This window comes from Lagopus leucura, unplaced genomic scaffold (assembly GCF_019238085.1).
Source record: "Lagopus leucura isolate 7727_CA_CO unplaced genomic scaffold, USGS_WTPT01 Super-Scaffold_100027, whole genome shotgun sequence".
NCBI classification, from domain to species: Eukaryota; Metazoa; Chordata; class Aves; order Galliformes; family Phasianidae; genus Lagopus; species Lagopus leucura.
The window spans coordinates 1,813,524-1,885,612 of NW_024962278.1; the positions used below are offsets into that span (position 1 = coordinate 1,813,524).

Below are 72,089 nucleotides of genomic sequence, written 5' to 3' on the forward strand. Positions count from 1 at the left end.
TGTCGCAGTTCAAGTGAAATTTGTTATTACCTCCTATTATAAACCAAAAGCCCAAGAATTATTAGTCATCTCCCTATAGTCTCTCATCATTTTTTAGCTCACTTTCAATTGCATTGCATTTTGGATGACATGATAAACATCAGTTGCTCAATTCCACCAGTGGAATAACAGCAGAATTAAACTGAGCTAGGAACAGACCTAGTAAAACTCTTTGAAAGACATGCCAAGTATTAACAGTACACAGCTTCTGAGCTTCACAACTAGAAATACCTGGTTCCAAATGAAGGAAAAATTTAGCTCACCACAACAGGTTTGTGAGTAGCTAAAGATGGAGTGAATATAAATTTGCATAAATTTGTGTGACAAAATGCAGGGTTCACATTTCAGAAATCTTTTGGTATTGTTCATAATTTCTTTCCACTGTTCTGACTGTCTCCACTGAAGTTATTGTTACAAGGTGTTCCACAGCTTCTAATGGCTTCAATTGATATCTATCAATAAGAAAGATACCTTAACTGAGAAATACACCAAACAGTTACATAGCATTTTCAGTGTTGTAAGCTGGAGGTTTTACACCTCAGAACAAAAGACTTCGCTGTTCTAGACATGAAGCACTCTGAACTTGCATGCCAAATATAGATCATATACATCAAGACACACTTCCGACTTTAAGTCAACACAACTTCATGAAGTCTGCTCATAAGATTTTAGTCCATCAAAAATGCAAAAAACTCATTTAACTTGCTATAAGTAAATTCTAAGCCTGCACTCAAGTTCTGTGATGCAGGATCTTTCCATATCTACTGCAAAGGTTAGAAATTAGTTTTTTATAATAACTTTAACCTTCCAAATACAAGAGATGTAAAGGAAGAAAAAAAAAAAAAAAAAAAAAGAAGCATTGCAAGGTTCATATAAAGTCATATAAAGAATCATACGGTCAAAATGTTGCAGCTTTATCTTTTCAGGATACAACCCTGTATACTGGGAGAGTTTGACCTTGATATACAGTATTGAGGGAGGATGAGAAGTGGATCTCCTCCATAGACTTTATGAAGACTTTTAAGTTAGAAGCACAGATTCTATTGATGTTTGTTTGAAACAAGCAAGATCCTGTACAATCAATGAATACACAGATGTTATAATTAAGAAAAACACAAGAAAGTTTGGCTAAGCAGATTATTACACCAAAAAAGGAATAGATAGAGGACTTACCCTTGTCCTCAGCTCCCAAAAACTCCAAAAGGAACAATCTCCAGAAACAGACCCTTCCCCATTGGTAGCCAGCTCTTAAATGGGATCTAGGAGAGGTGGAGCCAGGCTCCAGCCCTTCTAGCAGGCACAGGTGAATTGCCTTCACCTGTGCTCTTCTGGCTGACTCAGTGCTCGCCTCAATCAGAGGTTCAGGCTGTGATTCAGCAGTTCCCATACAGATCCTTTCTAAACGTAACAAGTGAACTCCTAACACAATATGACCAGTCATAACTCAGTGAATCCATAAATGAACTAGTTACAGCCTACATTTGCAACAGATTCATATCTATGTTAGGTTTGTAGAATACTTGCAGGAATGTTGTATTCTGTACATGGTTTTCTGCTGACTGTCAATTACAACCAGAGGTCCCAGACTTCCTTTTTAGTGACCAAATGTTTTATGGTGAGGTAACTTAGCAAAAGCTGAACAACTTGAGTTCTAGCAGCATCAGTCCCAGAAATCCAGTTTTCCCATGATTAGGACTATGGCTAGGAACCATTTCGTAGATGACTAATTAAGGCTCAACACAAGTACCTGATTTCACCCATGATCTTCAACAGACCCCAGAAACAGTATGTAGACTGCTCTTACCACTAGTGCCTAGTTTCCTGCTGTAATAAGTGTCTAAAGCTTTTTGGAAGAAGTTTATGGGAGACTTAAATAACAAACACTGCCACGAGAAATCAGGAATCTCACTGCAAACCTGCATTAAGAAAGCAAACACGAAATCAAGCTTATGCTCACATACAGTTTGTGTGTCTGCACTATCTATAAATGCATGTTTGTAAAACTGAGTTTAATTTCATTAGTTATAAAGTAGCATTACCTAGAGTAGCAGGAAGTGAGGAAAGAGTAGAGGTAGGCAGAAGTTCTGTATAAAAACAGGAATGTGCTGATCACAACAAAAAGTGTGAGAACAGAAAAAAAAGCAAATGCTGGACCAAGTACAAAGCATGGATAGCAGCAACACATTGCCTCTGGCCATCATAAGCAGGTCTTCTAAAAATCCTGAATAGACAAGGATCACAATGCAGGCAAAAACTATTTTTAGAACAAACTTCACTGCAACAAATACTTAGCTTGTATGAGAGTAGTTTCATCTAGGGCATATATTATAGACCTTCTGCAAATTTCAGCCCTTGGTATTAACAGCTTCAGTACTCACTGATTTCTTATTGAAATTGCTACCTAAATGTGGCGTGTCAATTTTGTGGTGGGAACTAACTGCAATCCATACTAAGCCTGGAAAGGCACTGTTCTTCCAACAGGCTTGAAAGTGGGCCTGGGTGAACCCGATGAGTTTCAACACAGCAAAGTGCAAGGTTCTGCACTCGGGCCAGAGGAATCCCAGGCATCCATACAGACTGCAAGGAGCAGTCCTTGAGAGCAGCCCTGCAGAGAAGGACCTGGAGGTCCTGATGGATGAAAAGCTTCACATGAGCCAGCAGTGTGCTCTTGCAGCTTGAAAAGCAAATGGTATCCTGGGCTCCATCAGAAGAGGGGTGGCCAGCAGGGAAAGGGAGGTGATTGTCCCTCTGCTCTTGTGAGGCCCCATCTGCAGTGCTGTATCCAGGTCTGGAGCCCCCAGTACAAGACAGAGAGCTGTTGGAGAGGGTCCAGAGGAGAGACACGGAGATGATCAGGGGGCTGGAGCACCTCCCCTGTGAAGACAGGCTGAGGGAGCTGTGCTTGTTCAGCCTGAAGAAAAGAAGGCTGCAGGGTGACCTCATTGCAGCATTTCAGTACCTAAAGGGAGCCTACAAACAAGCGGGGAATCAACTATTTGAAAGGGTAGATAACAGCAGGACAAGGGGAAATGGTCTTAAGTTGAGGGAGGGAAGATTTAGGTTGGATGTCAGGGGGAAGTTCTTTACTATGAGAGTGGTGAGGTGCTGGATGCTGGAACAGCTGCCCAGAGAGGCTGCGGATGCCCCGTCCATCCCTGGAGGTGTTCAAGACCAGGTTGGATGGGGCCCTGGGCAGCCTGGGCTGGTATTAAATGGGGAGGTTGGTGGCCCTGCATGTGGCAGGGGGTTGGAGATTCATCATCCTTGAGGTTCCTTCCAACCCAGGCCATTCTGTGATTTTGTGATTCCGTGATTCTTTCTCAGGAATGAACAGGGCAGCACAGCTGAAACAGCACAGAAGGGGAGCAGACTCCCAAAGATTACTGACCTTGTGCTTACTAGTTAATTCTCCCATAAGCTCAGCTCCCAGCTGTCTGACTCCTCATGCAACCCATAGCCTGTTCCCAAGAGCTCTGCACCTCGACATTACCAGCCTTATACAACCTCTGCAACCATTGAGGCTCAAAAATATTCAAGAGTCCAAACTTCTAGATTTCTTAAAGAATTCGGTGCCTACAACTACTGCTCTCTCCAGAACATAAGAATTTCTAGAAATTAATGAATCTGGCATCTTACTTTGACATTTTAGGATCAAATCTCTCTACGCTCTCCACATAGAAAAAGAATCCTACTCATTTCACTAGGAACACATTAAGATGACTACATACAGCTAATTCATAAGGAAGTCTCCAAAGGTGACTAATGCAAAGCATTAACATTGCCTTTTTCTTTTGAATATTCTAAAAAGCATAGTTTCTAGTAGCATGAAACTAGTATCTAGAACTCAAATATGCTCTCTTTACAAAGGGAATTGCATCCCAAAATGGATAGTAAGCTAGCTTATTTGACTTCACTTTCAAGGAGACTTAACCTTTACACAGAACAACTGGATGATGAACAACACTATTATGCTCATTACAAAACTGACCATGTGTTATGCTAATAAGAAAAATGTTCAGCTGCATGAAAATAACCTCCTCCCTGAGATTATTCCATTAAACTTTAATGGTTGCTCTATTGCCTTCTTTTGAATACAGATCATTTGTTTGCAACACCAGCAGTCTCAGAATCATCTGTTTTTCCCCTTTAATGTCAAGGCCTTGCTAACACTGCACTCCATCCTCATTACCAAGCTTACTGCATTAGTCTGCTGTTCATAAGCTTTCAACAGCAGGAAATCTAATTCAATTGCTTACTATCTTTTCCTTTTCAGGATAGTTATTTTGTGAAGGATGAAGAGGAATTTAGATGAACTATGTGTTATCTACAGCTCCTTTCAGACATAGCTCATCAGATGCTACTTATAAACAGGTACAAAGTACTTCTGAAGGGGGCTTATTTTACTGCATTCAGCCTAACAAAGGCTGTTGGCTCAGAACCATGTCAGTTGACATTGAATTCACACCCACTCATAGCAAACTCTCATTCACTGATCCCAAAAAAGAGTAAAACAGTAGAATAGGACTTGACTGGAGGAACAGAATCATGGAATCATTAAGGTTGGAAAGACCAGTAAGATCACATAACCCAACCACCAACCCATGCCTGTGACCACTCCAGACCAGGTCGCTCATCATCTTTTAGAAACTTCCAGGAATGGTAACTCCACCACCTCCCCGGGCAGCCTGTTCAAAAAACCTCACCATTCCGTCTGAGAAGAGTGGTTACAACGACAGCTTTTAACAACATTTTACACACTACTGCTATACTTACTAGATATTCACTCATTTTTTCAGAATTATCTTCAACCTATTTAAGATTTTTCTTACCAAGACAGATGCGGTGCTTCTCTGAGTACAACGAGCACCTTCTCAGTTGGTTCCAAGAAGTACCCAAACATTACTCAGTGCGATAAGACGCCTGCCTCATTCCCAACTATTTGATTTGGAAATTGGTGGTATGCCTGATTGGGAGAGTGAAAACAGAATCATTTTGTCAAAAGAACCCAAACCTGGGCTCAGACCTGATTTAAAATTTATGAATAATTCTGGTACGATAAACACAGGCAAATAAATGAAAGTACTATGGCTAAGGACGCAAACATAACTAACTGACTCAGAAAGCACTCTGCTTAAAGCACCATTTGAATTCTTTCCCAGCCCTGCTCACAGCTTTAGCTGGTTCACTGTTTTTTCGTAAATAAAAATATACCTTAAAACACATGGTAACCATGGTAAAGTTGCTCCCATTGGCTAAATTACAGGATTAACAGCTGCCTGCTGGGCTTTCTTTCCCGAAAAATTGCAGATATCATCTCGTCGTAAACAATGCACTCACCTAAAGCCTGCACACATTTCAAATATAAAGTTACTCTGTACCTCTTTCAGCAAGTACTGCAGTACAATGAATCACAGAATCATAGATTAGCTTGGGTTGGAAAGGACCTGAAGAACCACCAAGTTCCAACGCCCCTGCTTCAGGCAGGGTTGCCACCCACTAGATCCAGTACTAGATCAGACTGCCCAGGGCTCTCTCCAACCTGGCCTTAAACATCTCCAAGGAACCAAATTCATAAGCTTCTTACCTATGTCCCCTTCCTATCTGCAAAATGACTCATTCAGCTCTCCAGCATCATTAAATGGAGCAAAGTCAGGGAGAAGGAAAATATCCAATAATCCTACATGAATTTAATGGCATCATGTAACTAACCTTCTAAGTCAACATCTGGAGGCTATCATTATTGGGGAGAATCATTTATTTTCATTCTAAAGTAATATAGCAACCTAAATAAGAACAATCCACACATTCATCATGCCATTTAAGCACTGCATCAAGCCTCTGACTTGGTGCAATGATGAACAAACAACTGAAACTTCAGCATGAAAACTGAGAAGCTTGATACATGTTTAAATACAGCCCCAAGGCATAGGCAGGGAATGAGTAGAGGTGCCAGGTGAAGCTGGTCGGCCCCATGAGGGGTTATTGGTTCTCTTAGAACCCTGACACACAGGAGGGTAGGATATGGGCAAACATTCTTGAGTGGTACAAGGACACAATATCTTCAACTGAGAATCTGTTGAAAAACAGAGCTAAGCCTTTTGTACTGGCTACAGAGCTACTTCTGCAGCCATAGCAGGTGTTGCAGTTCCTTTATTTATAGGCTGTTTCCTTATCCAGATATACTACATACCAACAAGGTGAATTTGTGAGTAACAGCTGGCAAAATCTGCTTGCTTTTGTATAGTGTATGACTTTAGCAGCTCCTGGTATGAAAGATACAAGCTGCTTTTGAAACATGGGACTTGTTTGCCTTCTCTTTAACTTCTGTGCTAATGGACACTGAGTTTGGCAGAAAGACAGTCAAACCTAAGTGATATAACCAGTCAGAAGGGCCTTGGACAGAGAGCTACTACAACTGAAGGCAAATCAGCTTATTGTGTAAGAACTCCTGCAAGCCAAAAGCAAATAGGCCAAAAATGAATGTGAGACTTCTGAAACCAGTAGAAGTTAATCACAGTCCATTTTGGTGAGCAGAAGTCCAGCAGGTTCGTGTATGGGCATTAAGAAAGAAAATCTGTTCATAAAATCAATATTAATTAAATTACAATAAAGATCAATTCTAATATTTCACAGAGTTGGTTTCATATAACTAGCTTAAACAGCCATCCAAGAGCAAAATGTAGAATCTTCTCTACTGAACCTGAATAACTTAAGAGCATAAGTGATATGGAATGAAAAACATGTAGAAGTCTATGGAATAAATAAGCTGTTGTATGAAACTTTCAACGCTTACTGTACTGAATTAAGCTGTAGACAGTTTAAACATTTCAGTGTCTGCCTTCAGATTTCTTTCACTGTTACAGATTATGTTATTTATAAGTCATTTATGATAAAATTACATGCAACAAATGTCTAAATTCTGCAATGTGTTAAACCATACAGAAGGTAACAGTGAAACAGTAAAAAAAAAAACAAAAAAACACCTACCTGAGTGCTTAACTTTGTCTGGAAAACAAAACTTGGATTTTATAAATTTAAGTCTAATACAAGAAATTGTGCATATCCCACCGGCTAGATGAAGATGGTGAAAGGAGACTTACTGCACTGTTAAAATGAAGAGGATTTCCACTTTTTTTTTCTCTTTGCTTATGATGTAAGTTAATGTACAGTTTGAAGTGACTGCAGCCAGAAGTATCAGCCCAGACACTCCAAAGATGCAGCACCAAACATTTTTCTGGCCGTGCTACACCTCCTACTCTGTGATACAGAGCTTGCATAACCAGACAGCAAAGCTGTATCAGGCAAGAGCTGCAGTCTGAAACTATCAGTTTCATCACATTTTGTTAGATGAGCTAACACAACTGAATCCTTGGTCTTATTTCCTTACGAGATCACAGCAATGCTTATGCTGGCAAAGGCAGGAGCAGCACAAACATGGAAGAGGCTGGGATTGGACCATATCTTGCAGCTGTAGCACTAGCTAATGCTGTTTAAAAGTGCATGAAAGTTCAGCAGACACAGATTTTTCTTCTGAGGTTTATATCTTGCTTCATCATAAAAAAGAAAATCACAAGAATATCTCTGTAACAGTCTGAAATGAACACATATCAGCACATCAGCCCTTGAATCTTTTTTCTTCTTCTCAGCATTGCCAAATCACTACTGGTTTTCTTGTTGCTCAACAAGAGGTTAAGATATTTAAATAATCGTCCATATACTGCATTGGAATGCAGTTTTGAGTCTGAATATGGACAATATGTTTTGCAACTACAACATTCACTTCAGATTTTGACCTTGAACTTAGCAGCTATTTTTCTTAATCAAGTTGTTAAGCCTTCCTTGTGATGAGCACAATGAGCAAAATTCAGTGCTGTTAACAAGTACTGAGCTGAGCTGAAACCACTGAAAACTATGCATGTTCTACAAAGTTAGTTTTGTTTAGGTTAATAGAACAATTAATTCTCTGAATGAAAAAGATCACTTATAATGTGAAAGCCTGAGCCAATATTCTTCTCATTTGTGTCAGTGCTCCATCTTATATGAGTAACAAATAGGCTGAATTAAAATAATCGTCATACATCTAACTGTCACAATTCCTGGATAAAATTGAGACACTGTTTTTAAAAAAACAAAAACAAAAAACACAACAACAACAAAAAGCCTTTGACAAATAAAATGTTTCTTACTGTTGGGTCATCTTTGATAGAAAAGTTCTGAATTTTTTAAAAATAAACACGCAGGAAGTAAGCAAGCAAGAAGGAAAAAAGGAGAGGAGAAGGGAGGAGATGGAAGGAGAGGGGGGGGGGGGGGGACGGGGAGGAAGATGGAAAGCTTCGTACAGAAGCACTGGATGGGAATAACTTGGGCTTTGTCGCCATCAAGAGATAACAGCTCCTACAGACACTGATTTTCAGTGCCTAGTAAAGGAGAGCAACTGCAGACAAACCCTTGTTAGGGTGTATACAGGAGTTTTCCATTGCATTTGCATCTTCGAAGCTCTTTTCAAAGCCACATTCTCAAAAAGCATTCAACTTTGTCTCACAAGTTTTCCTGAGCTGCTGTGAAAGCTCTCTCTCCTTGCAGTTTATGATCATTTTGAACATGAAAGTTCCATCTGTGATACTGTGTGTGCTGAACTGGTTTCTAAGGGCCTGCATGGCAGTTCTGGGGTTAGATCCCTCCACACCATGAGAGCATGAATGCAGGCCACTGCTCAGGCAGCATCCAATCAACAAGATGCATGTAATCACAGATCCACTACATAATGACATGTATATACATTACCAGCTGCTGCTTCATTGTAAAGGAATTGACCTAAAATAATCCCCAGTAGAACTGTGAAATAGTGAGTATGAGCCCACTCATAAACACTGACTCAGAAAGGCTTTAAAACAACAGATTTCTTTTGGTGAAAGGAGAAACCACACCAAAACAGCAATCGTGTAAGCCTTGCAGCAGGCAAAACATACACTTTTCAAAGCATACCTTAAGAACAGTCACAAACTCAACTTTTTTTCTCCATCAACTCACCTCAGTAGCTGCTGAGGTGAACACTTTTCATTTGATTTTCCACCGGTGGCCACTGCACCATCCTCTCATTGCTGGTCATGTCACAGCACCTTCTAATCTGCTTCAGCTCTTCAGAGGGCAGCCAGGCACATAAGGCCAAGGACCTCAAAAAGAAACTTTCCTAGTTGGATCTACTTGCATCTTTCTTTCTCTCTTTCCCAGCTTCTATCATTTTGTTTTGGAACTCTTTTGTGCACTGTTTTTAACTAAAGCACTGATTAAAATCCATTGAGATTGACTACCTCACCTCATATTCAGATCTAAATTGTAAGCTCTTTTCAACCTAACAGGAACATTTAGCCTTGTTTTAATTTTCCTTTATAAGAAAATCCAAAATGGTCAGGGCAATATGTTACTGGTTGAGGCCTGGCTGCAGAGCTCACAGGTGCCCACAGCACAGTACAGGCCAATTCTGCAGTGGTGCTGAGGAGATTGGAGTATTAGGGATAAAGTAGGAGTTAGAGCAGAAGCTGTTACAGCAAAAGGAAGATGCACCAGTGGAAGGGGACCTTCCCCACAAGCGCCTCCGCTTGGCTCCCTGCAGAGCCAAAGCCTTGGCAGCAGACTTGTCCGGAGCTGATGGAAGCAATGCTTTTCAACAGCAGTAGTGGAAAAGGTCAGACTAAGTGGTGTCTGTCCAACTTTCATCGCCTTCAACTTCCATAACTCCAGTGTTAATGTCAAACCTTCATATTCAGCTTGAATATCTCTTTGCTTGTTGGTGCAGATCCATACTCAAAAAACACTGCACTGAAATGGAACGCAATATCTAAAACTGGACATCATTTCCAGTTATTCTTTTGACCCACTAGTTTCCTTCTGAGTCCCAGTACAGTTGACATTGTTGAGCAGTTTATGAATTGAACTGTTGAATTGCACTGAATGGTCCAAATACAGGTCAGAAGAGCCCTTCAAGCTAGAATACCTACTTTTCAAGTTTGCAGTTGCTGTTCTTGTTAGCAAAGCCTGTTACATCCAAAGATCATGAGGAAAGCTGACTGCTATCACCCAAAGTCTCTATGCTTGGTTCCTTTTCCCTCCTCTTTTTTCCAACTTTCCTCTCCCAGACTAAGCAAACCATTTTTTTCTGTCTTTCTTCAATAGACATTTTTTACGGCCTTAGTTTTTCTCCTCCACATTTGTACCCATTTTCTTTGGCTAGAACCAATACATTAGCCACTTACAACATTTATGATTCTAACACAGTAGAACAAAATATTTACCTGAAAAAAACACTTGTACAACAGCATTATTACTGCAATAACTCAAGTTACTTTTTTGTTCGTTTGTTTTTACAGCACTTCAGTATGTATTTGACTATTTTTGTTCCCTGAATAGAGTTCAGCTGCACTCTAGTGGCTGCATTCTAGGATTTCAGGCATTTCTGAATTGCCTGAACTCTGTATTTCCACCTCCTCAAAGTAACACAGCTCATGAGTAACACTTCTTTTAGCACATCACTGCTGAAGGTTGAGTTCAGAAAAAGTATGCGTATAATCCTTGTGAAATTGGATTTGAAAGCAGTACCTCAAACCATACAACCGAGATGCAAGCAGATAGATTAACGCTCACCTTAAGGCTGTCTCCATTGAAGCGTCACATAAATAACCCAAGTATCAGATCTGTACAGTGTCAGCCATTCACTGTGCCGCCTCCGTGCTGCAGAATCCGTGGCTATTCTCGCATTTTGTGTCGGTCTCTGATTTCGCCACTAGGTGGGGAGGAAGGCTCGTAGTTCCATCCCTACAAAAGAACTTGTTCAAGTTGGAAAGGCTCGTGGTGGATCTCATTAATGCACAAACACAGCAAGTTCCAGGTTAACGCATGACTCTAAGATTTAAGGAAATTATATATGAAGAGGTTTGAGGAGAAGCTGTGGCTCAGTGGTTGTTATAGGAAGCAAGCAGTATATAACATTACGCTGGTGATTTTTGAGGGGTATAAAAATGAAAGTACTGTGCCATGTGTTGATAGACAAGTATGCAGCTTATGAATAGTGTTATGCAATATAAAAAGAGCAAATTTAGGCTTTAGAGGAAGAAAGTACCCATGTCTTTTAAAAATCAAACTGGGGAGGACAAAAGATAAATGCCAAAAAAGTCCACTTTGTTCTGTGGTGAACATGAAGACTAAACTCATCAGAAATTGGAACTGTTTTTTTGCTTGGCACTAGAAAATTTGACAAGTGAACTGTTCTAGAAAAGGAAACCATTCTGAAAGCTGCTCAAAATAAGTCCCTGACTCCACTTAAAGGCTTTTGAGGGACAGAACACCGCCAGAAAGAGGTGAGAGAAAATGGAAAACATTGAGACTCTTTGAAGGCAGCAGATTGTGGGCAGTGTGAATTTCCCCCCTGTACTTTCTGCAATGATCCGACTCACACTCCCACCCAAATGTGACTTGAGATTCTGGCATGTATGCTTTTACAAGTGTGAACATTCAGGTTTTTCTCTCTATTTCCTTGGTGGCACCAGAGTTGCAACTGCCTCTCTCTGTGCAGAGAACAATGGAAGCAGTAGAGGCACTGGAAGAAGGTCCCAATTCTGGAGGTAACAAGAGTGATTGAAGAAAAAACGAGCAATAATAAACAAATGAATAAATACTAAAAGAGCAAATACAGAAAGAAATGAGAAAATAAAGGGTTTTTTTTTTGCATAATCAGGACTTCACTTTGCAAAAGATGAGATTTGCCACATTGCATTTTTGGGCCACAGAGAAAGACTTCTAAAGGCATCTTTTAAAATAACAACTCTCAGGTAGTTTGGTTGTGATTAAGAACCATGACTCACCCATGTTTTTATATGAGTTGAGCAACGTTTTCCATTGAAATGCACTGAAATGCATTGAAAAGCACATACATAGGCTCAAAATGAAATCTGGCAATATATCTGAAAAATCAAAATAAAGAAAATTTGAAGTTATGTTTTTTCAGCAAGCCTGACATGGTCACCAAATCCTGTCTTTTTATCACATTACAAAAGAAGTTAAAGACAAAGAAAGCTCAATTATGTGTGCAGCTGGGTTTTGCAAAATGCATGAAATATGCATGCACCAATAATGTACTTACAGTGGGATACAAGTGAACCAAGCAAATAATAACGTTGAGATGAACATGACTCTCTAAAGTAGGAGTTTGACCTTAAAGGTGATTGATTTTCTCTTCCTTAGCATCAGAATAAATGATGCTGTGATTCTCCTATAACAGAATCAAAACAAATTTTGATCAGGCTAATTATCTTTATATTAGTACAAGTAAGAAATAATGCAATCAAAATTAGAGCTGTTCTGCTGGATTTGGGATGGAAATTAGATTCCAGAACCATGTGGAGGGTAACAAAAATCTGTAATAGAACAGTTAGAAATTACAGTATAGTCTTCTTCCTGTCTCTGAGCTGGTAGAAGCTTGTTTCTCTGTTAAAAGACATGCTGTGTGATGGGGATTCAAATGTACATTATTTATCTTACCTTTCCACTGCTGAGGATGTACCATCAGAACTACTTCTCCTTTGGAGATCTGTTGTCACACATTGAGTCCTATTTCTTCCTCAATTCTAGATTTAAGATGAAGATGTGATGCTATTTCTGTAAGAACATGCCTTGGATGATTTACACAAATCAATTTGATCAAGAACCAATAAAACACAACTATATCATGTATTTGACAAATGCAATGCTGTTTAGAACAGCTGTTGCAGCAGCTTGCTTTCAGAGAGTTTTGAATAACTTGTTGCCTTCATTTCCTAAAATATTTATCTAGAAAGACAGCAAGTTACTCTACATCAGACTGTGAATTTCAAAAGGAAAATTCTTAGCATAATACTACAGAAACTTGTAGATGTATTCTCAGAACCAGCTGTATGTAATGAACTGGGAAATTTTTGATGCAGTATTAGAAGGAATTCATTTACTAGGAATAGGAAAAGTAATCATTTCATTAGAAATAAGATAACTTTTCCCTTCCAGTGCCTCCAAACTATGAACTTATTCTTTCTAACTCAGAAAGTTCAGTCCCGTCTACTGGAGCAGGCAGTAAAAGTGACCACAGCATTCAATCTGCAAGGAAGCTCTGCATCCAGAAAAGAGTGAATGGACAGGCTGGGCAACAAAAAACAGACACACTGGAAAATGCTAAATGTAGTCTTACCAAAGGAACTTACTGAAGAGACGGTACATTAATTGGGTAAACATGATTGATGCAGTACATCACATTTCTCTGTTGATGTTACAGTTGTGTGGATTCTTTTTCAGATATAAATTCCTCATTAGAGGTACCTGAAATACAGAGCTGGAGAGAGAAATAATGACTATATAACAAGTTTTCATCTTAGTTTGTTCATGCTTTACTTTCAGTGAGAAATAATCATCCTAAATTTGAGAGACTGAAAAAATGTTGACTTTAATTCCATTCCTAATTAATGCATATTTTATGTACAATTCCAAAAGTAACTGTTTATGATTGTGCAAATCAGAGAAAGGCAATGTCATATTCAGGTAGTGAGGTATGCTGAAGAAGTGAACATTTCCTTGTTTTGAGGGTCTTGTGTGGACAAAATGCACACAGAAGTGCTGACTGATGTCTATGCAGGTAATATGCCAATATTTTTATACTGTTCAGTGTGTAAATATGCAAGCATTTATATATGTGGTCACCAACAAATAGGGTGAATGGGAGTTTATTGCATGTAGCAGGCAAAACATTTTCAACACTTTGCTGCGCTTCCTTATTTACTTATTTATATTCACACAGAGGAAGTGGTAAGGCCGTCTAGCTGACAACTTTTCTGAGAAGAGACCGTTTTGTATTAGAGGAAGCAGTGTCTCTCTTGGATGTGCTAACAACGTAGTTCTGACATTAAAAGAAGTTAGAAAGATCTGGGTAAATTAGGCAAGGAGCTACTAGACTTGCTGAAGGAGGTCACAAAAAGGCAATAGATGGCTGCTTCATCGATAGCATTGGAATGAACGTTCTTTAACTACCCAGGGGGAGAAAAAATGGATTTGAGAAACATTCCCTATCGTTCGGAGGTGATTACGTGGAACCCAGATGACTTAGCAGAATATTTTAAGACGGTAAGTTTAACTGTTTCATCTTCATATAATGAAGGAATACATTATTGTGACTTTGTGCTAAATTGACATAGCTTATAGTAGGCAAAACTTGCTTCAAAAATAAAAGCAAAATCACTGGCAGTTAAGAAGCTGAGCCAGTGAAACCTATAAATGAAACTTGAAAGTACATTTTAAGTTGAGTGTAAGAGAGAAAAGAGGCTTTGCAGTGAAAATGTACACTTTGCTACAACTACAGGGAAGGTTCAGGCTAGATATCAGGGAAAGGTACCTCACCGAGAGGGTGGCTGAGCACTGGAACAGGATCGCTGAGGAACTGGTCGTGGCACTGTGATTGCCAGAGTTCAAGAGTTTGGGCAAAGCTCTAAGACATGTGGGTTTTTTGGGTGGTCGTGCGTGAAGCCAGGAGACGGACTCAATGATCCTTGAGGGTCCCCTCCAATTCAGGATATTCTACGATTCTACGATTCTGTGAATTGCTGATATAACATCCACAAGGAGCAGTAAAAGATATTAATATGTGAAAATTAGAAGCTTTCTAGCTAGGTCTTCAGTGATTTTCAGGAGTTTTTGTTTAAATTGCTCAGTGTTGGCAAACAAAGCACGGAATGTCTTTGCTTGTTAAAGCTTCCATGAGAACCCATCCAGGAATATAACAGTTGTAGATACAGGTACTCCTTATTTTTTTATGCTCAACTGGAAAACCTTTGGCATTCCCTATAAGTAGACATCTCTTTTTTCCTATCACTATGACTTTTCCTGAGCCTTTTGGGGCTCAGTTTTGAAATCATGCAAAATTAAATGTTTCAACAGCTTTCACTGAGTTTTCTTGGGGAAGCTGAGGCACAGTTGAAACTAGAGTGCTAATCAAATGAAGATAAGCAGACCAAATGCAATATCTACAAAATCTCCAGAGAACAGCAAACTACACGCAGACCTCTAACGCGGGGGTCAGTGGCACAGTAAAATGAAACACAGGATTGGAGATGGAGCAGATGACATCAAAATCAATAGTCAGCTTCAGAAAATAAGAAAAAAATTATGACACCACCTCATGGTGGTTTGCAGCACCATTTTCCAAGAGACTCACAAAAGAAAAGGCTTCCTGAAAGAGCTGATAATCATATTCCTGACAGTGCTGAAAGGATTAATTACAAGTCTTGCAGAGGGGTTGGAATTAGATTATCTTTAAAGTCCCTTCCACCCAAGCCACTCTATGATTCTAATTGTAACTGAATGGCCTCGGTAGATTAATTTTTGTGTATCTTCTCTCTACTGATCCAGATATTCCTTGCTTTTGGAGAGGTGAGTCAGGCAAAGAAAAGCTGCTTAAAATTGACTGTCAAGTCTGTGTCAGATGATGATGTTTTCCTAAGTCCAACAGCTCTGGGCTACTGCTTTAAGTGACCAGACCCTTCTCCCCAAATTAACTCACACAAATTCTCTATAATTCAAGGCTTTAGGAATGCTTTTATTTCAACTGACTAATATATACTGCATGTTCAAAGGCCATGTTCAAGTCCAAGAGGAATGAGCAATTTCTCTGACTAATCTGAGATATCTGCCAATTAGGAATTTTTCAACAACAATGACAATAACATCTAGTTTATAATTCTAGGTGTGTTAACTTACAGCCAATAATTCATAGAATCATAGAATCACAAGGTTGGAAGCGACCTATAAGATCATCCAGTCCAACCGTCTCCTCATCACCATTGCCACCACAAGCACTAAACCACATCATGCAGCTCCTCATCCAGACACCTCTTGAACACTGCCAGGGATGGCGACTCCACCACCTCCCTGGGCAGCCATTCCAGTGCCTGACCGCCCCCTGAGAGAAGAAGTTCTTCCTTATGTCCAACCTAACCCTCCTCTGATACAACTTGTGGCCATTGCCCTGTGTCCTGCTCGTTGCCTGGGAGAAGAGGCCAAATGCCTCTTCACCACAACCTTCCTTCAGGAGGTTGTACAGTGCAATGAGGAACTAATTCCAACTATGCACTTAAAGGAACAATAAAGAACCAAAACTTCAAATAATTTCTAAAGATCTTTTTTTGGGCAAAAGCAGAAATATTCATGTTCTTAATATCCTGAGAGTTATATTTAACAGCTACACAGTGTATTTCATCAATTATTTTAAGAATAAGAGATGAGCTCTCAAATACACTGAAGTGTTCTTTCAAGTGTAGCAATTGCATCCAGACTTTCTGTTCAAATAAAAATCTTCATGTTCCCACTGGAAATATTTAAGAGTCACGTCTCATCAAATGTCTACGGTTTATTTTGTGTGTTGTTGTTTTTTTTTCCTATGAATTCCCCAGTTTACTCTTAAATTGAATCCTGAAATGCCTACCCATGTCCCAGATGCTACTGCAAAACATAACTTAGAAAAGCTTTATTATGGATGATTTGCAGAATTCAATGCTTCAATCCATCAGAGGAAGCTTTTCAATTGTAACAATGAATTCAGGAACTCTGATCAAAGCTTCATTATTCCAAGATATTAGAGCTTTTGCTGTTTTTCACAACTGTTCATTGTAGTCAGTACCACAGCCTCCTTATCCATTTTCCAGATATTTTTTTGAACAGGAAACTGCAAGTTGGTTTTTGAATGTGGGGAATTTAGTATTCCTGTTCCCAAGGGATGAAAATATCCAAGTCCATTGAAGGATTGCTGTTAAAAAAAAAAAAAAATACACATTACATTTACAGGGAAAAAAAATGATCAATTTAGACAGTCCAGGGTGTGTAAAAATAAAAAATAAAAAATAAATCTAAGTGAGGTAATGAGCTGCAGCTTTGTGTTGTGACTTTATCACGTGAGGATTAAAAAGCATTTTGTAAACTACTGGGACTCCTAGGATAGATGAGGTAAAAGGTGGTAGCACGCAACAGAGTAATTTGAAGCACCTATTCAAAGCTAGCTGTAAGTATTTTAATTGTTTCTTATAATTACAGTGTAATAATAATCGTAATAATCTTCTTTTCATTGACAGTTAAAGTACAAGGACTGTGAGAAAGTTGTTAGAAAGCACAGTATAAATGGACAAAGGTTTTTGGTAAGTAGAGTTGTGAAATTCCCTGAATCCAATGATTGTTTTGACTCTTCCTTTCTTTGCACTGACAGTCAACTCCCAGATTATTACTTAAGTATAAATATGAGAAGATCAGCCAGACATTTTGCTGTAAGTACAGAATTCTGGGAACTCAAGCATGTTGTTTTAACATGCATGGATTTTAGTGCATTTTAAACTGATAGCGTAGTTACAAATCTTGTCTTCAATTCATCTCTTCAAATACTAACTACAGAAAACTCGTATTTATTAATTGTCCTAAAATTGCTCAGGTTAGAAATGTCCTTCAAGATCATCACGTCTAACCTCAGCCTAACCATACTACCCTGACTCTAACAACCTGCTGCTAAATCATGTCCCTGAGCACCATCATCTGCCAGTAGTCATCTCCTACTTGATGAAGGGTTGGCGTGAACATGATCAGAATGACCAGCTTTCTACTTAAGTCACTATTTCATTCCTCTATAGTTAAAATCAGGTTTCTTCTGTGTCAAAACATATATTCAATGAACTGTAAGAGCATAGAAGCTAATCTAGAACATGTCATTGTCTAAATCAGCATTAGTTCAAGCTGTATCAATAAATTGGCCTAATCTGACAAAAGCTGACAAATCCCATTTATGTAGCTATTGTTTTCAGGTCTGAAATGCACATGCATGAAGATAAGTAACAGCTTTTATCATTATTTCATTTCAGCTCTAGTTCATTTCCAAATATTGTGGTTTTTTCCCAAAAGTATGCACTTTGATCACCTGTATTATTAGCCATAGTGAAAAAACTGAGGCTCGTCTTTTTTAATACCTTCTTGTTTATTTCCTTATGTATGTAATGTATGAAACTTTCAAGTATTTCATTAAAATACAACATACAAGTTTTCAAACCCCTCTTATAGGAATGGGATATACACCTCCCTCCTAACTGCATAGAGTGAGTTATTCAGATGCACGGCACGGAGTTTATCTTGCTACCCACTAAGCGATTTGGCTGAGCTCAGGCACTGAGGATTTATGCCTGCAGGGAAACATTCTGGAAATGTTCTGAAATACTGTAATTTTGAGGGATAAATAACAAGAGCAATAACTGCAGTTTCTAAAGTGCTGGGGTTTATTATTATTATTATGTATTATTTCCAGGGCACTTCTGTAAGTAAATGGCCCAGAGTGCAGCATGTTTTCAGAAACTCCTAGTAGATCCCAGGGATGTTTTTCTGTTAAGGAAGCAAGTAGCTCCTCAGCTCTTCTAAGACAAATGTTTTTAAGCTTTTGACCTACTTGTTATATTTATAGCATAGAAAAGATTCACTTCTTAAAAACAACATGTGAATTTAAGTGGAATTTTCTAGACTGCAATCAAGTTCTGTTCCTTTTTCCTCTCTATAAATGCTGTTTCTAAGAAACACCTCTTCATGTCTAAATTACTGAAAACTGCCAAATTACATTTCAACATAAGAAACTGTTAGAACTGAGTTGTATGCAGGTTTTGGATCTGACAGTAGAACTGACTGCAGAAATAAGGCTGCCTTATCCACTAGAATAACCTGCTAGTATCAAAGTCACATTTCTATATCTACTGGCTACTACAAAAATGTTCCAGTTGAGATGTAGTAGGAATAAAACCAGAGGGATTCCACATAACTTACTTCAATAAAATTTCCCAAGATCTAAAAGAGCAGAATGGCTCTTTATGAGAGTTTTGTCCCATATCATTTGTCAGGTTTATTGCCACAAAAGAGTTCCAGTGAGAAGCTTAAGAGGTCTTTAGAAAAAATCAAGATGCTTCAGTAAATCCTGCAGGATGTTTCCATAAGAGGAATATATTTTTGCTGTAGTTTACTCCTGTGGATGTACCAAGAAGTACAGTAGTGCTGGAAAACACAGCTAAGATTTGTTGTGTCTTTAAAAACACTGATGTCATTTTAACCCAATATATAATTAGAAATTAATTACTGCTGGCAGTAAAAATGACAGAAAGAACACATGAACCTCCAAGTTCCAAAGCAAAGCTTTTGATTGACAAAACAAAACAATTCCTCAAAAGTTTTCCCAGTTTTCCATTTATCCATCCTAAATTTGCAGTGGCACAACCACGTGGAAGAAGAGAGAGGCCAACTCTCTTTTCAGGAGTGTCAGTAAAGCACATCTCAGCTCAGGTCACTAGTAACCTGCAATCAAATTGCTTCACTATGGTAGCACAGGGAACATTCTACTCTACCCTCAAGTTTTTAGAAATATATATTTTTTTTAAATAAAAAGCATGTGAGCTTTCTTAGGCTATCAGTGCTGCTCTTTAGTCCAAGGAGTCCTCCAGCTACATCTGCACAACTTCTCATACACTGTGATATTACAGATTGGATTTACAGCATACAGAGCTCATCTGTTCTGGCAAATCACACTCCATTTTATCATGTAGAGTTTAATCTGAAATTTTGCAGTCGTGCACAATTGAGCCTGATTTCACCATGCAGACATGAAGGAATTCAATTATCTAGTTCATGAAGTCACTTAACCATATTTTTAGCTATACTAAAAAGGTGTGAAGCAAAAAAAGCCTAAAATCATCATCTATGGTAGAAGTCTGCCTTCTCTACTAAGAACTGCTTTTTACAAAGGACAATTGTACACTGCTTTGAAACCACAAGTGTTTGAAAAAGCTTTTGCAATACTCTGTGCTTTAATATTTACTGTGATAACTCTCAAACTGCCAAGGAGAGTACTCTCATCAGTGATGATAATTTCAAGTAGACCACGAACATTCTGTTGAGCTCACTTCTGTCATAAGAAGCACAGGATGTAGCCAGAATGTAGCTATTAATTCTGAGACACGGCCCACTGAGATGATTTATTACATCTCAAGACAGAAAGGATATGTTATATTGTATGTTAGGTGACAGCAATCTGAAAAAAACAATATCCAGAAAGGAGGGGAAAATAAATAAACAAATAAGTAAATAAATTAATTAATAGCAGGCTATAAATAGTTCTCAAACCTTTTCATTTACTATCTGCCTGCTTTAGCTTACCTATCTCCTACAGTCTCCTACAGGGGGAAAGTTGTTGTTGAGGAGAGTTAAATTTCCATTTCTTTTGAGAAGAAAAGCCGCGATAAATTTTAATCAGGCTTGTAAGTCAGTATGACAATAGAGCACCAATAAAGAACTGTATTAGATCCCAAATCAGAGAAGGAAATGACTTCAACTTAACTTTATGCAGTACCATAAATTTGAAATTAATCTCCAGAAGAATGGCTCCCTATTGGTAAACAAATGGCCCTGCATGGGGCAGGGGGGTTGGAGATTCATGATCCTTGAGGTCCCTTCCAACCCTGGCCATTCTGTGATTCTGTGAAATCAATTCATGCAGCTCTCATCTGACAAGCACTGTTTTCGGATACTACTCCTTACACACCTCTTTTCATCAGCTATCTTTAAAACGACCTTTCTACAGAAACACTTCTCATTAAAGCTAGGCATGTAATTGGTCGTTTTTTTGGGGAAGTTATTTGTGTGTAAACAAATACACTGATTTTTATTAAACTTCTAGCATATTTGATACAATGATGATGACATAAAATAAAGTCTAACATCCAGCAAAACTGAGAAAAAAATGTTGAGGAGATTTTTGATTAAAATCTTCTCTTATCTAAACTTTATTTAACACTGGGCCATTGGAGTGGCAGCCTGTTGTCTTGTATTACTTTTCTATGTACTTTATTTACAAATTCAATTGATGTTTATATATCAGTAGAAACTTCATGCCACATTTTTGAACACGCTAACTTCTGTAGCCACAGGGTGTTTCATGGACAAGTCTGTGATCTATACCATACGTTTCCTTTGCAGAACATGTCTGAAAATGATATCCAGAAATTTCCCAAACTCCGAGTGCCGTAAGTAAAGCTAAACCACTTAACATTAAAAGTTATTTTAACTCACCATCAGTGAAAACTCATAGCAAACATAAGGCAAATGATTTCAAGTAATCAGTTAGAAACTTGTTAATGTACCCTATGGGAGAAAAAGAAGAGCTTTCCAATATAAAAACAAATGAAGTGTGTCATGGTAGCTCAACAATGTCACAATTAAAAAAAAAAAATCTCTGGTGGGTTTTAAAGAATTCATCCACAAATTTTCTTTTGATAGCAGTTAGACAATGGCTGAAGGTTTTAAATATTACCTGCAAAGTAAGATTTAACTGTTCATTGCTTCATGACCCATATTCAAAGGAAAAAGAATCAGGTATGTACAAATGAGTTGAGGAGATAAAGCATTTTTCATCGTGTGCTTTTACATCAAGGTGGGTGATAAAGAAAAATCAGTTTGGAAGGTTTGGATCAGAGTTAAATTGATTTTCTTCCCTCCTGTGAGGTAGGCCTTGAAAATGTTTTGAACTCACCCAAACAGCTATCATAATTTCATGGAGGTTACTAATGAAGAATATATTCCCACTGGGTCAGTACAGAGTAACAGTAACTTCTAGTACTTTGTGGCAAAAAATGAGGTGTTTTATTTTCCTGTGAGCTCTTTCTTATGTGTGATGTAAGTTAGAAGGCTCCTAATGATGAGAGACATGGAGCTCTTCATGGTCTTCTAAACAGAGTAGGGGAACAGGAGATCAAGTCATTCAAAAATGGCTATTTCTGTTTCGTTCACTTCCCAGTTCCAGACTCTCTCCTTCTATGCATATCTTGATCTTGCTAAGAGACACAGTCTCCTTCAGTTTTATCAGAACGTGTGTAAGATGTTTTGGTGATGCTAAAAATACTGCAAAAATTTGAAAAGCTGTCTGGTCTGTCATATCCATGTGCTCACAGTTAAACTGGTTGCCAGATCTGAAGGCAGGAAGATACCTCTATTCAGATCAGATATACAAATTCTTGAACTTGAAAGTCTCCAACACGATGTGTTTCATAAGATCATATCTGTATTTTCACAGAGTAAGTTTCCTCACAGTAGGGTGTAGTGGTGTATGAAGTGCTATAAGTGAGCCCAGATGTTATGGAAAAGATGCCCAGGTGTCTTGGCATTTCTGAAGTTAGAGTCAACTAGTAGCACCATTTAACCATGGTTATAGAGACTGAGGGAAACAGAGACTGTGGAAAAACTCACATCACTGTACTGTAAAACACACTGCTTGTAATTTTCCCATAATTATTCCCTCTTCTACAGTCCTTTCATAAATTTATCTCGTTTCAACTTTCAATTTTGAAAACCTTTGGTGATTTCCTTTCATATTCATAAGTAAAATGTGGTCAATGCAACAACTTACAGACACATACATATAAATGATATTAATATCATGGAGAAACAGTTAAAATTTAACGAGTTTCTCACAGCTCCCCTTCTAATCAATAATATATCAAAAACGCTTTGCAAATTCCATTTTCACAGTCCTCATGCCTTGTAATAGCTGAGCAGAAAGCCAGCAGCCTTTTCCCTCAGATCTGTTGGGATTCTCAAGAAGGTGAGAATTTGAAATCAAGAGCTTTAAAAGAACAGTGAAGTGCACAACTTGAAGAACAGAAAAAAATAAGTAAATTAGTAAATGTGAATGACTTTTCTTCACTTACCAACGGGGAAGCAATTCACTGGAATATTGTGATTGCACATGGAAAATGGCATGATGGGAAATCCTCCTAGAATGCCACTGTAAAAATAAGAATTTAGAGCTTTAGTAGGAAAAAGAACTGAATGTCATTTAAGAAAAAAAAAAAAAAAAATCAACACAATCGTAGAATCATAGAATCATAGAATTCAACATAGAATCAAGAATACAACAAACAAAATAGATAAAATTGATGGGTGGAATATCTAGTCATTCCTTTCATTAATTTCATTACTTTGGAACTTCCTTACTCTTATCAAAATGGGAAGTGCTTTGTATTGGCTTTTGTGAAACATTCACTCCTTGCTTTTGTATTGTAATAGAAAAATCACCTTGTAGGAAAAGCTCTTTTATTAGCTGAAATACACATTAGCATGTTTTAATCCCAGCATCTGATCCACTTAATGGCAGAGCAAAGGTCTATAAAAACGCCTCAACATAAATAGCAACACTTGTACTTAGTGCACTTCAAACTGTGAAAGGCTTGCAAACCACAGCACACATCCAGACAGAGTGTGTGGTTTTACTAAATACATGCATTTCATCAATTGTAGTGAACAAGTTTTGCATGAAACTGTGCCGTTTCTTTTTTAAGGATGGTTCTTTAACATTTACAGGAACCTTTCAGTATCTCAGCAGATAACAGTTGTCATTACAAAGTATGATGGGCCACCCTCCACAATTTAAATGTTAATCCCGACCAGCCACATCTGGAGTACTCCATCCAGTTCTGGGCTCCTCAGTTCAAGAAAGACAGGGAACTTGTAGAGAGAGTCCAGCGGAGAACTACAAAGAAGGTTAGGGGCTTGGAGCTTCTCTTATGAGAAAAGGCTGAGAAATCTGGGATTGTTCAGCTTGGAGAAGACCAAGAAGGGATCATATCAATGCATATAAATATTTAAAGGCAAAAGTCAAGAGGATGGGGCCAGGTTTTTTTTGTTGTTTTTTTTTTTTTTTTTCAGTGGTAGGGAAAGAAGAAACAAGCACAAACTGGAACCCAGGAAGTTCAATGTAAGCATGAGAAAAATCTTTACATTGAGGGTGACAGAGCTCTGGAACAGGTTGACCAGAAAGGCTGTGGAGTCTCCTTCTCTGGAAACATTCAGAACTCATCTAGACACTTTCCTCTGCATCTTGCTGAGGGAACCTCCTTTAGCAGGGAGTTGGGCTAGGTGGTCTCCAGAGGTCCCTTACAACCCCTACAATTCTGTGATGCCATTTGTGCACACATGCTCTCTTGGGTAGGCTGCTAAAGATTGAAATGTTTAAAACTTAATTGATAGTTTGTTTTGAAGGCAACATAACAATGTTGCATCTGCCCAACAGATATTATTCAAAGGCCACAACATTACTCAAAGCCTCCATCACAAACTCTGTTTTGGCAGCGCCCAATCTATGCAACTTCCTGGTCTTAGAGCACTTCACCCTCTTTCTCTTTCACCTGTCCTAAGTTCTTTTTCCTAATACACGCAGAAAGGATTCTGTTCATGACAGCAATATCTGTAGGAGCCAAACAAAAGTCATTTTTGGAGTACTGGTGTTTTTGTATTTGTGTGGGTTTTTTTTTTGAACTTCCTGCCAGTGTTAAGCTAAGCGCCTGGTGAAGGAGGCAGAAAGAGAAAGAGAAGTCTGAGTAACATTTTCTGCAAGTGCTGTTGCCTTATCCTGTCCTATCACACACTCCCACAACTCAGAAAGCAGTGTGGTTTTGGTACTTCCTTCCTTGCATGGCTACAGCCTCAGCTGCTCTTTGCACGTACCTTCTGTAATAAAGTTGCCTGTAAAAAATTACCATTCTAAACTTTGCTTTCTTCTCTAAGCCACTGGGTTTGAACCATTTAAAACAAACTCAAAGACTACACACTGTATTTTAAGCAGAAAATGATTAATTTGCTGAGTGAATTCAATGAGCAACTTTTCCAGTTTTTCCTCAGTACTGGCTGATGTAAACCCTCACAACAGCCAGCCCAGGTTTCAGTCCAGAAAGCCTGCAGACACTCAGATCACATTCACACCTATGGGACTCTAAACTAAAACAACTATTGACTCTAAAGCCTGTGGCCTTTTCTTTACTTCTTTAGCAGAAATTAAGCTCAATATTTTGAAAGATACTTCCTCTGCTATGATAGTGAACTAGCCAAGCACAAGTGTTGTAATCCACTTCTCCACAAAAGCACGTGTCTAAGCAGGGCACAGTTCTCACCAGAACATGTCCTGATGTTCCCTTGGAGTCTTACTATTCACATAGCAACTTACTGATCTCCTGCAGCACAAGATTTCTTGTGCAGACAAGTGCAAATTCCATAGGAAAAAAGAGAACCTTGTAATTTGGAAGTTTTCTTCCCTCATACAGTTTACTTGGGTGACAAGATCAGACTGAGACAGCTGTAATTCTGTGATCACTCTTAGGTTGTTAACATTTGTATGCACATACTTATTTCAAAAGGGGCAAGTATGACAACATTTGCTTAAACTTGGTAAATTGCAAAGTAGTCTTAAAAAAGAAAACCCCCACAATATCCTTCCTCTGCTTTCATACTCATCCTTGAGTCCATGCCCCTAACATAAGATCACCCATTTTTATCATTTTTAGATACACTGTTTTGAAATTACTTGTTATCTGATACTGGCTGACAGCTCAATCTGCCTCTGTTGCACTTCCATAATCTGAATTACAGCAAGGTACATACTGGGGAAGCAGCAATGCCAAGACAGCAGGCATTTACGTGGCTCAGGATTATAAAAATAGTGAGTTTTTATTGGCTTTTTGTTAAATGCTAGAGTGCTTGAAAGCCTGCCTTACTCAGGTTCTGCCCAAAAAAACAGTTAGGCATGAAGGAGATGCACAAATCAGATAATTAGGGGACCAGTGTTGGTAAGTAGCAGAAAAAGATATGAAACAGGAAGATAAACAAGAGACTGGTAACTGCCTGGCAATTCCTGGACACATGCAAAGATTTTAAATACTGATATAAAGTTTATTGCCAGATCTAAGATCTATGGAAAAGGAATCTGCATTTACAAAGCATAAAATTAAGCTTTTACAGAATTTAGAATCTGACATAAGCAGACACGTTTGGTTCCTGATTTTTCTTCATCATACTTTTACTTCCACATTCTGCTAGACTTGAATAATATAAGCCAGAAGTCAAATGGGGCATTTTCAACCATATGTGTGTAACCCACTTGCTTTGGCTGCCACAGGACTTTCTGAGTGGACTTCCTATAAAAAGAAATGAGAGTTAAGAATTGGAGTATGACTCAGCATATGTTTTCTTGGAACCAAAACTTTCTTTGAAATAAGATCATTGTTGAGGCAAATTTCATTAGCAGCAGAGCACAGTGATGTTGCTCTCACTGGGCTGAATTCAGTTGTTCTCTTTGACTGTGTCATTTAACCCTGCTGCTCTTCTCAGGCACTCAGTGAATATAAAAAACATCACTCACAGTTATCTATGTGGGGTATGGATGCCAGCAATAAGTGCAGCTTAACTGCATGCTCCTGACCTAAAGATCTTTGAGGATTGTATTTCACTGGTTGTTATTCACCCTAATGCTGCACACAAACTATGCATGAGTGATGAAAAGCACATCAAAATCTCTGTAGACATAAAGGTGTACTCATCTTATGTTTCATTTGTATTTCTGCTCTGCATATGTTATGACATGAAACTGATGGGAGGGATTCCTGACTGTGCAAATCATGATTGTGGAGGGAGAGGGACAAAAGGAAAAGCAAGTCACAAGGTGCATTTAATTTCATTTCTATGACCACAGGCTTCAAAGAAGCTGCTTCCTGAAATAGCATTTGCTTTTTCCCTGCAAAGTAATAGAATGCCACACCATTATTTAAAGCACTGCTCCAGTGCCTGATGTCTCCCACACCCTAAATTTCTAAGGCTTGCTGAGCTTAACGTCGATTTTTAAATTCGATCCAACAATACAGGTTTTCTCCATGCAAACAAGTCCAATATTCAACTGCCAAGTTACAAGCTCTTCCTTCTTCTATGTGCAATAGTGTAGCTTTGCAATAAGAAGAGAACTTAAGTATTCCTACCACATAGTAAGTGATAAATCCAAGTCACATTTCATTTACTAAAAATTGTGATAAAATGGGAGGAAAGCAGCTAAGAAAGTGACTGCAGGTTACAAGGACTTTTTTTTTTTTTTAAACTATTTCTGTGATTCTTTTAAACAGCATTGTTAGCAAACTAAGTCAAGAAATAAACAGAAATGAAGGAAGGACATCTTTCTTCCCAAAATGGTAAGGGAAAAATTCTGACTTGTTTTTCAAAGTTTTCAGCTTTCAGTTTTCAGATACTTTCCTGGACTGTTGTTGGTTTGATTCGTAACACCTGTGTGTCAGAGGGATCACCTGGAAAGTGTATAAAACAAAACTGTGTTGTTAATGTTATCTGTTAAAAATAGGAATTCTTGAGTCTGTGAACAACCTGGATGCTTCCATCGTGTCTGAAACCAATAAAGATATAGATTTCATGCAATATTCCAACTGAGTGCATTACTCTTTAGGAATGCTATAAAATTTGGGCACATATCATTACATTAATGAGTCATCACTAATGCTATTTACAGACCTGTACATCGTTACATTTTAAAATGCTTCACAACTTACTGAATATAATATTCTTGAAATAGGAAAAGAGAAAAAAAATGCAATTAATTACATTGATTTTTAGCATGGAGGAGTCATGAAAAAACAACAATTTGAATTCATGCAATGTGAAAATTGAAGTCTAGTCTACATGACATTGTTTTAGACCACCTGAGGACATGATTTGCAAAGGATCTTTGCAAAAGGATTTGCAAAGGACCTTTGCATTAGCTAGAGTTCAAAATCAGAATTGAAAACCATACAGATATTTATTACACCCTACAAACATTTTGAACTTGACTTTCAGCAGCCCCAGTAGAATGATTTAAGTTTCTATTTGAAGTTCTATTCCAAGGACTGATTCTCCTAGTAAATTTACTCACTGAGTTCCACTTGTTTCCAAACACTCCACCTTACTGACTTGGCCTTGTTTTCAAGACAGTTGAGCTGACATTTGGTGACTGTATGTGAAATATAAAGTAGTGTGTTTATGGCATTTTGTGTAAAGTTAAAGTAACTTAGACAGACTTCATTTTACTTTTAAAGCTAAACGTTAACTTCATTAGCAATTCAGTGTACTAGATTTAGTGTCTTAGATTTTAGTGTACATAAAATTTTTAAAAATTTGCAATTGGAAGGAATTTATTTGTTGATATCTTTGTCATAGGGGCCAAACACAAAAGTGTCCTGAAAATTCAGGTAAGCATTTACTGGCAGTCTCTAAATACAAATAGCGTTTAAAAACATTAAAAACCTATTTTATTTTTTGAAGAGTACAATAAGTGAGACAAGGCAAAGCAAAAAAAGACATAAAAGGAAAAAAAAAAGAGCGCATATAGTAGCAAAACGTTGCATGCTTCACCAATTGTAGTAATGAGAAAACTAGTAAGAAAATATTTTTTTTAACAGAGAAACAACGGAGAGGAAAGGCAAGAGTAGAGAAACTCACGTGAACATTCCCAAACTGCCTTTTGTTAACCCCACGTATGGTATCAGTGCTTATACATATTTGTGTTCCATGCTCCCACTCCTAGCAGCATCCTACTAGAAACCAAGCACCCAGATGTCTGCCAGGCTCTGAATTTTTAATTATTTTCCTAATAGGCAAAGAGCACTTAAATCTTCTGCATCTACCATGCTCCCTTAGTTCTACTGAGATTAAAATAACTTTAGATTTGAATGCTATCATAAGTTTTAAGAGATGCAAAGGCTGTGCTTATTCTGAAAGCATTCTATTTCAAATGATATTTGAAGCATGAAGAACAGGACAAACTAGATGAGACAGAATATATAATCTCATATAAGGAAAGCTTTACTCTTAATTTTGAATAAGAATGTTATTTGTAGTACCTTCCATGAGCTACGTATGGATGCCAGTCTGCCTGCCTTTGACAGGCCTGCTCCTTCTTGCTCCTGTTGTGATAGGAACTCTGGTATTGTGGTTCAGAATGGATTTTAATGGCTTTTTGTCCTTTTTGTCAACTGTTGTCTTGACATTTTTAAATTTTACTGTGCTTTGACTTCCTTATGCAGGATACAGTCAAGAAGATGATGGCTGGTCTTCATTTGTGAGTATGAGGATTAACCTAACATACTGGGTCAATAATATCATGGCACAACTTTTCTGTAATCTCTATCTTCTCTTGCATTACCTACTTTAGACAGTACGGATGGATTGGTCAATGGCATGGGGTGTTCGATTATGGAAAAAGAGAAGCATAAATGATTGGAGTAGCTGCACGCAAATTTCACAGAGAAAAGGGCTTTTGCCCAGTTATACAAGGCAGGGCTTCACAACAGCAGATTGTGAAGAACCAGTACCACTGGTTCAAGTACAAGCTCACAAATTGTGACCAGATAAAGTTTATATTCCTATTTCAAGCTCCCGAAAGAAATGGTTAGTAAAGGAAAGGTTGCTGTGTTATTCAATGGCAAAATCTTGCTATTCTGTTCTTCTGTAAAGCTTACTTTTTGAAAAATCTGATTAATTTTTTGAAGCCAGATAGACTGCAAATAATGCTTTCTGTCTTTCAGCATAGAAAATGCACTGGTAAACTTCATTAGATGAGGCAAACACAACCTAGCTAGCAAAATGAATGAACTGACTGATCTACAGTCCATGCCTATGAAGACCTCTCACTGACCATTGTCAATGTATTTTGGAAAAAAACACTTGAGAGAGATTCTTAAAAAACACTTGTTAATGCATTTGCAGGAGATTTGCTGTATTTCAGGAGCATACAAGATGAAAGTAACTGCCTGTAATGCAGGCCTGTATGAGCTAGTCTGGAACTTTCAGCTAAGGCATCAGTGAAAAAATAAAAATACTTTTTTCTTTAAGTCATGGCAGACAGCACAGGAAATGTGTGCAGTGACCACCACCATGCTTACACTGTGATCTTTTTAGGACCAGTAAGATACTAGTAGTATGTGTCTGTTTTTGTTCTGGTTAGAATATCAATCAAGACCTGTATCACAAACCTCTTTTGTTTTTTTTTTTCAGAAGTGTTTTTAAAGTCAAGTTTCAGTCTGTAGAATACGATTAAGTAAGAATGAGTTTCAACTGCTCTTTCAACTGCTGCTCCTGTGTTCTTTTGGGAAGCTCCAAATTGTTTGCTGATATCCTGTGTGTTATCTAAAAACAGACATTCAAAATGGTTTTAAAGACTTGATATATTCCAGGTTGAAAAATACTGTACTGAAAAGCCCCAAGGAAACTGCAGAAACAGTAACCTGTTATAGCACTCATCTTTTATGTACATTGGTCAGGATGAAGATGATGACTATGAAAGCCCTGATGATGACCAGGAAAAGGAAGATGAGGCTGACTATGAATCACCAACAGAAGAAACTGAGGAAGCAGAGCATGACAGTGATGGCTATGAGCCACCTCCATCCAATAACGATGAAGCACACCACAATGTCATATTTCCTGCAAAGTCACTTGCAAACAACACAGACTATATAGGTAATTACTGAAAATAAATCATAAGTAATGTTTTCATATTATTTTCAACTACATTTACATGGCTGGTAATGGAATATAGAAGGCTTTATCTCAAAGTGGCACAGACATTGCAAGTTGGTATCTTTGTAACTTTTAAAGCTAAATTTTCTACTTCAGACAAGCTCTGCTGGATTGAAGATAAGTTTCATGTGATGTGTGCACAATTTGGCTCGTGGTTTGGAATCTGCATATAGTAAAAAAAAATACATACTATTTCAGCTTTAGCAGTTGTTCCTTGATCAGAATGAGTTGTCATAATAGCAGCAAAATACTAGTGAAAATTGGGAAGAGATCAGCTTCCTCAGCTTGTCATTTTTTTGGTGTCTCTGATTTTTCAGTAGCTTGCAGTTTGGGTCAAGTATGAGAATACAAAACACTGCCAGTTAGACTGGCTGCGCTTCAGGCAAACACCGTGCTGCACGGAACAAAAAGAAACACGTGAGCCAATAGATAAGGCAGGTGCAGTCCCACCACCAAAGGGACAGATGAACCTCTAGCTCCCAAAAAACACTGATCATAAAGCAACTGCCCATTAAGCACTAACATAATGTCTGTATGATATGTCAGGTTAAGTATGCAGCATATTGCAAGGGCTCTTTTTTCATAAAGATCTAATGAGAATAAAATAACAAAACTGTTCATATCATTGTTTAGCTTGGGATTTTTCTTTTCTTTAGACAGGCCTCCAACAGCCAGATCATCACATCAGCCTCCAGTACCACCCCAGCGGCCAGGCCCATCCCCAGCACCAGCCTCATTTGGGGGAAGAGGTGCATCTGTATGTTTCTCTCTTGATATTTCAGAGCAAAAGACTTATCTATTTACTTTGCCAGTACCTAAATGGAAATCCAAGTGTAAAATTATTGCTATTCGAATAGTACACGTAGAGGAAAAAGAAAGTTTTTTGGTGTCAAAATATTTGAACTCCTACAGGGTGTTTTTTTTTTCACGGAACAATACAATTTAGAGGGTCGAATATTAAATTCTTTGACATTGGAAATTTGTATCAACTTGTGAATTCTAATGATAGATTCTTAATAGATCTCACTTTGTTTCTTTAACAATACACACATATGAAATATTTTTTTCAAATGAACAAAGACTACAAAAAAGGGACTGTAAGGAATTGATGACATGCTTTTTTTTATCCCTGATGACAAGCTTTTTTTTTCCCCCATTTTTTTTATCCTTTGAAATCTTTGAAATTGAAAGCTGTGTAATGCTTACAAGTTGCAATGTCAGTTCAGCATATGCCTGCAGAGCTGTACATAAGACCTACTCCTGTGAAGGTAATTTTAGGATGTGGTAGAGGGACCTTTGATCTGACCCATTTCCATAGTTCACATATATAAAAAACAGCACTCTTTGATATGTAGTAAGTTATCATAACTGTGCCCTAGATTGTTGCACTATTTATTGGAGTAAGAAAGAACACAGAAAGACATTTGTCTGAAGAAATACAGATTTAGATGTCAAAACAGTCTCACCCTTTTTTGCAGCTTCTGATAACTCATTGTTTGACCCAGCTCTCACAATAAGAACAGTCCTTTTTCCCACTGCCTCACTCAGCAACTAGCACTAGAACAGTGTTAGTGCATCTTTCTCAGCTTTCAATTTGCTCCACTAATTTCAACACCAGATTTCAAAACTATCAGTGCTGCACTGAAGAGACAAAGCCACAGCAGCACTCTTGAAACTACTGGCTCTTTCCGCACAGAATGTCCTCCCCAAACAGAATATCCCACTACAATATTCCTTATGAGACAGAGGGAATTCTTTATGAGCCAAAGAACCACGTATGCAGGTCATTCTTCAGGAGCATTAATGACTCCTATCCATCCTGCAGTGGGCAGAGACCAATTCTTTGCGCTTTACCAGACACTAAGACTGTCAGATACAGTGTGGTGTGTTCAATACATTAAAATTAAAAGAGAAAAGTGAGGGCAGGTTTTTTAACCATGTCTAAAATGTTTGTTTTAGCTGCCAGCTTTCCCTCCTCTACCAAGCAACAATGACAGGCATGTCAAGCCTTCAAAACGTAAGTACAGCTGTTGCTTTCTTTGTCAATGGGCTGCACAGCACTTCAATTTTGCTTGTAACTCCTCAGCTTCATTTTCTAATACTATTTACTCAGAAGACCCCTTTGTTATTCTCAGAAGTAAAGTCAATTCATGGCTATGCAAAATAAAGTTATACTGACCTGTATCAGCACACTGCCTTACATAGTTACTGTGTTTAGCCCCAGCTCCTTCTATAGACAGAAGCACGAAACCCCCACTGGATCGCCTTGCTCCACCATTTGAAAGAGAAAGCCCAATACCAGGTCAGTATTTGCTCGTGGTCACATCAATGGCTTGAATATTAATACAAATAACAATATTCAAAATTATCAGATCAAATAGAATTCATGCAAAAGGTCAAGGCTCAACAAAATGTACATTAACTCAGTTATGTACAAGGTGATCTGTTTTGGAATAAATAATGTGAGCAGTACTTACATAGCAGATCAGCACTGGTTGATCAGAAAGACATTACGAGATTCCTGCACAAAAATGCAATAAAATAAATTAAGTGAATGATCACAGGAAAATTTAGCAGGTTAAAAGAGGGAACAATTTGCAAACAAAGTTAACAAAAATCTCTACATAGTACTACATGTAGTTTGTTGCCCAGACTGAAAAGAATGCTGAGAACTTAAAAAACACAGAAAGGAAGAAGGGCATTTGTTTCAGACCTTGATGCTGTACTTTACAAAGAATATAAACTGACCACTTTATGATTTATATTTATTATCTATTTGGTGCATGTCAGTATAGAAGTATTCAGTAATTCAAAGCTGAATCACAGAACGTATTTTTGTAAAATGTGTCATTTTGAAAATTAACCATTTTTCTTTTAATAAGAGATATTGCAATTCTTGCACTGCTTATAAAACCCAAATCCCTTATTGGCTTACATCTGAGGAGTCCTAGTGCTTCAATTTGCAAAACATTGCTATCGATAATATTCAAAACTTTTTTTTTTCATAGAAAGTTTAATTATCCGCAGTTACATTTTTTCTAAACATCTTTTACTGTTTCCAGGGAGGAAGCCAGGCCATCCTGAAAAGGTGAGTTCTTTTTAATTTGGTGCTTACACGCTTTTAACCTGTTTTGATATCCTTAGCTCTTAACTCTTAACTATTTCTTGTTGTTTCACAGCTTCTGACTCCACAGCTAAGGTAAGGAGTTTTGCCTCTTTGACATGAGACTGTTAATGCCAATATTAGTCAATTTTTTCATATTAACCAAATTTTTGCCTTTATTTCATCATCTTGCTCCTGCTTTAGAGCACTGGGGGAACAGCTAGCAATGATGCCAAAACCTCCTGTACCACCAAGTGATAGATATGAAAGAGGAAATCCATCTCCTCTAAGGAAGCCAATCCCTGTAAAGTAAGATTTCATTTAATTAAAATTTAATGAAAATATAAATGAAATTCAACAAAAATGTGGACAAGCAATGTAGGATGATATGATTTACTGCTACTGCATACCAGTAGTATCTGCACACGTCAAAGTTTTGTTTTAACAGTATGCATGGAATGTCTTGTTTCTTCAGAGAAGTGTGAATGTGGTAAGAACTGTCTCTCAAGTCCTATCTCAAATAGCCATTACACATGGCAAGGCTTCTTTTCTACTGGCATAAAGAAACATATGATCCATATTTTAACCACCAGATCAAGGTCTTGCTCTAAGAAACATTGTTTCATGAACCCCAAGGATATTTTGCGTGGAATAGTAGGAAGAGAAAGGCTTACTCTCCTATTATGAGCTTGCATAACCCATAGCAAACAGCATCCTACAGCAAAAAATTGCTAACTGTCTAGATAACATAGGCTGAATAGTGTGACTCATTTTAAAACAAAATGAGGAAGTAATTGAGATCTGCTAATCAGATAAGAAAATTTGTCAAAGAACCAAGGGTTCTTTGTGTCATGTGTTCCAGCCATCACAGAATCATTGAATCACAGAGCGGCTTGGGTTGGAAGGGACATTAAGGAACATTTAGTTCCACCTCCTCTGCCATGGACAGTGTTGCCACCCACTAGACCAGGCTGCCCAGGACCCCACCCAGCCTGGCCTTGAACACCTTCCAGTGGGGCATCTATAGATTCCCTGGGCAGCCTGAGCAAATGCCTCACCACCCCAGTGTTGTGGAGTACTGTAAATGAGTCTGAGACTTGAGGTCTGATCTCTTATCAGTGTAGAAACTTGTTTAAAACTCTAATCATATGATAAAGTATTCAGAATTTTGCTGCTAATATAGTCATGATTGGCTAAGAATTAGTGTACCATCCCAGAATAGGGCTGAAAATTTGTATTTTGGATATTTATCTGAGGAGAAAGAATTGCTTCTACAGACATATGGATTTACTAAAAGTTTACGTCTTAATAAAAAATATAGCCTAACGCACATCAAGTGAATGGGTAATATTCCATCTTTGATTCATGTTTTGTTTTCTGTTCCACTTCAGGCAGGGCTGGGCACAACAGAAAAGACCTGAAGTAAGTATAGTCTCAAGGCAAGTGTGTAAAGATATAGGTACTACAATAAAATGAGGTCCATGTAAGAATTCTGGAAAAAGTAAACTTATTTCTTTATGCGTTGTAGTGAATGCTGATGGATCCTTCATAGCACGTTGTTTCTTTTTAATAATTTCTATTATTCTATTATTATTCTATTATTATTATTATTATATTATTATTATTCTATCTTTTAATAATTTCTATTTCAAGATCAGTTGATTCCCCAAATACTTTATCACAGATAATGTGAAGAATAATCCCAACATTTTTTATGACCCTGGAGAGGTGATTTCGCTTATTTTGAGTTTTTGTTTTTGGATTTTTAAAATTATTTTTATTTGGCTTACCTAAGAATTTAATTTTCAGATAACTCTGAGAACCTATACACACCTAAGGAATGAGGAAAGTTCACGTTGCATTGGGTCAACATCTTGTATAGTACTTCACTGCTTTTTTGTAAATAATAGCTGCACCTTAACAAAAAAACTTTAAAAGTTTTTTGGTGTTATATGAAGACAAAGCTCCAGCATTTTAGATGAAAGTGACAGGCTAGATAATATAATCAAAATTTATCAACTTCCAGGTCTTTGTTTTGTAAAACAGCGTGCTATGAGTTGCTAACATTTGTTTTCTCTTGGTTCCTCAGGAAGAAGAAGAACGTAAGTATTTCTTCTCTAACTTTAAAAACGTGAAGATTTTCTTTGTCTTAGTGCTACCAAAAAAAAAAAAGTTTCTAGAATTCTTTCTTTAGAGCCATTTCAAAAAGTCAATTGGTATCTTGACAGGTTGTAAAATGCTTACAGTGTATCCCGTGCAGATTTATATAGCAAAGCCACAGAACACAGAAAATCAATAGCTAATAGCTTCCTCTGGTCAGTTAGTTACGAGACAGCAGGATTTCTCACTTTGAAACACATCATATTTTAGAGACCTGTAATCTCCACACAGCATGAAACAGTGAGGCATGTTTTCAGTATTCAAAAGAATGTTGGGTCAGACCCTGGTGGTGCTGTGTTCTGTGTAATGGTACTTAGTCCAAGGAAGAGAAGCAGAACTTGTTTCATGTAATTTGTACTGATTATAAAATTCTTTGTAAGTCCCTAAAATTCAGTTTTTAAAGCAGAGTATTTGGCCAGATCTTTATAACTTACCATTGCCTCTAAGACTCCATAAAGAACAGAGCAGAGAACAGTTAAACTGTTTCCCTTTTACATATAGTTGAGGCCTGAGGACATTACATGGGAGAGATCTCACAAATGAAGTTTAAAAATATAACCTCAAATTCACGTTCAGAAGCAGCTCAACATAGAGAACACACTGTCACCTCCCTCAGCTGCACTGCAGTTGCAGAGTATGAATTGCAGCTTGTCCAAAACATAACTTACATAATGTAAATATTCCAGTCCGCTCCATTTTATTTTTAATTTAATCTTCCTCTTAATTTCCTTAATATTCAGCTCTCAGTTTACAATATGAAGTTACAATCTAAAATATCAAGGACTTTTTAAATCCTCTTGTAAGTTTATCTAATTAAACAACAGAAATGTGATGGGATTTCTTCATTCTGACTAAGGTAAGTTTTACATTCTCTTCTCCTCTTCTCCACAGATATACCCCAAAGACCAGTGCCACAGATATCTTTGCCCCCATACAACTCCAATACGTTCCCATCAAAATCTATCAAGCCTCTACCTAAGCCAGGTGTGGTGCCTGGTGCTGAAAGGTTTGTTTCACCCCTTGCAAATCTCATTCCTTTTGAATTCTAATCTCTTTTCTAAACAGTCCCAGCTCTCTCCAGTTTTTCCATAAGTGACATGGTCTAATTCCCTACCATGTTAGTGGTCCTTTGCTACTTTCCCCAGTAGGTTCATATCCAAAATTGCAACATTAACAAGAAGCTGAATTTTCCTCAAAACTGGTAAAAAATAAAAAATAAAAATAAAAATCCACATGTGTAGAACAACACCATAAGTGGAAGCCAAAAGAAAGAGCTAGAAAGCTGTTGCCTGTTCTTCCTAATTTAGAGTAATAACGTACATGGGGCCTCTGAACAATTAACAAACTCCAGTAGTTTTTTACATTGATCCCTACACATTACTGATTCCTACCCACCTGATACCCAGACACTGAGCTCCAATTTATTGGTGGATCTACTTACATCAAAGGAAAGAATGAAAAATGAAGAGAAGGCTGTTCTCATCCTTCATAGGACTCAGGGAGATGCCATGTTCTGTAAAACAGGCTTACAGTCTAGATCAGTATTTTAAAGCATAGCAATGTTGCACAGCAATGACATATTGTACTGAGTAGCTTGTTTTGTTTTGTTTTAAAACAGTGCTAGAAGCCTGTCTGCAAGTGGCTCACTACCACCTCGCTTTCCCCAAGGTTTGTATCCTATACTTCTGGATTTTATGCACAAACAACGGCTCGAAGCTACAAGGAAGTTTCAGTGCATTATTCTGAATCTAAACAGATTTTCTTCCACAAAGTTTGGGCCTACAGTCTAGTTAAAGCATTGCCAAAATTTCATATAAGTAATTTTTTCCTGGTTTTAATATTTTTTTCTGTTCTTGTACTGCAATCCTAAAGGCAACAACAGCAGATCTCCTTCAAGAGGCACAGCTGATTTAAGACCTCCGTTGCCCATTCCTAGCAGACAGACTGCTCACCAAATAAACACAGAGGAAGATGAGGTACAAAAGCATCACAAGCATTAACTGTAACAACTAAACACAGCAAATATGCTGATCTTGAGAGAATTGTTTTCAAAGCCTTTTTTTCTAGTTAGCAGACATTGTCAGGATGTTAGTAAGTACTTTCAGTTTCCTTTTCTACATCAAGATTTAACGCTTTATTTTGTCTCCATTAAGAAAAAAACTGAAGCGAAAAAAACTGTAGAACAAAGAGAACGACTTGTTTGCTCAATTACTTGTTTTGCACAATTGCTTGAAGGTAGTACTACTTATTAATTACTTACAATTATAATCAATTACTTATTAATATTAATTACTTTCCACAAAACCATGATGAGTGGAGAATTTATACCCAGTAGGCGCATTTTGTTTCACACATCTTTAAATATGTCACGTTTAGAGAAAACCATGAGAACGTGTATGGTTGCACTGTTATGATCACAGGATGTCTGTTCAATTATCTCAGATGATCATTAAAAAAAAAGAGAGAGAGAGAGAAACAAAAGCAAAGGATGTTAATGTCCCAGGCAGACAAAAGAGAAAATGTCACTTCTAGTGAAAGGTGTCCCTGACCATGGCAGGAAAGCTGGGACCTTTAAGGTTCCTTGCAACCACGAACATTCTATGGTTCTAAGACTTAAAATCTAATTTTTATTGAAAATATCTCCGAATATTGCTTTTCCTCCCTTAGAGGGAAAATCTGAAGATGCAATACAGCTAGGTCTGTAACACTTCCATATTACTACTTACTAGTATGTTGTCAACATCATAAGCTAATTCACTGACAGATGACTTTCTCCCCTATCTTCTCCCACACAACATACAGGATTCACTGAATGATGAATGGTATGTTGCTTATGTTAGTCGGCCAGAAGCAGAGGCAGCTCTTCGAAAAATAAACAAGGTACTCTTTAAACTGTTGTGGATTCTCAGCATCTCTTTAATAGCCTGCCTGTATGTCCTTGCAGTCACATGGAAGAGTGAAGGTAAATTACACGATAAGGTAAGAGCTCCAATATAGATGATTATAGTAGGGGCTTCAACTTGCGTATCTTCACCCACTTGAAAGTTAGATATTGAGATCAAATCAGCCACGAAAGCTGTTGTTTTCCATAGCCCAAGAGAGCAAACTACGCATCTCCAGGGAGTCATTTGATCTTGAGCATTTTAGGAGAAATGGTACATTCTCAATAAATATTTCTTTGTCACCAACGCAGCACTTTCACAAATTCCACATCTTGGCTCAAATTATATGCAATGAATCTTACTCTTTTCTAGGCCACATTTACCAGCAAAAGGAAGTACAGATTCAAACAAGTGACACACAGACTTAACTGGACGTGTAGAGATAAACCAAACTGTATCCCATCCATCACTGTGGGAAATCTGTTTAATCTGTGGTGCCCCACAACAGATGAGCTGAAGTTGTCATAGACAGCATTTTGACGACCTGTATTAAGGACCAGTTTAGGAGACCACAGCCAGTGCCTTCCAGACAGGGTGTTTTAATCAAAGATTTGTTAAATCTGAAACAAAGAAAAGCAGAGGGGGAGAAAAAGAAACAGAGAATATCAGTGTCTCTACCAAAATTACACAGACACAATCATTTTTTAAGCTGTCTGTACACAGAAGCCCGATTGGAACTTAACAGGAATTAAATTCTCTTCTGATTGAAGCGTAAGTGTGCCTTTGATATTTCGCACCCTCCTTTAATGGAATCTCTCCCTCATAAAACAGCAGCCCTACCTTCCCTAAAATTCTGCATTTGTGTCAGACAGGAAATGGTTGAAATAACAGATTAAAAGATAACAACATTTAAGAAATGATCTGAACATTTTTCTCCATTAATAGTGCAGTTACTCTTATGAAAGAAAAAAGAAAAAAAGCAGATTAAAAAGAAAAGCTAAGGAGATCACGAGTGCTCTACTTAAGATTGTTGTGCAGCTCAAAACCAGAAGTGGCATTTATGTCATCTTTCATTTTTTCATCTTTCAGGATGGAACTTTCTTAGTAAGAGACAGCTCAAGAAAAACTACCACTCATCCGTATGTATTGATGGTGTTGTACAAGGATAAAGTATACAATATCCAGATTCGTTACCAGGAGCAAGATCAGACATATTTGTTAGGAACTGGCTTGAAAGGAAAAGAGGTACTACGTGTTGTTTTTTTTACACAGCCTCCCTTCATCTGAAAGTACCTCCTGTCTTATTCCCTAACTACTTAATCTATCAGCTCTCTTACTCCACTGGAATTCTGCTCACTGTCTTAGAGTTATTCCTACAATTATGTTACTGCTGAAAGCAAAATCAGATTCTTCTGTTTGCACTCAAGGAGCAAATTGGTCAGGGAATGATTGTTTACAACTAAGATAACAGATAAAGGAAATACACCATTGGGAGCAAATCCATACCCGACAACTTTACTGCTTTCCTTTCAGACTGCTAGCTTACTCAATTCCAGTAATACTGCATTGGATTTGCTGGCATCAGACAGGTCATTGCATGTACTGATTGAGTCCAAGCTGTCTGAACTTAGGAGTCAAGTTAATGAACTTTCGTCATGTCAAGCAGAATAACAACATCATGTATTAACGTCAAATCTGCATAAAGTAATTATACAACACATCTTCATACACATACTAGACACTCAGCTACAGAGTTGCAAATTAAGGCAGGAGGAAAAGCAGTGGCTCTGATGATATTTACTGTACCTTGTTAGACAGCAAAATATTTAGAGCTTAAATAAAAAAAATAATAACTTTAGTAATGACTAAGAATTCTCACACATCCTCCTAAGAATTCTCACACATGCTCCATTGCTTTCTTATTTTTCCATCCCACAGGATTTTTCTTCTGTAGCACACATCATTGATTACTTCCAAAGAACGCCTCTTCTTCTGATTGATGGAAAAGACAGGGGTTCAAGAAACCAGTGTGTGTTAAAATATGCTGCAGGAAATATTAAATGAAATCCAAATGAAGATCACATACAGGATCAAAGTCTACCAAAACCTATAAACCTCAGGATACTTCATTTTTCAGTGAGCTAAAATAATGAAGAATTCATTAAAAATACTTTCAATTTTAATGAAAAAAAAGGACGATGTTTTCATTTTTAAGTCATGCCTTAAATGTAGTACTCTATAAATTGGGTTTTCCTACAGTGTATTTATTACTGTACACCAATCATAGAGTACCATGAGTATTCTTTATGTGAGGAATACTGTCTTCTAGCAAACACGAATTATCTTAAAATGATTTCCACACAGTATTAGGGGACCCATGAAAGATATACCAATGCAGCTCACTACTTTCATAGGAGAAAAAAAAAAAAGCAACCTATTTTTCAGATCAGAACTGCAGCAGCAAAAGTATCATCTAAAGAGGCATACAAAGGAACCAAAACAAAGTTGAGCAGCATTCATTTTTTTTCTGCAATCTACTTCCTAATAGATTTAACTATGGAGATTTCTGTGTAAAGATTAGGACTCCAACCTGGACCTGAAAGACTTCAGCTTCCAGCAACACCCAAAAATCCCCTGGATACGTAGCTGCCTGTGAAGATCTGTCCGTGTGACTCAGCTATGAAGTTGTCTGTGCACAGTTTTCTAGAGAAACAAAATGTCTACAGACACAATCCTTTGCCTGCCATACCGCTGCTGAGTCACTGATGACACGTTTTTGCCAACATATTGGAAGCATGTATTCCCTCAGGCCTTCTAACTTCACTCAGGAACAAGAACGCCTTTGCCCACAAATTTGAAGCTTTTTTGAAGGCCTTCTATGGGATCCTCTAACCTCATACAGGAACAAGCTTTCCACTGTTACACAAACTCCTCTTAAATTATATCTCTAACTCTAATTTAAGCCACCATTCCTTTATAGGAGACACATCAACAATGTGATTCTTAATTGGAAGACCACACCCAAATCTCTTAGAAAGCAGACAAAGAGAGGGAAACTTGGTTCCTCTTATATAACTGCTTTCTGGTTGTTTGGTTTTTTTCCATGCTTTTTTCAAGAAAAAAACCCAACAGACACCAACAACCTTTCTCAATTCTTAAATAAAAGCTGAAGGGACCACTGAAGAATACAATAACAAAAGTTTTTTCCCATTCCTTTGAAAAGTGGAATTCATCTGATTGTTTTGTACAGATTTTCTAGGAACTCTGGTTTTCTGCTAACATCTTGGTTTAAGAATTGCCTTGGACCAGGTTACACATTTTCCCTTTTAAAGTCAACTGTGTGTTGAACCACAACGCAGAGGATACTGTCTTCCATGCAGTTTATATAGATTCTCAGAAAAAAAAGCAATCAGATTTCATACAATTTAAAATATATATGCTTTGTAAATGTTACTTTCATTTCCAATATATTTGACTAGCAGCTGGAATTCAAAGTTAAAGAATTTCATTTCTGTGCAACTACGAGTAAAATATATATACATGCATATATTAAAAACATCTCCTGTCCAGTCTTGTGAAAGAAAAGTCAGTCTTAATGTCTTTCCAAAATAAGATCAATCCCTCAGGACTGCCACCAACTGTATGAGCTGGGAGCTGTAGCTCTATTACATTCCTTTGAAAAATCTGATAACCCAGAAATGCCTCCCATGGAATTGTTTTATTTGTTTTAAAGCATCTCATTAGAGAAAGAGCTTTAAAAATCAAACCAACATAACAAAATGTAGCTTTGAATACTTCTTTTTCAGCACAGTAAGTCTGGATTTGACTATTCAAATAAACATGTTTTGTATGATTAAAAACATACCTCAAAATTCAGACCTTTTCACAAGACTAAGTTCTAATGAAATATATAAACATATTGGCTATTCAAATTTTGGGCCAAGAAGACTTCAGGGTATTTAGACTACCAAACTCTGCTTTCTTTTCTAGCCATGTGCATGAGAGTCACCACCAAAACCCGATCAAAATACTTCTGGTTCTCCACAAGTAATTTCCTGTATGGCCTCTTTCCTCAGCAACATTTTTAGAATGAGGAAGGCAGATCAAATGAGGAGTTGCAGTTTCTCTTTTACTGATCGTTTCTTACCCATTTCTCTAAGAGCAATGCCTTGACTTGAAGTAATTTAATACCTTTTATTACTCTTCCAGGATGCCTTTGTTTAAAAGAAGTGAACCACGTGTGGAAAAACATCAGATCAAATTTCCTGACATTTTAAGTTAATTATGCCACTCTTTCCACACCTAATATGCTTAGTGTGAGAAAACTGGGTTCAAAATATTTCTCAAAATCAGTATGCTACATGTCGTTTTTCCATCCTACATTTCCAGATAAAAATATTCCAAGTGCATTAAGCCATTATGTCATTTTACAGTTCAAACTGAATAACTATTAATAGAAGACAATGCGTGAAAATGAACGGTAGTACTTAATCCATCAAACTCCAAGCTTTTTCTTCAGCCTCTCTTAAATCTTTGGCCTTCATGGGTTGGTTGAAATTCAAAATAATGTCACAAAGCAGTAGTTGGCTTTCCACTGAAAGACAAAGGGCAATGCAGTATCACAGCACTGATTGGGGTTCCTAGCACACAAAAGATATAGAGCTGTTGGATAGGGTCCACAAAGGGGCCACAAAGATCATCAGAGGGCTGGAGCACTTCTACTCTGAAGAAAGGCTGAAGGAGCGGGGCTTGTTCAGCCTGGAGAGGAGAAGGCCCTGTGGAGATCTCCTTGCAGCCTTCTGGTTCCTGAAAGAAGCTTATATACAGGAAGGAGACCAACTTTTTACATGGTCTCGCAGTGATAGGACAAAGGGGAATGGTTTTAAACTAAAAGAGGGGAGATTTAGATTAGATGATAGGAAATTCTTTACTCAGAGGGTGGTGAGGTGCTGGCACTGCTGCCCAGTGAGGCTGTGAGGGCCCCATCCCTGGAGATGTTCAAAGCCAGGTTGGACAGGGCCCTGGGCAGCCTGATGTAGTGGCTGGCAATCCTGCCATGGGAGGAAGGTTGGGACAGTGAGATCTTAAAGGGCTCTTCCGACCCAAGCCATTTATGGTTCTTATGATTCTGTGATTTGAAGATTCTATGATTATTGAACGGTACATGCTAAACAAATGGCAACTGAATGTAGCACTTTTTAAAGTGTACACCTATCAACTCTTGCAAAAAAATTATTCTTTTGTTTACTTCAAAGTAATAAAAAATGTTGGCATCAGCATATTCATAATATTTTCATTATCAAACTATTACTGTCCCTGCAAAGGAATGAATTTGACTGCCTAACAGATTTTTACCTAAAATAATGGTATGTCACCATTGTTTCATTGTTCTATGAAAAGAAGATAATTGTATTTTACCAATACATTAAAAAAAATGCAATTGTATGATAAAGTATGAGCCATTCTCAACCATGCTAAAAGAACACTTTCAAAGAACACTTTAAACATATACCTAGATGATGAACTCAGAATTACCATTTAGTTTCTTCAGCTCATTGGACATTTTGTCAACATTTTTAATTGCAGCTTCAAGGTTAAACTGCTGATTAGCTGCATCATTTTTTAACATCTGTATGAAGAAGAAACAAAACATAACAGTTAGACAATTCACAATCTCAGAAACACAGCATATCATAATTTCAATAGTTTTTTTATATTAATAATTTTCCTTTTTATAATTAGCCACCTAGATATGGAAGATGATAAATACTAAAGGCAAATATTAAACACTCAAGCTTTATTTTTTTTTCTTTCCAACACCTTTTCATTTTTGTTGTTTTTCTTTTTTAACAACAACAGAAAAGTGAAATGAAATTAATCATACATAAAATTTCCTCTCCTGATCAGTTTTTTTTTGCATTTTTGTTTTCAACCCTGGTTTTCTTACCGAAATGAATCCTCAGGCAATAGTTAGTCAACCACGAGGTGGAGCCGTTGTGTAGTTAACATGCATGAAAGACATTGGGACTGAATTAACACTGAAATTAATGAATTTATTAATACATGCATGGGAACATTTATGTCTGTCTATGCAGTTATGTTATAATCAACATGTCAGCGCTTATTTTGGAGACCACGTTGCCTTCCTTCAACAAATAATAACAATACTTAATCAAGTCTAGAGAAATTAAGATTAGAAATCATTTGAAATGAAGTATAACTTCAATTTTGAAATTTATACCATATTCTGCATTCGTTTCTGGGATTTTGTGAAATGAAAAATACTAAAGAATATTGGATATATGTATTTTTTTTTCCTAATTATCAGCTCTTCTTTATTCATGCATTCTGAAAAATACGTATCTGGAAAACCTCTGGGTAAAAAAGCTTGCTATGTAGAACATCGTAACATATCGAGGAGTAAGACAAAAAATGGAACGTGCATTTGACACAGATTCTTTGTCCACGTCTCTCTTCCATTCCAACAGCAGCTTTGCATTAAGGTCATCAGCCTGGGCCAAGGATCCTAGAAGGCCGAAACTCAAATTGTTATGGAATTACATTCATAATATATAATATTAACAGATAGCATAGAATAGTCTATGTATAACACACATCAAATATATAATAACATTTGACAAAAATTAATGACTAGACTTCGTTTTCATTACTGTCATTTGAAAATAGTGTCTAATTAGCCAAATAGTTTTATTTCATACTGAGGAAATCATCTTTTTTTTTTTTAATGATTTTTTTTAAACTTGGATTTTACACAGTTATGTTACTTTTGTTTAAGGACAATGCTTCAGATATTTTTTTAGACCTTAAGCACACAGGTACAAATAGTGAATGAGCATATTCATAATAGTAATGAAGACTTCCTCAAACAAAGTCCTATGATAATAAGTATTTGATTGAAAACTTCATAAAAAGCCTAGAACGGTATTGCAATATTGCAACCAGCCTTCATTATGAATTTAAGGAAGATGACTCTAAAGCACAAACACAAAAAAGTCAAATGCTGAATATCTGCTTGTCAGTAACAGAGCTGAGATTAAATACCAGATCCCTGGATGTACTCTTCCCCCATTCTCTCTGCTCTTCTCTTTTCAGACAATAGGAAGCTTTTTGGCAAGTTTCAGCATAGACCATCACAGGAAACCTGTCGCAACACTGATGGGAGGAAAAAGAAAAAGAAAAAAAAAAGAGCTAATTTCACTCTAGTATTGTGTGTGATCAAAAAGTGTGATGAACAGAACCCCCATTTTAGCTAAAATGGCAGCAAGAACAGTGTGCCCCTTTCCTATGCAGCCCGGCCTCGAAGGTAAGCAGGGCAGCCCTGGGGAAACCAGCCTGGCTGAGCCCAGGCAATGTGCAGGCAGGTATCTGAAAGCAGCTGGGTGCTGTGGAGTGCCTGGGAGGCTGTGCTCCCTTGGGTGCTGCCAGCAGCTCCTGGCCTCAGCCAGGCAGCAAGGCCCACCCAGGAGGAGGGAGCGCACAGCCCTGTGCACAGGCAGCCCTCCTGCCTGCTGCTCTGCTCAGCAAAAGTCCTGCGTAGTCTTTCACCCAGCTTGGCATCGGTAGGTTGCCCTGTAGGACTTGTGATTTTAGGTAAAAAATGGTGCAAGAGCTAAAAAAATGGGGAAGAAAGGATGAAGGTGGCACTGTGATAGTAGTAAACAGCAATCTCCTCTTGCCCTTTGCAGCCCAGGGCTGAATATTCCTGCATGTTGCAGCTAAACCTTCATCAGCAGTTTCTTTTTGTTAACTTTAATTCTGATGGACTAAAAATAATTTATTGTGAGTAAAGATCAGACAATGAGCCTAACTTTATGGAAGAGGAAAAAGATGCTCTGCTATAGCAATATATAAAGTTTAGACATCAAATCATCTCTGCCCTTAGATGCATATAACTGACATAAATCTACAAAAAGTGCTGAACAATGTCCTGGAGTTGGGAACTGCTCGCTTCTTCCTCAGTCCGTGCCTTGTAGTCCTTAAAACCAGGGACACCAAGCAAGGGAGTGGCTTTCAAGGCCTTTGCTTGATTTACTGCAAACACTTTTCTTGCTGTTCAGTGTCCAGACTGTATTTCAGATTTCCTGCCTGGCAGCACTGGAGCAGAGTGGCTGTTAGCTCGGAGAAGAGTGGAATCACTTGGGTGTGCAATAGAGGACTGATGGACAGAGATGTCAGCTGCCTGCCATTTACTCACTCTTCCATTCTTTGTATTGTTCGCGAGCGTGCTCTCACAAAAACTGTCCTTAAAATAAAGCACTCAAAGCATTTTGTAATGACTGCAGGTGCAACTAAAATGAAATCCAGAAGCACTTTGTTCTAAGGAACAACTAAACTATGATTCAAAGGGAAAGCATGATATGCTGCTTAGATTGTGGGGCTTTCTGCAGATGAGAAATACAGAGCAGGAAACACTTCACACCGGCACTAATTCCTGTATTACAGTCTTTCAGCTCACAGCATTTTGCAAAGAACTCCATGCAAAGCTATACATCTCTAAAGAAAAAGTCCTGCGTGGTTTGCAGATGCTGGCGATTTTGCTGGTAAAATTACAGAGTTTATGTGTGCATAGAGAAGATACACAACAAGGTGTTTCTATATGGTACTGCCTATAAAAGAATATCCAAAAGTATGCATTTAAGTGTGTGTACAAAAAATATATAACAGGTAACCAGCAAGTTCCTGAAAATGTTTGTTACTATAAACAGCAGTTATTTTCTTCATAATCTATCAAGGATAATGCTTAAATAGCTGCCAGGAATGGATTAGCAGGTGTAGATGTAAAGATAAAACAAGTGAAGATAAATAGCTGCTTGCTTCACTGTAGAAACTGCTAGGAAAAACGTTATGGTAGAAAGGAATGGGAAAGATGTAGCTGACCTCAAGAGAAGCTAATTATTGAGTAATGGGGAATTTTTTGAGAACTTGTAGGCAGTTCCACATTGACTTCTGTTCAATAAGTTTATTTTAATTTACTTCCTGAATTTGGCAAGACTTTCCCTTCGCATAAATAACCTTCAAATCATGCTTATATTCTGCACTGAACTAGCTGTGACAAGAAAATAAGCACAATAGTTACATGAAAACTTGGGTTCAAAACATGAACAACATATTGAGTTGTGAGAACTACTGGACAAATCAAGTATAGTAGCTCCTAAAATGCAAGACCATTCAAAAAATGATCTTAAATAGTTTGAGAAATTAATTAGAAATTAATTAGAAAGATTACTAACACTATAGGAAGTTGAGGCATTTTCTTTTAAGGAGAGAAAAAAAAAAGAGAAATAAGGAATATTGAATTTGTGATTAAATTCGCTTAAACCATTTTTGAAATATTTTGTGAATTTGTGAGGTAATATTTCATAATGAAAATCTGAAAATAATAAATTATTAATTCCTGCTTCACCTCTACGCAAGGAGTGTTTGCACCATTGCTGCTAACAACTTAATATCAGCATGTTAGGTTGTGTGTCATGATTTTAATTTTACTTGAAATAAGCCTACAGATTTTGGCAGAGATACGTGCAGTTGAAAGCGATGGAAGCTGTTTCTCATCATGGGCTGGCTGGGCGCTGTATGCTGCTTCAAGACATGATATGACTCTCCCTGGAGTCTTTCTGAGAACAAATTCAGGTGCAGAAGCTGAAATTACTCAGCCACTTTTCTGAAAATCAGGTCAAGACAAAATTTCTACCTAACAACTTCGCTAAGTAAGAAAACAGATCAGGAGGACTAGAAATCTATGTCAGAAAATGAATGTAGGATTATGATGTGCATCAGCAGGCGCTGTGGGCAAAAACTGTGCAGACTGCTTTACAGAACTGCCTTTGTCACCTCTGGAGCGTAACATCACCTTTCACAGGTGAAAATTAAAATAATAAAACATAGAATCACTGAACAGAAGGGTTGCTAAAGAAAGAATATGCCTGTATAATCACCTGTATAAACCTGTAGAATAACCTGTATAATCACAGACTAAGGAAAAAGAGTCCAAGATCTCACATTACGTATCACAGTTAAGGGAATATTTTAAAGAAATTGTTTTAGTGGGGAGTAGAAGAAATCTATTCTCTTCAATAAGAAGCAAAATGTCACTGAGTGACTTAGCAAACATTAGTAGTGCTTGTCTCTAAGGAAATCATATTTATAAACACTGCAGTGAATAGGAGATGGGATCTAAGGAAATAAACTCTTACTAACAATACACTCATTTTCTTTGTCATTTAAAGCCTCTGCTTTCATTTAAAAATTTCTAGTGCGTCTCATGGGGGGGTTGATGTTTAGATGTATGTCATTACACTTTCACACAAAAAGCTCTAATAGAAGAGGAACTGCCTTTTTTTTTAGCCACTGTCTGAATATAAAAAACAATTGCTAGGAAAGTCAAATAGAATACAAAGCAACAAACACATAAACAAATCATGCAATCTCAACATGCATCAGTTATTTCTGAAGAAATAAAATGTTATTTCACACAGAACACCTGGAATTTTCACTGATGAAAACTGGTAAATCCTCAAGGTGAAAAACCCTGACCAGATCACAAGCCAGAATTTGTCCTGGAAAGGTTACATTTCAGTTAGATGAGGCAGAGTGGCAGGCAGAAAAGGCTGCAAAGTGAGCTGACTAGCCTTGATATGGATGCATGCTCTTGAATCAGGATGAACTAAGGAACTGAATTAAAAACACATCTGTGACATAATATATTGAGTTGTGAAACACTCCTTTGTTTGAGGGGCTTCCATCAAGAAAACTGCAACAGATTATATAATACAATTTTCTGAGAATGTTGTAAGATTTTAGAATATATTAAATATATATAAACACAATGTATATATTAAAATGTACGTATAAATATATAATATTGTGTTCTAGAGAAAGAAAACTATTACTGTATTTCACTATAGCACTAACTATGAAGTTAGCATCTCAGATTGAACCAACTTGAGTAAAAGAGACAAAGGCTTTGAAGTTATGATTCATATCAATTCATAACGTGTGTGGATAGGGCTTATAAAAATTCTCCACCGATTTTATACTGATTTCTATGACCCATCTAATCATTTTGTGTGTATAAATTGGAGATGTAAGTCTCATTTTTGATCATATATAGGACTGTAAAATCAGAATGAAAGCAATGTTTGCTGGGGTTTCTCTATATTCTTGTTCAAAGAACAAAAATACTTCCCTATGTTATGAGGTTACAATCCTTTCCTATCCCTTTTCTGTGACAGGCAGTAGCTCCTATTCAGACTCACAAAAAGAGAAGTCCAGCTTGGCATGCAAAGTCTGAGCCAAAGGAATTCAAAGCATACTTTGACCTGCAGAGCTTTTTAACGTGAAATTCTGATACTCTGGGGAGTTGTCTGGAAAGCAAACATTCTGAAGAAGCATTCAGAAGGTCAGCGTGTTTTTTTTCAGTTTCCCAATAAAATTGATTTCTGATGGTATTGTGGATTCTCTCATTCATAATGAGAACATTGAAATGACACGGGATTTCATAGCAACTGTAAGCATTTACTTATACAGAGCAATGCCAGCTTCTAGTTCTTCAATGCACTCACATGTACATCCCTTTGCAGAAAAAAATGCCATTTAGAAAGATTTTTTGTCATCTCCAGGAGGAAAATAAGTCTATATAGCAAGGAAATACAAAATTATCTGACAAACCAGTGACCCTGTGTTGCCTTTAGGAAAATGCTGTGTCCTTTTGACTGAAATGACTTCAGGAAGGCAGAGTGCATTGCTTACCAGCTCAGTTATTACAGATACCTTACCACACTTCTATTTTATGTTCCTAGGTTTTCACAGCAATAACAGCAAAGTGCCTGAATTAAGAGAGAAATAAGCAAGTGTGCTAATATCAGCAAAAGAGGTTTATCATTTAGTACACTGGAAACGATCCCTTGTTCACTCAAATATATTCAATAGCATAAATTGTAGTACTTAGAAAAACAATATAGATACTGTGGTTTCTGTTAGCTGTATCTATTGTAATTCTATACATTATTTTTTATTTGTCAACCCGCATGCATTACTGCATGAAATACTGTATCACCCTTAGAAAGGTGGAAACGAGTATTTAGGAGAACAAAAGCACAATAATCTGCTCAGGGAAATTCTAGTATTCCTTTGAAATTATAGGTCTGGCTCTGTTTGTTCCTTTATCCAAAGAGTTCTTTATCATTAACTCATGAAATGGCCAGTAGAAAGCAGAGCAGAAGATTCTATACCAACTCCTGCCTCAGCTGTTTGACTGAGACATTTCCATCTACCCAAGACTTTTCTTAAACTGGCACTCTGAAATAATAACAGGTTGTATTATTATATTTTCTAAAGCACGTTGTGTCACTTAGCACAGTGGACATGGGAAAGAACTACAGCAATGGTTTCTGCTTCTCTCTTGCATTTGGAGCTGAGATCCACTTGATGAAAAGTACTGGTCTCTGCTACCTTGGCATAGCTGATATTAACAACCAATCACAAAACTTTAGCATCCTGTCAGTGTCACTGCTTGGTTTTTTATCCCTTTTCACAAGCCAGATGCTCTCCTGGCTCTACCTTATTTAAAGGAAGCAATGGATCTCAGATGAAAGACATGAAAGAATTTTCTGGAAAAAATGATATTTAATTGCAGCAGTTTTTTTCAGCACTTTACATTAAAAGATCGTTTTAACTTTTCCTGTTTCTAAGTCATGCTCTTTGCTTCTGTGGCTGCTTTTTATGGCTTCTTCTCCAAGAAGGACTTTCACTGTAAGTATTTAAGAAGAATATATTAAAAAAGCAGAAGGAATTTCAAAGTTCCTTGCTGACCAATTTCAATCATCATATCTCAGCAGAGCAATGTGCACTGCATACATATAACAAATTGTAACTCTTGCAAAACAGCCTTCGGTGAAACAAAAATTCTTCAGTTCTTGATACTCAATATAAGTGACTATTTTATCACCTGCTTGTCGGTTTTACTAAGAAGAAGGCTGTCTCCTAGCTGTTATGCATTTGTTATTGATAACTCTACTCATGGAAAAAAGCCCTGAAAGTGTCGTTACAAAATTTACAAAACATAAGTATGTGATCATATCAAAATGAAGAGCTGAATTTACTTCACAAAAATAATTCCCCTAAGGGAATTTATTAATGCTGCTTTATTAAAAGTTTCTCTGATGCATAGGAGCATCAACAGGTGAACACTACTAAATAAGCAGTGTGTCTTTAGTCACTTTCTGAAAGCACTGCAAGAAGCAACTTTCATGCCACTGTTTATGAACACTTCAATCACATTAGCAGGGACTTGTTAGCAACAGCTGCTGTGACTAAACAGGGATCTGAAAGGTCCTTTAATGCTTTGCATGTAGAGACAACTGTGCCTAATCAGAGTGACGTTGCCTAACTTTGGAAAGCATTGCATAATTTACCACATTGACCAAGCATTCACATCTGACTGAATCTCTCTTTTTCTACTGCTGGGAAGCAGAACTGGCAGCAATGGAGTATCTTTGTATCTTCTGTGTAGCACTGTTCCAGAGCTCTCAAAATACAGACGTGCAAAACCTGATTTGAAAAAACTCCTTAACTTTGATTTCACCAAAATGCAGATATGCAATGTGAAAACGAGCAAACAAAATATGAGAGCTGATACAGAAGAAATTTAAATTTGCACCTACCAATGTACTTCTGTCTAAGATGAAGAGTGTAAGCATTGATGCACTGGTGCCTGGTCTCTCATCAGAGCTTCCCAGCCTAGGGAGGCTGCCAGCAGTAACAAGGTGAATATAGGATACAGTAGCTGAACAACTGACAGTTAGATAAAGCTCTATACTTTCAGATAGCTACTTTGGATGGCACAAACAGCTTATGATGTGAATAGTACTGTGACAAGAAACAACCCACTAAACTGTTATCAGGAGGAATCACTCTGAATAACTACCATAGTGCCTGTAAACAGCCAGTAAAATATGACTCTGTATTTGAGGTCAAAGAAAGGCTGAGCTATACTAGAAATAACTCTACAATAAAATGTATTTAAGGAGAAATTCCATATTTAACTGAGGTATGGATACAGATTCAAAATTAATAGCAGAACAAGTGAATTTTAAGGTCATATTTCAAATGATCTGTCAAGGTTTGAAACAAAAATACCAAGTTTTCCCTGGGTATGTAGCCTTATATTAAACTCAATGTACATTGTTCAGGAATACTTTGGGCAGGACATATTAGCAATTAGCAATTCTATTATTAGTGTTTGTCTAAGCCTTTTTGGTATAAGCAGTAAATAGAAGCACTTTGGACTGAACTGTTTAGATGTTTGTTTCTTTGCATCTGAAACTGCATGTTCTGATATTAAAATGTATCCACATTTTAATAGCTGTGCAGTTCATGAGGGTCTGGGACAGAAACTGCGATTATGGCAGTTTAGCACACTGTGACCCTCCTATAGGAAAGAAAGTGGGTTAAATTGTTTTTTTGGATTTAGACTGCTGCCAAGGATTATGCCTCTATGTATGAAAAGTCATTTGTTTCTTCTAGTAGTCTTTACTTTCAAAACATGCTCATAATAGTGATTATTCCCTCTGTGTCTTCCAGAAGGAAGACATGAATGAATCCAAGCTACCTTAGCCAAAATGAAATATTTTCTAAAGCACAGCTACCATCTGAAAGGCAACTGCATTTTTCCCCTTGCCTAAATTTATAATCATGTAATCTCTCTTAGTTCATTAAAGTATATTTTTTCCCTGCAAAACTAGCAGGTAAGTTGGACTCTGTCCCAGCTTGTGCATCACTAATAGGATTAATTACTTGAGTAAAACATTTATACTGCAGTATCTTTACTTCATTATTTGTAAGCCGAGAGGAATTCAGTTTACTTTTTGAGTCTCAAGCTGGCAAGCATATGATGATTTTCTTGTTTGGTGGCTGGTGAGACAAACAGTTTGGATTCCTGGTGCACAGTGGAGATGGATGCCCATTACTGCTATTTGAAAATCAGTTATACAGATGTATACACAGATGTGTATTTTGACAGATCTAGCATACACCCTTGTGAATGGGGGATATCAAATGTCACTGAAAATGTTATTTCCTTTAATTTCCAGTCTTATCCATCTCCTTCTATAGCCAGTACTAAAAATAATTTAATGACTTAAGCAAGGTGGTAATATGTTTAATATTGCCTCCAGGAGTGAACTCATTAAGAAGGGAAAATGCACTCCATGTGCACTTTCAAAACCAGGATCATCAGAAAAATACAAAAAAAAACTCCCAGCAAAGGGCATTGATTTTATCCTGAAGGAAAATGATATTGTACAACTCATTCACTTAAGAAGAAACAAATAACCATACATATGTCACAAAAAGGTTGATCCTTTCGCCACTTTGAGATGAGGATAATTACTTTCATTCAAGCATTTCTCCTTTGTTCCTCAGTCACCATCCAATGCAGTATAGGATTTGTAGGATTTGACTAGATTAAGATATACTTCAGAAAAAATGAGATGGAATTTTCTTTTTTTTTCTACTCCAGAGAGAAGCAGATGTGCAAAGGAGGAACTGTATAAAGGATGAACTACCAAGAAATTTGGTGGGAACATTGGCAGGTGTTTGGAGGCAAGATTCAATCTAAGGTGTAAGTACAATATGCAAGGAAATAATAAATCCTTTGCATGTTGAACAAAAATTAGGATATATTCTTCAGATGCTGACTGAAGTGTCTAAAAACAAGAGTAAGCACAAATACACACCAGTGTGCTGCCAAGAAAACAATTGCTTTGGGGATTTTGACCTTTTCCAGCACTGAGAGTGGAAAAAGAAACTCTGGTCATTAAAGTGACAGATTTTCCAAGAAAATACTTATTAAAATGAGAAGCAAGACATATACAAAACCAATCAATTCTAAAGGGAAGTATCTGTACTAGATTGGCATAGTATGTCTAAAAAATACATGACTGCAGAAACTTTGCAAATGTGTAGACATTCTTTTCAAATTAGATATGCTTCAATACAGTTGAATTCAACAAACTTCTACCTAGAAGTTATTAACAGAACTAAACCATGAAAATGCTACTGAGGAGCCAAACTCTTACCTCACGTTTTTCTTACCTTATACTGAGGCTAGTACAGTCAGATCCAGCCTTTACAGCAGTGTTTGTTTCCAGATAAACATCCTCAGATGACTTGGGAAGTTTGTGGAAAATATGGTTGCCCTATTTTTATGGTACAATTTTTTCCTCTCCTTGCGATGTTTCACGGCTGCTTTTCATACGTTTGCTGTGAAGACATTTGAAAGAAAGCATTGTTCAATGGCTTAATTCTGTATGGTCTTATTTACTGAATTTGAGATTTGAGGGTTTACTCTGCAGAAGAATAAATGAGTTGTTAAACAAATCAAAGTGCTTCTCCAATAGTAACAGCAGACACCAGAGGTACTGACCCAGGCAGAAGGGATCTGAACTCCGATATTACTGAAGACTTTAAAATATTTTAATCTTTCTAAGCATTTTTGCTTTTGAAACAAGAAGTTGTAAGTAAAGTCAGTTAACCAGCAGTTAACTAGGATCCTGCAGTATCTTTTGTTCTCGAAGACAAATAAATGATGGAATCGTGTAATCCTTTGTAAAGACGTAACACAGAAGCAGTGTTAGACAGTTTCTTTGCTCATCACTTCTAGTCTACCTCACAGCTTGTTCTAGGGTACTTCCTTCTGTACTCTGCTTCTGTTTTTGTGAGGGCCATACCACAATAAATATCCAGCTGTCTGTAGGACCTTTGCTGCCTCCTATGACCTTTTTCTCAAACTCTTGGACAAGGAAGATGGGCTAGGAAAGAAATTTGCCTTGGATAGACACCATTTCTTCTAGGATGCATAGTGCTTCATTTAACTCTGTCTCCAATCTGTAGTGTATTTACAGGTGGTGTGACTGCTGAGCAGTCTAGAAGGGGTACTAAAGAAAGCAGCTGTTAAAACTTCTTGAATGCGCAGAATTTGGTCAGGTCTGGGCCTGAAAGACACATTCTTGGATGAGAAAACAAAAGACTGTGTCTATTTATACAAGAGAGAATTACACTTGCATGAGGTTCTTTCTTTTTACCTTTCCTTCCTTCCCGTATCTCCAGTTGGTTTTTATCATGATGGGCGAATTAGTCTGGATTTCTAACATCCTCACAATTTAGGATGTTCAGATCAGTTTTGTCTTAACTTTGATGAGAAGCTTCCATACCATATGTAATCAAGAAGTACTTTTGTGGTTTCAAAAATTACAGCAACCCATGCAGATGTACTTCTGAGGTGTGTTTTAATTTAGGGTACGCTACAGACATACTGCCACAAACTGGTGTGTGAGCACGCTGCTAATGCAATTATAGTACCTTACATGAGTGGCTGTTACACTAATGGTTCTTCTCTGACTATATCTACTTAAATGAAGAAACGAAAGAATGGTGTTTTTGTTTTGTTGTTGTTTTTTAATCTACATAGCTCTATTTATTACATAAACTCAAGAGAATGAAAATGTGCCATATATTTTTTTATCTTGAATACCTTTCAAATTCCAGACTACATTCAGAAGATAACTTTAAAAAAAAAACTGCAGGAGGAAACCTGTTGTTTCTCTACTATTTCTTCATCTAATATGATTAAAGACATAACACGATGTGAATATGTGAAACACTAACAAAGCAATTGCTCCTTATCAGGATTTCTCACTGTATGCAAGTTTCTGTATGCAAGCCTGTACCTTTTCAGGAAGTCTAATTTCTTTTTCATTGCAAATGGTTTGTCTAGGACAAATGCATGACTTTTATTTCACAAGCAAAGAAATTCTCAGAAGGTCAGTAAGAGACACGATCTCTCTATGAAATATGACAATCAATAACAGTTTAACCTCTAATCTATATCAACAGATAACTTTTATTTACTATTTGACTTGTGTAAAGACAAAGGCAGGTAATCCAAAAGGAGTAGTCACAATAGAGACGAATGACCTTCTTTCACAAGTATGTAGATACCAGTGGGCAAAAAACATTTCAGCTTCAGCATCATGCAAAGGGCTATTTTGCAAAGAAACACTGTGTGTTAGTTGTTGAAACTTTTTTGTGCATTCCCCGAAACAAATGACACTATTCTGAATATTTTCCTTTCTGGGGCAGTAAATAAAGTCTTTTATGTTGACAATGCTAATATTATATTTTAAAATACATTTGCATTTGTGTTTTTTGTCATTTTTTATTGCATTGTATAAATCCCGGAGCAGAGATCCACCGGGCTCATTGTGAGAAAGCCCTGTTTCTTGGGATAGCATCATGCAATGATACAGGTGACCATACGACATTTCATTACGGTTTATTGGATACTATGGGAAGGCTATTTCAACAAGAACTGTGGATATGTGCTTGGAGTAAAAGTCAGGAAGGCTAATTTTAAGTGGTTTCTGAACATTGGATTATTTTGCACAGATAACTTTCAAGTGTGAATATTCCTGATGCAAAATACTGTTAGGATATTGCAGTCTAACTTGTGCTTTAAATCTGCTGGGTGAGGGGAAAGATGGGAAGGGAGCTGCAGAAAATAATTCTGTTACTACTTGGATTACTAAATTCTAGGATTTAGCAACACACCTGTAGCACTGGAGAGCTAAAATAAGAAATGATTAGGAAATGTTTATTTTTAAGGGAGGTGATGCACATTTTGTGCTCTAGCTTATGAATGCTTCTTAATGCATAAAGTCACGTATGTGATTATGTTGTTTCTTCTTACTTCTACATTTCAGTGATGTGTAAGAAATTTCCTTAAATCTTAAGCCATGAATCCATAAATGAGAAGGTAGTTAATGTCAACGACTGCTGCCGTTATTTGATTTATTGATTCCTCCTCTTGTTTAAGAATACCTTACAATATTATTTGTTTCATTATTAGCCTCATTCTTCTCTAAATGAAAGAATCAATTTCTGTATAATTTTTAAATACTTTTTTCTTGCTTTTCCTACTTTATGAAGGCTTTCCTATTTATGAAGCTACTTTATGAAACCCAAAGGCCAAATCTATTACTTGTAAGTATTTGTAAAGGCAGTATTGTAAGTTTTATTATAGTTGTATTAATGGTTGTGCTATTGACCATAAGTTCTAGGTCTTGGTGGAGGCAGTATGAAAAGTAAACCACAACCCTTCTTAGAATGGAACTGTTCTCATTTTCTTTTCAACTAAGCAAGGAAGGTGACAGCACCTCTGTAAAAGTACAAGTGTTTTTCAGGCTTCACCCAACTAGTTAGAAACGATTATCGATCTTCTTGGCACAGTGGGAAAATTCAGGGCTGCTTTCTCAAAATAAGGCCTTCCATATACATTGATCTTTCAAATGGAGTCACAGAAAATTGCTGGTGTCTTTTCTCCACTCTTGGACTTGCAATTGAGCTTTCCTTCTCTCACTTTTTCATTATATGCAGTGTTTATATCCTTGCTAATCATCTCTATTATTTAGAATGATGTGATTGAGTGTAATTGAAAACCTGAATTAGGCACAAATCTAGCATTAGCAAAATGTATTAAGTATGATAGGATTTATAATGCAAATACTCTGATTTTTCTGACCATAACGTTTAGTTAAATAATGGATAACTGTAAGTGCAGAAAAATTCAAGATAGCATTTACAGCTGTAAGGAAGAGATTAATAGAGTGACACCTTGAACACAACGTAGAGATGAATCTCTTGTGCCTTCAGAGGTAACACAACTCTGTAATCAATTCAGCACATTTTTGGCTGAAGGGTTTTCTGGAGGAAACTTATGAGAAGTATGTCCTTTTTGCAGGTCTGGGAATGCGTGCTATTTTCCTTTTAATAAACCAGTGCACATATATTCAATTTTGTTTTGCTATCAAGACTTCCAAGTTCTGATACAAAACTAGCAATACTGAATTGATGCTTGCACTGACGTAGAGCTGCCTCAGGCTTAGAGCACAGAGAACAGAGATGATTTTGTCTTGCTTTCCTAGCAAAGCAAAATAGTCCTTACTTCCTCAGTAGGTTTTCAAGCATAAGGTTCAGACAGTAGTAGCATTTAAGCTGTGTGCTACCATCAAAAGCATAGGGGGCACTTTTCTTCATACCAAATATTAATTCTTTTCTGTTCTGTAACTCTAGTAACATTAGCCAATGTGACTGTTGTTCTATTTGTCTGATTATGTCAGTTCCCAGATGTTTGGTACAGACAATGTCATAACAGTTCAATCTGGTGTGATGGTCCACTGAAAATTAGCCTGAAAATCTAAGGAATAGTCTAATACTTCGGAACTTTTACAAGAATACCTCTACGAATTCAAGTTACTTCCTTCTGTAAATGCAGGCAAGTGCTCTGGCCTGCTTTTCTGTTTGTATTTCTCCATGTTCTTTTCACCCCTTCCCTCCTAAGGTGGCTTCTTTACACAGTTTTTTTCTAGTTTTCACAAGCTTCCAAAATTTCAGGAAGCAATCTGTGAGAAGACAAACAGTACACAGCAAAACCCAAACAAGCTTCTATCCTATTTCACAGAGCACTACATCTAGTACATTTTTAGCTTCCAAAATTTAAGATGACCCTGTAGCATAACAAGAGAATCTTTTCAAATAGAAATGCTCTATTTTGCTCGATTCAAAACATACATATTATGTCGTTTAAAAAGGCTGAAAGGTATGAATTTTATAGTTATCAGTATTATAGTAATATTTCCTTAATAGCAGATTAATTTTAAATGTCCTTACCATTAACATACTGGTGTTTTCCATTATTTGTCTTTGCTTGCAACCTTTCTTTGTCCTTCCAGCAGAGAATGTTAGTGCTTATTTACACAAAATAAAGACAGCTTCACTTTTAAAGTTCAGTATTTTGGGCAAGCAGTAATGTACCAGTCCGCTATCCAGTCTTAGCAGGAAATAGTCCTAGTGCTGATCACAAGGAGATGACTTGTGGTATCAGCTCATTTTGAGAAGTTTAGCAAACATGTTATCTGTAGCAACAGTTCTGATGTAATGTTTATAAGTTCAAAATGTCCTGTTTGGCCATTGCTGCTGATATGCTTGTTACCAAAACAACCTAAAAGTCTGTTCTTCACCATGCCCTTCAGGTCACCTACAGATGATGTTTCATCATGAACCAATCTCTGAAAGGTATGTTTAAAGAGAATCATTTTTCCAGATTTAAAACTTTCAATTAAAAACTTGCTTCCAACGAAGCTTGAACAACTTATGCTGCAGAAAGCTCTTACCTGATAAGCTGATATTCATACAGGTTTTAGTTTGTTGAAAAAATGAATATGCCAACTTACGTGGTGAATTATTGACGTGACTGCATATGCTGACTTAAAATTATAATTAGATAGCCATCTACACTTATTAATTAAGGAAAAGTACATTTTCTTCAGCACACCTGAGCCAGGGCCGGCTCGTAAACACAGAGAGAAAGTTGTATGGAAAGACTACTCTAAGGAAAAAGAAAAGTAGCATGCAAGCTTTATAATATATTTCTTAACGTGAAAACACATTAAGTTTGTTAGTATTCTTTTATCATTTCAAGCATTTTCTGCTTAAAACAGTGCATAAATGGTTACTACTATGACATCGCACACGCTTGCCCTCTAATTTCCCATCTAGTGAACTGACCTTGACACTGCCAGCACCGAACAGATCTGCAAGTCACAGTGACTCCTACAGCACCTCCGTGACAATGAAAGGTTCTTTGCTTACATGTCACCATCGAGAACCTTGTAGGAAACGCAGCTGATGTAATGGAAAATGAATCCAGCTCCCTAATTTTTATCTGAGTTGGATCAGTGTGACTAATGTTAGAAGCAATGTTTCTGTAATCCTTACTCTGCATCTAAAGTAAGAAGCTATGAATACGCAAGGCATGAAGACCAAAGTGATAAGAAAGTACAACCTGCAGTCATTTTCAGAGCAAAGCTACACTTCTAATTTCCCAGCTTCATGGATGCACATGCGTACCTATACACATATGTAGATATATGGAAAAAAACAACTACCACCTCAGTGTGGTAGGAATAAATAGGAAGCCATAGGGAAAGATCATGCAAGATCTTCCCAGCTATGTTTCTAATTACCTCCATGAGACAGAAACTTCTTTAAAAGACAATCTACTTTGAATTGTCACTCCTGCGATCTTTTGCTTACGGTTAAGGATTGAAGTCCTCAGGAACTTCCTTCTTTAATAGGAATATGCCCATGACAGATTAAGGGAGAACATACAACACCTTCTATTTGCTGTATGTCATCTTTCATCTCCGTTAGCTGAAGAGCAAGACCTACATATAAACCTACATATAAAGCAACAGAACTAAACTCTGGTTATCTGGAAGAGCTGGAATTGTGCCACTTAAGAGAAACAATACATAAAGTAGCAAAGTGAAACAAAACAAAGCGACCCACTGCCAAGAAACTGAATTTGAGATGATAAACTGTGCATCTCAGTACTATTATTAATTGCACTTATCTAAAGATTACTCAAACAATGTAAAATATGTTACACTTGCTGCTGAAAAGCCTGCAATATCCATAGACAGTTCTGCTATCAATAAGACCTCCAAAACCTGTGACAAGCCCAGATAAACACAGTTAAATCTGCTCAAGTTGCGTTATATGTTCATTTCAGCTGCATACATCTTCATACACGTGTACCTTAACAGGAACTTGTCCTGAAAATTAGAATTCTGCTCTCACAGAACCTCAGTATAAGATTTCATCAAAAAATGTTTTTGGCTCAAATTTCTTGTTTCTATTCCTCTAATTCTTAGGCAGAAACAATTTATTACTGGGAAATAACACAATGCTGCTTGACAGTCACTTTGTTTAATATTCTGATGCATTTCTCTACTTTGGACACAAAAAAGCAAAGATAGAAAAGAGGTCTGATTTATAATTTAGAACAAGAGAGAATATGCAAGTCTTTGAAGAAAATGAAGAAATTGAAGAAAACTTTGGCCAGCATCTTTAATAGTAAACCTTTGCCTCCCATCTTGCTCAGCACTAGTTCAGGTGAAAGCATGCTCTTACTGAATGACCATGTGTGAGCTCTGAACCACCAGCAAGTGTCCTTCCTGAATCATCAAAGTCATTTCCTCCTTCCTCAGTCTTCCAGACCTACCTTGTTTTGCCCAAAACCTATGTCTGAGTTCAAGGTCATATGGCTTCAGGCAAAATCAATTTGAGCTGGCTTTTGAACTGCATGTTAGGTGTAATTTTACTTTAAAAAGAAAAGTAGTATATAAAACAGCACCGTGTGTAGATGCAGAGTTCACAGCTGCTGCTTTTGTTTACTGATGCATATTTCTACGACATACAAAGGCTTGAGCATTCCTGGTAATACTTAAGGCTGTAACACATTAGTCCAGGAAAATAAGAGACAGAGGACAGTAGGATATAATGGATGAAATATAATGCACAAATATATAGATAATTTAAAGCTCTTACTTAAATACTTGTGTGTGCTTAGCTTTCACAAATCAGACATTTCACCAGGATAACAGTAGAAATTAAAATGAAGCGATCATGAATATCATCCCTGTTTAATATTAATTTGACAGCAATGAAAGGAAAACTAGGAAATCTATGCTAGCACCTTCCATGAACTTCCAGAAACCAATAAAGTAAATATGGAAAGTGCATGAATCTCAATATCAGCTCTACGACAGTTTTTGAATGTGAGATGTGTTGGGTAGTTTGCACTTGGAATATCTCATGATGTACAGAAAAGCTAAAAGGCTCTGCTCCAGAGATTATAGGCAAAATGTCAGCAGGAGCATATCTGCCCTACAGAGTTACACACTGACTGCCTGCATATTCCCTACCTCAAAGAAACAAATTTCTGTAGAAGCGAGCTGACAGAGATACAAAATACATGGCAGGCATTTTAAAAATACCGACTTGTTATCAGTTCTTACTGTGTCCCTAGTTCTGAGAGTTCTTCCAGAAATTTTGCTCATGAAGAAGCTATTTATATGCTTCCAAACAGTATTAAAATTAACCCCAGAACTCTCTGCTATCAAAATATTTTCAAACTAACTCAGACAACTGCATGACAGAAAACAAGATATTGCATTTCTGGCAAGGCCCGTTGCTCCTGAGCATCCACCCCAGATGTGATGTGCGCTTGTGCAGTCTGGGTTGTCACTGCTATTCTTGTAGACAGCATGTCTGCATAAAAGGAGGGATGTGACTCACATTTGTTACAACTATAATTTAGAATGATAAAAAAAGCCCAAACCATCTCATCCTCCTGCAGGACACTCACTGGCACTCTCACTGCTATGTACCTGTGCAGACATACAGAGCTCTGGTGATTCAGCACCATCCATCACCATGCATTTGGATTTTCCATGTGTTGCCAGATGAAAACTGTGTGACATGCACAGAATTTTACAACTTGCATCTTGGTGCCGCTCTGCACTCATAGATATGGACATCCACCAGCAAACCCTCTGGGCTTGTTTGTGTGGCAGGTTGCTTTCTGCATTTTACTTATTATTAACATCAGGAATTTAGTTGCCAGTTTCAGGATGGCCTTTTGAGTATGTTTTTAACAGAGTACACTTTTATGTTCACTATGAGTACAATCTTCTCCTCTGACAGAGTGGAATCAAGAAAAAGGGATGAACAGCTTTAATGCCCCCTTAGTTTCCTTTCACTTCTATCTACTGTTCTCTCCAATAAAAATGCCCCTAAAAAAAGGAACACATGGCAGCAAAATGACAAAAGGGAATGGGAGGCACTGGAAGTCTTTTCCCTATTCAATATTTCTTTGGCCACAGTTGTGCATTCTTACCCCAGGGCATGAGGATATATGACAGCATTTTCCGTTTGCAGGTCTCTACGAAGTTATGCACAATGCAATTGAAGAGGCGTGTTATGTCAGGCAAGAAAGAAGCTGAAGAGCTACACTGCCTTGAGGAAGAAAGCATATCTACTGTGAATTACAGAAAGGAAAGAAGATATTCTCAGTTAAGTTCTCTGCACATGAAAAAGTTTCATTTGTCAGAAATGACAGTGTCAGTAAATAGGATTCAATTCCACGTTTTTTGTGTCAACAGTCCTGCTTCTCAAATCATTTCTAAGCACATTATTTCATTCCTGAAGAAAAAGCTTTTTCTTTCTTCTTCTTTCTCTACTTTTTTTCATAGTTGTTAGTCATGGTTACAATGCATTTCCTGATCTGAAAATATGTATTTAATAGTAATGTTTGGCTTTCAAACACAGAAGGTGTGAAAAAGGAAGTTCTCTTTCATAGTCAACTACAGGCACTGTTGTTTAATTTTTATTTCAATTCTTCTTCTTAACTGTAGGGGTATCCACTCATTAAAATGTGCCAATTATAATAGAGAGAATGCAAAAAACTTGAATGTATATATATACGGAAGCAAAGTTCTTGAGGCCTTGAAATTTTGCATACTGAAAGACTGACTAAAAAGCACTTATATCTACCTTTGAAGAAAAAAAAGTTCACAGACCATAAGTCATTCTCAGATATTTTAGAAGATACCAAATAAGAGCACTGATTTTCCTGTGTCAAATGGTCAAAGGAGTTTCAGATGATATCAAGAATAACTGCTTCCTACACTTAGTAATACAAGCCCCTGTAATAGGGGTGGCTTTGAGGAGTGTTAGCCATTCCATGGGCACTTGCTCACTGAAGTACAACTATTAATTTTCAGTCATGGTTGTTTGACATGAGATGGAGCGCAGGACCCATGATTTCTTTATGAGCAGCTGGAATGGAAATTTATAACACAATACTCATTTTGGCACGTTGTATTACTGTCAGTAATTCCCCCCCTCATGACCAACAAATTGGCAGCCAGTCTGAAATGTCACCAAAGGAGCTTCAATCATGTTAACACAGCTGAGTCTTGAAATCAACCTTTAGGGAAAGGAAGCAAATATTCTAAAACAAAAGGAAACCTTTGCCTCCAGTTAAGGAGGAGCCCTGCCAAACTTTCTGCCACTAGAAATCACTCCCAGCATATTTCTGCTTCAAGCTGCTATTATTCATCTTCTCCAGGAACCTTCTGGAATGGCACAGGCACTGTGGAGCAGGAGCTAAGACAGATGGCTAAAACATCTTCTCTTATCATGTCAAATCCAAGCCTTACAGCAGTGCAGGAACACATGGGACCTTTTTGTCCCTTTCTGTTCGTCTCTGATGGACACGTTGTACTCTAAATCAATTCCCAGAGCAAGAAATGAAAAATGAGCAATTAGGCAGCCTATTTCACTGCTCTGCATTCCCACCATTGCCCTTCTAGTCTCACGTTAAGCAATTAATATAAGAGAAACTATTACACAAAGTGTCTGTAGTAACCCTTTTATTTCTTTTTTTAATTTTTGTTTTGTTTTTAAAAAAGCTATCAAGGGTGATTTCTGACACACAGTGTCTTCCTTCTCCATGCTTAAACTCCACACTCTGTGTGGCAACACTTCTAACTGCTTGAATTCCTCGTTCAGTCAATCTAGACACATTTAGTTCACTTAAGCAACCATTTCTAATCAGATGCCATACATAAGTGGAAGAAACTTTCAGGGAGCAAAATTGCTGCAGCAGACAACCAGCAGTCACTGTATGCTGTATCATCATCAACTTGCAAGATCAAGCTCTTGCAGGACTGTTGACCAATACCAAAGTCCAAGAAGCAAGATTCCTCCCATTGCTGCCAAGTATTCCTGTATTCGAATCCAAACAAAGAATGTAACCAAACAACCATATCAGACTCTACTCCCAACCACTGGCACTTTTGCACATGATCCTTGAAATATATTGAGTCAAGGTGGAGAAATTAAGACATGGACTTTGGCAAGGGCCCAGTTCCTCTTGGACATCTAAAACACAGAGATTGCTTTGAAATGCTCATGCTAATCTGCTTATTTTCATTTAAAAAAAAACCAGATCCTATTAAAATATCTTTTTCTCTGCAGCAATAAAAAACCCCAAGCTCCTCAGGAGATATATTATACAGCCTCAAGAGGGCAGCACAGTATTTCATGAATCACTTAATACAAAGGTAATAATGCTTTAACAAACAGCAGGCTGTCATGACAGAGTATGGTAGACTCACACAATAGTTTGGGTATAAAGGGCCTTAAAGACCATCAAGTTCCAGCTCTTCTGCCATGGGCAGGGACAACTCCCATCAGATGAGGTTGCCCAGGATGCCAAGCAACCTGGCCTTGAACACTTTCAGAGGCATCTACAGCTACTCTGGGCAACCTCTTCCAGTGCCTTAGCATAGAATCACAGAGTTGTTAAGGTTGGAGAAGACTTCTATGATCGTCTAGAACAACCATCAACCCATCACCACCACACCTGCTAAATTATGTCCCTCAGTGTCACACTCTTCCTAATATCCATCCTGAACCTCCCCTGGCACAATTAAGGCCATTCCCTCTTGTCCTACTGCAGGTTACCCTGGAGAAGAGGCTGATCCCCAGCTCGCTACAACTTCCCTTCAGGAAGTTTCCTTGTTGAGAGCCATAAGGTCTTCTCTGAGCCTCCTCTCCTCCAGACTGAACAGTCCCAGTTCCCTCAACCGTTCCCCATAAGACTTGCGCTCCAGACACTTCACCAGCTTTGCTGCCTTTCCCTGAACATGCTCCAGGCCTTTCTTGTAGTGAAGAGCCCAGAACTGAACACAGCACTCAAGGTTGTGGCCTCACCTGAGCTGAGTACAGAGGGACGATCATATCCCCAGTTCTGCTGGCTGCACCATTTCTGATACAAACCAGGAATGCCACTGGCTTTTTGCCCAGCTGGTCATACTGCAGGCTCACGTTTAACTGGCTGTCAGACTAACACCTCTGATCTTTTTCCTCTGTGCAGCTTTTCCAGCCACTCTGCCTCAAGCCTGTAACAATGCATAGGGGTTTTGTAACCAAAATGCAAGTCTCAGCACTTGTTCTCGTTAAAGCTCACACAATTGGCCTCAGTCCATTGATCCAAACTGTCCACATCTCTCTGGATTAGGGCCTTCCTACCACCCTGGCAAATTGACACTTCCTCCCAACTTGATGTCTGCAAATTTACTGATGGTGTACTCAGTCCTCCCACCCACCCTCTGAGCGTAGAATTAAGATCGCTGTAAACAGTATCATAAACAAATAGGAAAAAAAAAAAGAGAGAAGCTGATGGCAGTAACATTAGCCCCCATTTTGCTCTTGTTCACGAAGCACCTCATGACACTCAGTAGCAGAAGATGCAGGGTTACAAACGTAAGTCCCACATGCTGCAGCAGCCACTCTGCCTATCCTCACTTAATCAACATCTACTGTGAGCAATGAGTTGAAAACTTTCATAGTTTCTAGGGTCTGCAACACTGAAATTCTTGGCTGCAATTGGTAATAATTCTGCTCATGTTTTCAAACAGGACAAAGAAATTTAGGGTTATGGCAACACTAATTGCAAACTGACCTCATGACTATTTGAATACAATTGCCTTGTATGGCACTGCATCATATCACCCTTTCATGGAAATCTTACACTCCATTTTCCCCTATCACAATTTCATTTGGAAGACTGTTTCAGAATTTCTCTGAAGAACCTTATGTAAAATTCTATTGCAGAGTTATTCCTAGCCAATTTATGTTTTGGTTCCTGTGCCAACAGTATCTGCTAGCTTCAGCACTGTCTTTCTTTTGCTTAATTAAATGTTTTTGTCTTTAATGCTATGGGCAAGCACTCCCAGTCCTCGATAACCTCAGTAGGACTTTTCTCTGCCTGTTCCCCTTTTAAATTCCTTCCTTCAGCACGGATGACAGATAAAATTATATTCCAGATGAACAGTCTGCAGTAGCCTTAACATTCCTTGAGACCTATGGGAAATTCCTCACGACACCAAATATGCATTTCATAGCACAGGTGGGTTAGGGATGGCAACATTGACACATACTCTAGAGACTTGCATGAACAATAAACTGAGCTGTAAGCTGCAGGTACAGCCTCACATTCTGCTATTGCTGTGGAACAATGTTTAAGTCAAAAAAGCCTCTGTCTCTGGTATCCCATTTTTGAATGGCTATAATACTCATCCATGCAACTATATAACTGATGTCACAGCTATAAATTGATATAGAAATCTCACAGGAACCATGTATCTTAATATATTTTCCAGCTCACTGTAGTACATCTGCCACAATCACAGTGAGCCATCAAGGTTAGTTAAGAGCTTTGATTAAGCAGATTTAATTGAACAGAGATTATTGACAATATATTTATTACCTGCTGCCAGGCAGCTATACTGTGCTTTGCCTTCTTACAATTGTAAATAACAAACATAAAATATTAGAAAAATATGAATTTAAAACCAACCAAACAACAAAAAGAACCAGTATAACAAACCTAGATCAATTTATTTCAAGCAACACAGACTACTACTCTGACCTTGCTATGGATTCTACATATTAAAAACACTGGACTTCATTAGAAGCCACTGCAAAATCATTTTCATTTCCACGTTATCAGGTAACATTCAGCCACGTTGAATGATGGTACAGTAATGTTTATATTCCAGCTAGCACTCTGTATCAAATGCTAATTTTCATTATCATACCAAACTGGGGTAGAAGGCAGAAAGTTCCTAAGAAATTCACTTTTCACAGAAGGAAACTTTCAAAACAAGTTTGTATCTGAATTGCAGAGAATTGTTTCAACAAGTAATGAATTTGAATGCTAACACTATTGATACTGGGTTTTCATAAGAATCACAGAATGGTTTGGGTTAGAAGGGACCTCTGGAAGTCATCTACTTCAGCTCTCTGCTTCAGAAGGGTCCCCTAGAGCAGGCTGCCAAGGACCACACTCCACACAACTTCTGAACTGGTTTATCACTTTTTTTGTTCTTTTTTTTTTTTAATTATCTAAAATAAAATCTCTCTCACTCCAAGAGAATTCCTTCTTGAACTGTTTTTGAAATCAGTACAAGTTTCATCTTAAATCCTGTTAATTAAAGAGGAACTTATCTAAGAGCTTTTCTACAATCTCTGCTTCTCAGTATTTTTCTCACAATTGCAGTACATCACAAAATCCAAACTGTTTTCTAACACAAATGTTATTCCCAAACCCCAAAAAATGTCCCAAAAGGACATTTTGGTTGCACCAGCTAACTTCTGACACACTAAACTCATCGGGTTGCTGGGCCCTGCAAAAACTGGACATAATATCATCTAAAAAGTTGAATTCCTACCCTGATAACAAAAGTAATATGCGCTTTAAAAACAACAATAACAAAATTTAAAAACCGCAGATAATTTGGTCAAAATGTAACTCTAATCCAATGCTTCCTACTCCAAGTGCTCTCTGCAATTGCATAATTCCTATGAATTAAAAGCAGGAAATCTGGATGCTGGGATCTCTGGTTCTTTCTGGTGATGTTTAATGCTGCTGCTTGCTCTAACACATGGCCTGCACAGAAGCAACCTACTGCCCTGCTGGCCATCAGTACACCATCTTCTCTCAGGATTCCAACTCAGAGCTTCAGCTGTGAAGAAAGCTTCTATTAATATATTTTTTTTTCTAACAGATTTCTGTTTCATCTACCCAGATACCTAGCAATAATCAATTACATAAAGAAAGGAGACAAGATAGGATCCCTTTTGCACGTATGCTATTATATTATGGTAGTAAAAAAGCATAGGAGTGAGATATTCAGCAGTGGATGCTGTGACTATATTAGTCACCTGCACAGCACCAGCTTAGTCCTGCTGTTCTTTCACTCCCCAACCTCTCTTTGGTGAGATTCAGGGTATGTTTTATGTTTGACAAAGCAGGGACAGAGAATGTCAAGAGGCAAGTTTTGCCTCTCTGAATCTCAGTCCACAAACCCAACCCTAGAGAATGTTAAGGAAGATAGAAATCTGCTTTGACACTTGCCGGATGTCAAAGCTTAAAACTATGTCACCTGAAAAGAAATAGCAGGAAGACACAGCTCTGATGACATTTTTCTCCATCCCCAGTGCACATGCTACACCAAGATTAGTGTTTTCAAGGGACTGGATATGCACTGAGCCTTCTCAGCTGGAAAGCCCTAAGTACTTTCTGGTCAGCTTGTGCTGTTTCAAAGCCACCCTGGAAGCAAAGCATAGCCAGATCAGTTCCTTGTGTTCACATTTGATTCCAAGTGCCTGGAATATCCCTCCTCTTAACCCTGAGCTTCTGTAACTGGAGAGCTCACTTTGTTAGCAGGTTTTCCATTGCATTATTTATTATCTTGAGAAAATCAGCATCACTAGGTCTAAAATTCACTGGAAAAGAATTAAGTGAGCCAACAAGCAAAGCTTTTCACACTTACACAGATCTTATGTTCCTTCCCTAATATATCTAAATATGCTGTGATCCAAACTTTCAGCAAAATCTGGTGTCTGCTGGCTTCTGTTAAAATCTTCTTGGAACAACTACCTAATAAACAAAAGGTTTATATATAATGAACAACATATTTGGCTGGAGAGTGAAAAAGATCGTAAACAGCTTTTGTAGCCTGTCCTCCAAAGTCTGAAAACAGAAAACAGCCTGACAGCCCCAAACACTCCAGTTATGAGAATACAATGGAAAGGAGATGGAGAAAGGTAGGCTCAAAACAAAGCGACATCTTAAGGCAAAATACAAGAGTTACAAAAATGATGTTGGAGTCTTGTTTCCTAACATGTGTTAAGATTTCTATCATTGCTGACGTTAATAATTGACATGAAATACAGTGAGAGTTAGATAACAGCAGGAACGCTCAGGCCAGGAACCCATTTCATTTTCTAGTGGTGTGAGGCACAGGGCAAGGGGGAAATACACAGCTTCATGTCAGAGATCATCTTGCTTCAATTTGTTACTCTCAAGGTATTTTGTATTGTCTAGAAAGAGGATTCTGGTTGTGGCAGGGAACTGGAAAAAGAACAAGATGTGAATTTAGCGTCTGTGGAAGTGAGAATTAATAGCAAAACCCTGAGTTGGGTATAAGCTCTGCAGGTATTGTGCAAGCCTCATCATACAGCACTGCCATCTCACCCCAATTTATGACCTGGAACACTGCAAATTTTACTGCTTTTAGCTGGGACTGCAAGTTGTACCAAAGCATGCAACAATTTCATAAATCCAAGGGAAAGAGGTGAAAGCTCCAGGTTTCTTTAGCTCTTTAGCCTAGCACAGGTGCAACTAGCAGAAAATGTGATGACACACTGAAGCACCTGAGCCTGCAGATCACAGTGCCAACATTTGAGTTCAGGGGTTAAATGCAGTGATTCAGTATTCCCTAACTCAGAGTGCATGAACAAGCCAGGATTTGCTCTGCAGCACAAGCAAATACAGGAAGATGAGTTGAAATGGCTTTAGAATGGTTGCAGTTTACACTTTCAGGTAGGTAGACTATATCTTAATTTTTCACCACCATACCTAACAGGAGTAACATATTTAATCATTCACAGAGCTCCAGAAAATCTCAGCCAGCATGCACTGCTGAGATCAGGGGGCTCACGGTCCAGCTGGCCGGCCCCAAGAATTCACCAGGGTGAGGGTGTTCAGGCTTTCACTTCTCTTCACGCTGTCAGAGTCCCTGCATTCTGGTTCATACCACCAAAAGCCAGCTTAAACCAGAGGTGAATCTACTACATGATATAACAAACGGCTATTGCTCTTATTTGCCCTGTATGTTCTTATCTCACAGTTCACAATTAATCACCACCCTGGAAATCAAACACTGAAGTATTTGTACATTCTCTTTTAAAATACATTTGAATTTCCTTTTAGCTGAACTGCCCTGTCCTTCGCCACACCTGCTCAGTGCACCATTCTGCATAGCACACTCTGTACATACCTAGAGAGACTGATGAGTCATGCCAGACAGGGAACTTAATTACCACAGAAAGAATATGAGATCAAAAAGTGTGATGCAATGGAAGTACAGAGGGATGGTTGTTCATTAGCACCTAATCACATCTGCAAGTTGATGATATTTGCAGCACCTCTTAACTAGGTTTTGCTCTCAGTAACATGAAATTCTCGTCAGTACGTGACCATACAATTAACATGAGTATAAATTTATACTAAGCACCAAGTCACACTGTGGAAAACTGTAAATCCAATCCCATCTACTTGGTAAGTATATGTTGTGCATCTATTTGTTGTGCATGTTTTCTTAGACTTTGTGATGGCTGAAATCTAGCTTGCTCTCTTCCACTTGGAGACACTTCCCTCTTTGCAAGGATAATAATTGATTTTATGGGAACAGCAGTACAGATGAATTGGTCTCCTATCTAACATTTATAGGGAAGGTTGCCTTGGTATCAGCACAGATCACAGGTACAGTTGAAGGTACAGTTGGTTTCTCTGAATTGCCATTAAGCTCAGAGTACTCATCAGGTTTTAGAACAAATACATTAGGTTCCCAAGCCATCACTGTCCCTTATCATATAACCTCGAAAGGATTGCTCTG

General features: G+C 37.7%; 1 protein-coding gene across 2 annotated transcripts; it reads left to right on the forward strand.

Moving 5' to 3' along the window:
- The first annotated feature begins 13,909 nt into the window (after window positions 1-13,909).
- On the forward strand, window positions 13,910-42,412 carry LCP2 (lymphocyte cytosolic protein 2). Of its 2 annotated transcripts, none has more exons than XM_042880751.1 (21): window positions 13,910-14,178; window positions 17,175-17,237; window positions 21,091-21,137; window positions 27,051-27,116; window positions 28,132-28,163; window positions 28,998-29,032; window positions 30,234-30,432; window positions 31,149-31,249; window positions 32,452-32,509; window positions 32,711-32,794; window positions 33,555-33,580; window positions 33,672-33,691; window positions 33,800-33,904; window positions 34,987-35,017; window positions 35,685-35,697; window positions 36,647-36,761; window positions 37,374-37,423; window positions 37,628-37,731; window positions 38,558-38,635; window positions 39,727-39,882; window positions 40,576-42,412. In XM_042880751.1, exons 1-21 carry the CDS (start codon window positions 14,101-14,103, stop codon window positions 40,699-40,701), a joined length of 1,587 nt encoding a protein of 528 aa, XP_042736685.1. In that variant the 5' UTR covers window positions 13,910-14,100; the 3' UTR covers window positions 40,702-42,412. The 2 variants fall into 2 exon arrangements, with proteins under 2 accessions (XP_042736685.1, XP_042736686.1); XM_042880752.1 differs by having other exon boundaries at window positions 31,153-31,241.
- Window positions 42,413-72,089: the final 29,677 nt, after the last annotated feature.

Bases quoted from the DNA above. Each gene is read 5' to 3' on its own strand.
- LCP2 (XM_042880751.1), top strand. From the start codon at position 14,101: ATGGATTTGAGAAACATTCCCTATCGTTCGGAGGTGATTACGTGGAAC. The intron at 27,117-28,131 runs GTAAGGGAAAAA...TCTTTGTCATAG, and splicing joins ACATCTTTCTTCCCAAAATG to GGGCCAAACACAAAAGTGTC. The intron at 28,164-28,997 runs GTAAGCATTTAC...TTCCTTATGCAG, and splicing joins AAAGTGTCCTGAAAATTCAG to GATACAGTCAAGAAGATGAT.